The sequence below is a fragment of the Nycticebus coucang genome, chromosome 13 (genome assembly GCF_027406575.1).
Source record: "Nycticebus coucang isolate mNycCou1 chromosome 13, mNycCou1.pri, whole genome shotgun sequence".
In the NCBI taxonomy this organism is placed as follows: Eukaryota; Metazoa; Chordata; class Mammalia; order Primates; family Lorisidae; genus Nycticebus; species Nycticebus coucang.
This window is the reverse complement of record NC_069792.1, coordinates 46,362,897-46,434,985: the sequence shown is the minus strand read 5'-3', so window position 1 is coordinate 46,434,985 and position 72,089 is coordinate 46,362,897.

Below are 72,089 nucleotides of genomic sequence, written 5' to 3'. Positions count from 1 at the left end.
TGGATAAATCCCCAAACACGTTCCTTCATGATTCTTGATTGGCATATTGAGAAAATGACACTCGGGGGGTGGAGCATGATGGCAGACAGGACGGATGTGTAGCCCACCTCTCCCAAGCCATCAGGTGAGAGGAAAGGCGGTCTGGACCTTCCCTGTGTGTGGATTATTGGAGTGGACAGACAGCTGGAGACACCCAGCGAACTGGCGGATTGCTAGATATGAGGGGTAATTTAAAATCACAGACTCTGTTGTAGAGATTCTTCCCAGCTCAGCTGTGCCAGCCAGCAGGCCCCTCCCCTATGGAGGTCAGCAGCTTGTAAATGCTGACAAAACCCAATTGACAAATAATTATACCTGAACTGAGGGAGGCATCCGAAAGGAGAGCCACTCAAAACCACAGGGAGCTGGGCAAACTGTTGGACAATTGAAGGGAAGGGATCCTGCCCGGGAAATAGACATTTTGAACTACCCAAAAGGGCGGGCACCTTTCCCCCAGGCATTGGAGGGGGCTGGCGGTTTAGGCTGCACGGCGAACTGGTGGGCGCCAATGCAAAAGAAACTCTGAACCATAAAACCCAGAATAAGTCCCCCGAACGCTCCACCCCGGGACCAGGCTTGAAGCCACGGACCCGGCTTTGGCTGCTACAGCCAGGAAGCTACTGAAGCTGCGGACCCGGCTTTAGCTGCTGAGGCCACGAACTTGGCTTCAGCCCTGGGAGCCAGCTACAACAGATAAAACGGCAAGCCCACCAATGGACCTCGCGAACTCAGCACCACTCCCCCTACAGCCGATTGCAGTCGCCAGTTTGCAGGAGAACCTGGGAACAGAGTGGAAAGACTTGAGAAGCGTGGACACCTGCACTGAGTGGAAGGTCGGTGCAAGTGCTGTCTGGAAAAGAACAGCCGAGGTTACACAATTCTTAGGCGACAAACTTTTGCAGAAATTCCAAAATGGCGATCGGCCATGGAAGGTGGTTACCATGGTAACAGTATAAACTGTAAATCAGGTATAAGCCTCGGAACCACTCACAGCACCACCTGGTGTCCAGAAAGTATATTGCAGTATGAATATATTCCTACGAAAGTTGATCCCTACAGCAGACATATAGATAAATATAGGTATATTTCTAAACGCAAGAATATTTTTGTAGTTGGTGGATTTTTTTTTTTTTAGTTTTCATGTTTTTTTGTTTGTTTGTTTGTTCTGTTTTTGTCTGTTTTTTCCTCACCATTTTCTTAGAGGAGATTTCAATAATTTTTTATTATTACTTTTTATACAAATATATTTTTTATTTCTATGTCTTCTAATTTTAATTTCTTCTTTCTTCTCATTTAACATTCCTAATAACACCACTTTTTTCTATTTTTTTCCTTTCTTTCAATTATTTTACGATTATCGATATTTTTACTGCAGTTGTTCTTATATTGCTGTTGTCGTGGCTGTTACCTGTATGTCTATGTGTTTCCATCTGTCTCTGTATCTATGGGCCCGTGTGCCTGGTAACCTTTGTATCTGTTTACTTGTTCATTTGGTCTCAGTGAGCTTGGTGTTACAACCTGCAACTCTGAGCTCCTAACACTCCCCTCCACTCTCACTCTGTGATCTGGAGACCTGCCCCCCCCCCAGGAGTCCAGGTTCTTGGGTGAACTCTCAAGAGGTGCAGACAGGACCTGGACTGCAGCTGGCCAGTGCTGACTCTGTGGCAAAGGAGTGAGAAGACGTGAGTCGGCTAAGAGGGAATTACACTGGAGCAGTGGTGCCCCGAGGTGCAGAGCAACAGCCGTCTTCAGCAATAACAAGGCCCACCCCCAGATATCCCATAGCCTCTCCTCCTATCTTCCTGGGAAACCAGATGAGGCCAAGCATCTTCTCAGATGGCAACCACCATGGAACAGACCTGGGACTGAAACACAGGCCCTGTGAGTAAAGGGTTTGCCTGAGGTGGCACTGACCTGGGTGGAACACGGGGACTAGAAAACACACCTGCAGATCTGGGAAACTCCCAAGGTGGGGCTGATACAGAGGACCGCTTGACTGAGCCTAAGATGCACCTGGCCCTCAGGGGATCACCAGCCTATAGACAAAGGAGGCCAAGAGGCTGCAGCCAAAACTGATCGTGCTGCGAATACAAACCCACAGGACTAAAGACAGGGCCTGAGGCACAGGTTCTAGGAACTCAAATCAGCCTCTCCTCTGCAGAAGAATCTAGCAGGGTCAGAAACAAACTCCCACAGGGTTGTTCCGTTCACCCAGTAACACAAACTAAGGGTGAGGCTGGAACTGAGTGAACACCTCCAGCCTCCATCAAGTGCCCGAAGTTGACAGGCCACACCACCCCCTGCTGGATAAAGACAGAGAGTAGCAGCCTAGACGAACAGACACAGACTACCCTGTGACTTAGGCAGGTGCAAACCCCTAGAGTATCTGCTTACTGCAGACAACTCACTGGGTCACAGCCCTGTGGGGCTAGCAGCAACTGGGTGTGACAGAGATGCAAGGTGGGGAAGGAGGCATCAATCTTCCCAGACTGATCTATTTACTGGGTGGCTCTTCCTGACTCCATGCAGCACTGGAGCAAGCCATATTGCAGCAGTCACCAGACCCCTGTGATCCAGTTCCCAGGGACCTCTTGAACTCTCCCACCTGAGGCAGCTGCTGACTGAGACAATTGATTTAGACATTTTGAACTGAGCCACTCACCTGGAGACTATCCAGGTGGTGCCCTGGGTGTGTGGTTGTAGGAAGGTTTGATTTTCCTTTTCCATTTGTTGCCTGTGGTGGGTGGGGTGACTTAATTGCTGTTATTTCTCCACAGCTGAGACTTCAACCCTGAGTAACTGTTTCACTAGGGTCAAATAGAAACCAGCTGAAAACAAGGCAGAACCACTTATCCCCTCTACACCAAACAGGGCCCCAGTTTCTAAGGCCACAGCACTGTACGGGTCCTCGACAAAACACCAGGAGAGAAATCAAAGGGAGTAAAACAATCATGGGGTAGAATCAGCGGAAAAATTCTGGTAGCATGAATAACCAGAATAGATCAACTCCCCCAAGGAAAGATATGGAAGATGTAATTGAAGATCCCATTCACAAACACCTGGCCCAGATGTCAGAAATCGAATTCAGAATTTGGATGGCAAACAAGATGAACAAAATGGAACTAGGAATTCGTGGAGAAATTCAAAAGCTGTCTCAAGAATTTGATGAATTTAAAGACAAAACCACCAAAGACTTAGACACACTGAAGCAAGAATTTGCAGCCCTCAAAGATATGAAAACTACAGTAGAATCCCTTACCAACAGAATGGACCAAGCAGAAGAAAGGATCTCCGACATCGAAGATAAAGCCTTTGAATGCTCCCAAACTCTCAAAGAGGAAGAGAAATGGAGAGCAAAAATGGATCACACTCTCAGAGAGCTCTGGGATAACTTGAAGAAGGCAAATATCCAACTCATAGGAATTCCTGAAAGAGATGAAGTGGCCTCACTGGGCGCAGAGGCCCTTCTGCATAAAATTATGAAAGAGAATTTCCAGACATGCCTAGAGAACCTGAAATTCAGATAGCAGATAGCTTCAGAACCCCAGCACGACTCAACCCCAATAAGACATCCCCCAGGCATATCATAATTAATTTCACTAAACTTAAGATGAAGAAGAAAATTCTCAAAGCGGCCAGGCAAAAGAAAACTATTACCTTCAAAGGGAAGAACATTAGAATGACTGCAGATCTCTCTGCTGAAACTTTTCAAGCCAGAAGAGGGTGGTCATCAATGTTTAATCTCCTCAAGCAAAATAACTTTCAACTCTGGATCTTGTACCCAGCTAAACTGAGTTTCATTTATGATGGAGAAATTAAATAATTTAATGACATCCATATGCTAAAGAAATTTGCCATAAGCAAAGCAGCTCTTCAGGATATTCTCAGAACTATCCTCCAAAATAACCAACCCAATCCTCTACTACAAAAGTAAACTCAGTCAGAAACTTCTGATCAAACTCCAACTTCCACAATGGCAAAAGGATTAAAAATGCCCACTGGACTTTCGAAAAACTCAATAACCAAAATTTCACCAAACTTATCAATACTCTCCATTAATGTGAATGGCTTAAACTGCCCTCTAAAGAGACATAGGTTAGCTGACTGGATACAAAAACTCAGGCCAGACATTTGTTGCATACAAGAGTCACATCTTAACTTAAAAGGCAAATACAGACTCAGAGTGAAAGGATAGTTATCCATATTCCAGGCAAATGGTAACCAGAAAAAAGCAGGTGTAGCAATTTTATTTGCGGATACAATAGGCTTTAAACCAACAAAAGCAAGAAAGGACAAGAATGGTCACTTCATATTTGTTAAGGGTAAGACTCAATATGATGAGATTTAAATTATTAACATCTATGCACCCAACCAGAATGCACCTCAATTTATAAGAGAAACTCTAACACACATGAGCAACTTGATTTCCTCCAACTCTATAATAGTCAGAGATTTTAACACTCCTTTGGCAGTGATGGATCGATCCTCCAACAAAAAGCTGAGTAAAGAAATTTTAGATTTAAATCTAACCATCCAGCATTTAGATTTAGCAGACATCTATAGAACACTTCATCCACAAAACTGAATACACATACTTCTCATCAGCCCACAGAACTTACTCCAAAATCGATCACATCTGAGGTCACAAGTCTAACCTCAGTAAATTTAAAGGAAGAGAAATTATTCCATGCATCTTCTCGGACCATATCATGGAATAAAACTTGAGATGAGTAACAACAGGAATCTGCATACTCATACAAAGATATGGAAGTTAAATAACCTTATGCTGAATGATAGCTGGGTCAGAGATGAGATCAAGAAGGAAATTGCCAAATTTCTGGAACAAAACGACAATGAAGACACGAACTATCAGAACCTCTGGGACACTGCAAAGGCAGTTCTAAGAGGGAAATTTATAACACTGCAAGCCTTCCTCAAGAGAATGGAAAAAGAGGAAGTAAGCAACTTAATGGGACATCTTGAGAGACTGGAAATGGAAGAACACTCCAACCCAAAATCCAGTAGAAGAAAAGAAATAACAAAAATCAGAGCAGAACTAAATGAAATTGAAAACAAAAGAATAATACAACAGATCAATAAATCAAAAAGCTGGTTTTTTGAAAAGGTCAACAAAATAGATAAACCTTTGGCCAGCCTAATCAGGAAAAAAGAGTAAAATCTCTAATATCATCAATCAGAAACAACAAAGACGAAATAACAAGAGTCCTCAGAAATCAAAAAAGTCCTTAATGAATATTACAAGAAACTTTATTCTCAGAAATACGAAAATCTGAAGAAAATTGACCATTGCTTGGAAGCACGTCACCTTCCAAGACTTTACCAAAATCAAGTGGAAATGTTGAACAGGCGCATATCAAGTTCGGAAATAACATCAACCATACAAAATCTTCGCAAAAAGAAAAGCCCGGGACCAGATGGTTTCACGTCAGAATTCTACCAAACCTTTAAAGAGGAATTAGTACCTATATTACTCAACCTGTTCCAAAAGGTAGAAAAAGAAGGAAGACTACCCAACACGTTCTATGAAGCAAACATCACCCTGATCCCCAAACTAGGAAAAGACCCAACAAGAAAAGAAAATTATAGACCAATATCACTAATGAATCTAGATGCAAAAATATTCAACAAGATTCTAACAAACAGAATCCAGCAACATATCAAACAAATCATACATCATGACCAAGTCGGTTTTATCCGAGGGTCTCAAGGTTGGTTCAATATACGTAAATCTATAAATGTAATTCAGCACATAAACAAATTTAAAAACAAAGACCATATGATTCTCTCAATCGACGCAGAAAAAGCTTTTGATAACATCCAACATCCCTTCATGATCAGAACACTTAAGAAAATTGGTATAGAAGGGACATTTCTTAAACTGATAGAGGGCATCTACAGCAAACCCACAGCCAATATCATATTGAATGGAGTTAAATTGGAATCATTTCCACTCAGATCTGGAACCAGGCAAGGCTGCCCATTGTCTCCATTGCTCTTTAACATTGTAATGGAAGTTTTAGCCACCGCAATTAGGGAAGAAAAGGCGACCAAGGGTATCCACATAGGGTCAGAAGAGATCAAACTTTCGGTCTTCGCAGATGATATGATTGTATATCTGGAAAATATTAGGGACTCTACTACAAAACTCCTAGAAGTGATCAAGGAATACAGCAGCATCTCAGGTTACAAAATCAACATTCATAAATTGGTAGCCTTTATATATACCAACAATAGTCAAGTTGAAAAAACAGTTAAGGACTCTATCCCATTCACAGTAGTGCCGAAGAAGATGAAATACTTGGGAGTTTATCTAACAAAGGATGTGAAAGATCTATATAAAGAGAACTATGAAACTCTAAGAAAAGAGATAGCTGAGAATGTTAACAAATGGAAAAATATACCATGCTCATGGTTGGGAAGAATCAACATTGTTAAAATGTCCATACTACCCAAAGCAATATATAATTTCAATGCAATCCCCATTAAAGCTTCACTGTCATACTTTAAAGATCTTGAAAAAACAATACTTCGTTTTATATGGAATCAGAAAAAACCTCGAATAGCCAAGACATTACTCAAAAATAAAAACAAAGCAGGAGGAATCACGCTACCAGACCTCAGACTATACTACAAATCGATAGTGATCAAAACAGCATAGTACTGGCACAAAAACAGAGAAGTAGACCTCTGGAACAGAATAGAGAACCAAGAGATGAATCCAGCTACTTACCGTTATTTAATCTTTAACAAGCCAATTAAAAACATCCAGTGGGGAAAACATTCCCTATTTAACAAATGGTGCTGTGTGAACTGGCTGACAACCTGTAGAAGACTGAAACTGGACCCACACCTCTCACCATTAACCAAGATAGACTCTCACTGGATTAAAGATTTAAACCTAAGACATGAAACTGTAAAAATACTAGAAGAGAGTGCAGGGAAAACCCTTGAAGAAATTGGGTTAGGCGAGTTTTTCATGAGAAGGACCCCCCGGGCAAGTGAAGCTGCTTCAAAAATACACTATTGGGACTTGATCGAACTAAAAAGCTTCTGCACAGCCAAGAACACAGTAAGTAAAGCAAGCAAACAGCCCTCAGAATGGGAAAAGATATTTGCAGGTTATGTCTCCGACAAAGGTTTAATAACCAGAATCCACAGAGAACTCAAACGCATTAGCAAGAAAAGAACAAGGGATCCCATCGCAGGCTGGGCAAAGGACTTGAAGAGAAACTTCTCTGAAGAAGACAGGTGCACGGCCTTCAGACATATGAAAAAATGCTCATCATCTTTAATCATCAGAGAAATGCAAATCAAAACTACTTTGAGATATCATTTAATTCCAGTGAGACTAGCCTACATCACAAAATCCCAAGACCAGAGATGTTGGCGTAGATGTGGAGAAAAGGGAACACTTTTGCACTGCTGGTGGGAATGCGAATTAATACATTCCTTTTGGAAAGATATATGGAGAACACTTAGAGATCTAAAAATAGATCTGCCATTCAATCCTGTAATCCCTCTACTGGGCATATACCCAGAAGACCAAAAATCACATCATAACAAAGATATTTGTATTAGAATATTTATTGCAGCTCTTTTCGTAATTGCTAAGTCATGGAAAAAGCCCAAGTGCCCATCGATCCATGAATGGATTAATAAATTTTGGTATATGTACACCATGGAATATTATGCAGCCTTAAAGAAAGATGGAGACTTTACCTCTTTCATGTTTACATGGATGGAGCTGGAACATATTCTTCTTAGTAAAGTGTCTCAAGAATGGAAGAATAAGTACCCAATGTACTCACCCTTATTATGAACCTAATCTAGGACCTTCACATGAAACTATAACCCAGTTACAACCTAAGAATAGGGAGAAGGGGGAAAGGGAGGGGAGGGAGGGGGGAGGTAGGTGGAGGGAGGGGAATTAATGGGATTATACCTGCGGTGCATCTTACAAGGGAATATGTGAATCCTAGTAAAAGTAGAATGTAAAGGTCTTAGCAAAATAACTAAGAAAATGCCACGAAAGCTATATTAACTAGTGTGATGAAAATGTGTCAAACGGTCTATGAACCAAGTGTATGGTGCCCCATGATCATACTAATGTACACAGCCATGATTTAATATAAAAATAAATAAACAGAAAAAATTTAAAAAAAAAAAAGAAAATGACACTTGGGTGTCATTTCCCCATATTAGGTATCACTCAGCTAACCCTTGCTTCATGTGGAACTGCTCAGGAGAGCAATGTCCAGACCATCCAAGCTCTGTCCTCAGAATACAGGGTCCTCTGAGGGAGCAGATGTGACTTGGTTTCTGTGTCCTCCTTGAGCAGAGGACTTCTGAGAACACCGGGAGGAGATTCTACAACAAAATCCTCCCTTGATTTTCTCAAAGAAGGAAAATGGGAAATATTCTTTCACTTTTAAAAATGGATAAGAGGAGCACCTTTTTATTTGTCAAAATGGAGAGGAATGTTATTCTTGGATAACAAGTGTCTGAGCCTGTTAGGGAAGCGGTGTGAGAGAAGTGAGTCTCAGCTTCTCATTCCTTTCTTTTTGTTCTCAGCAGCATCAGGGCAGAGCCAAGAGGAAGGTGGAATATTGAAAGGTAAGGTTCTGTGTATTTGACCAAGCTTCCCTGTGGTGAACCTTCCTGTCACTTCCGTGAGGCGCTAGGTCAATGCTAGCAGGGGATGTCAGTTGCTAGATACGGTCTCTCTGTGAAAATAGAACCCTTCAAGGAAGGCTCCTAGGAAGATATTAAGCAACGAAACACTTCTCAGGGTCTCAGGGTCTCAGGGTCTCTGCTTTGCCCATCTGTGGGCAGGAACAAGTGACTGACCCAGGTACTGGGTAATCCCCCATAGGTGGCCAAGGGAGATGTCCAGGAAAGACTACAGGTTGGTTTGGAGTCAGCACTTCTGTCTCCTGACTGTATCAGCACTTTGACTTCCTGGGTGCTCATTTTCCTCTTTGAAGTAACCACTGATATCTGAGCTTTATGTGGTGGTTTTGAGCAGCATGTGGGGTAATGTACTTCAGAAATGAAACCACACAGACTTGAATCTGTTAATATTACTGCTGATCATTTCAACTTGTCAGCTAATATTGTGAAATCAGAGTTTAATAACCCAAGGTTCTCCCCTAAAGGGACTCCAGTATAATCCCTGTGCTCCTATCTTCCTTACATATCACTTACTCTCCAGGTTTGCCCATTTCAGAGAGTTACCTAAGGACAAGCAGAAGAGTGAGGGAAGCTGAATTCTACTCTGAAAAGGTGATGAGTCTTTCTGTGTGTTCCCTGGACCCTTTGGAAAGCATGCTGTATACATTTCATGGATTCAGTGCATCCTGCCATGGTCATGAGAGCTGATAGTCATGGGAAGGGGATGTGAGTGGGGGTAAGCGACAGAGGGTGGGGTGATGTGAGGGGGAACAGGCTTCAGGTGGCCCCTCCCTGCTAGACCAGAACACTCCCCTTTCCTTGCCCTGGTCCTGGTCACAGCTTTGTGCCCCCTGACTTCTGTAGCCCCCAGGTTAGCACCATGGTACCATCCACATTCGTCAGCTGTGTATCCAGACAATATTCCTTCACTCTGTCCTCTGTACTCCCAGGAAGCCCTCCAGGAGAACTAAAGCCTGCCTCTCTGTCTGAACCTTCTTCACCTCCACCCTCCATTTTCTCTCCTGACCTGAGGACCCCATTATGTGACTACACTTCACCCTCACCACTCAGTCACTCTCTGCTCGCAATGCCTGTTCCTCCCTTGGATTCCACATTCCCAGAAGACATTCTGTACCCCAGCCACTTGCCTTTCTTCCCCTCCCAACATGGGATACTAAGGGAGCAGATGTTGTTCTGTAATAAGAGGTGACTTTCTCTCTGAACCCCCTCAAGTTTTTTTGATCTCTGCTTTTTCCAGAAATGTCCATCTCTTACCAAGTTTATCCCAGAAAATGGTGCCACGGATTCCCACATTTATCATCAGGAACCAACAGGCTGTCTGCTCCATCACCAGCAGATGGCACTTTAACTGTGACTCAACCTGAGCCCTTCCATCTAAGGAAGCTTGTTCTAAATAAGTTCTGAGGTGCTAATGAGCTGTCCACTATGTCCCAGCAATCAGAGGCACTGACCCTCCAAGCAATGTCGTAATTCTCCTGCAGGAGCCTCCTTTTTCAGAGTTTCTTCCCCTTCGCCTTCTAAGGCTTCATTTGTGGGAGACCCTGCAGCCAACCTTGTAACGTCTGTTTATCTCTCCCTGCCCAAGTTGATGTTCTGGCCCTCTTGGAGAGACAAGTTTAAAACCAGGGCGATTTCATGATGTGGAAGGAAAAGGCAAAGAAAACAGGTTCTTTCCCAAAGCAACTTAGGCCAGACTCCCAAGTACCAAAATTTGCCGTGTATAATGTGCAACTTTTTGCCCCAATTTTTGAGGGTTAAACAAGAATGTACATCATATGTGGGTAATACAGCTTTGGAGTGGGGGTGTCCAATGGGCCTCCAGGAGCTGTTGTGCTTTTCTTCTTGGGTCTACTGAGTTTGTGGTGCTCCAGTGCAGGAGAATCCAAGATGTGGTGGGGGTGGGCCAGTGTGGCCTCCGCCTGGTGCCATAACCAAGGGAGGGGACTGTGGTGGGGCTGGTGAGGAAGGCCCTGTCCTTGTGGGATGGAATTTGTAGTCCAAGGTGTGGCTGTGATATGGGGTTGGGAGCCCTGCGCAGAGGGTTTGTGTGCCCTTTGCAGAGATGGTTTGGAGCCCTGCACAGAGGGTTTTGTGAACCCTGTGCTGGCCTCAGGGACCATCATGGCTGCCTTTGGATTGATCAGTTCAGAATCTCCTGCCCCAGTGGCCACGTGTGGGAAAGTTGTTTGTGGCCTCTGAAGTGGTGAGGAGCGAATGGCTCCCGGGATCAAGGGAAGGGGCAGCCTTGACAGAGTGGGTGGCTGTGGAAGAGTGGCACAATCTGCATGTTTACAGAGGAGTGTTAGCCCTCCCCACATGTGTCTCTTCTGGCCTAGAGCTGGGCTGTGTTTTACAGAATGTTCAGGCCAAAAACGTGGGTGCACAGTATACATGGCAAAACGTGGTTAATTTTTCATGGACAATGTTAGTATCATTTGCCAGCAAGTATGACTCAGCAGATTCCCTACCTTTGTGAACCAGCAGAGGCAAAGCAGAGACCCACACATGGACAGCAGCTTCTGTGTCCTAAGAACTTTGAGGATGACACAGAGCAAAATACATCTAGCTCTCCTGGCATCTCCTGTCCCTTCAGGGTGAGTCCTTGCCCTTTGTTGTGCTTGTCCCAGGTGGCTGTTCCTCAATATCTTTGTTCTTCAATCTCCAATACATTCACAGCTGAAGAATCCCCAGTAATTAACCATCTCCAACCTCTCTCCATGTGTTAAACCCTGCCCAGTCTCCAGTCCTTAACCCTCATTCAGGTCCAGTCTCAGGCCCAATTTCAATTCCTGCTCCCAGTCCTATCACCTGTTTCCCTATTCAAGATTAAGTTCCGGGAAGCATGTTTTCAAAAACCCCAGAATGAGGCACAGTATGTTATACCTTCTGACATTTCCCACCTGATCTGGAATGTGTCACAGAAAGAACAGCAATTATGTGGGGTTTATACTCTGTGATGAAGAAATCCCTGGAAGACTTTTGTCCTCCAGTTGGCAACATTCCCCAGCCGGTGCTCCAAGGTTGTATTCTAACCCCATCCTTCTGGAGATTTTTCTGTCAGCACTAAGCTTCTGAAGAAAACAGGGCAGCATCATCACAAGAGAATTTTGGATTCAGCCAAACTGGAAGCATCGAAGAGAGATGCTGAGAAATGCTTCACTTAATAAGGACACTGAGAAGGATCAGGAACTTAGCCTGAGGTATGGCCGAAAAGATCATCTGTTAAGTGATCTAGATAGGTCTTCAGGTAAGGGTCTGGGTGGGTCTAACTCTGTGAAAGGCCTAGGAAATCAGGGAATAATAATTCACGACCCTCAAGAGTGAGCTTACTTCTGAATCAACTGGAACACATGGGAACACCAAATTCTGAAGGTGGGATCTCCAAGCTCCCACCTAGAAGAAGCTTTAAAGCTAGTCATGTAGAACAGTTTGGGACAACAAATTCAGTTGCCAGTTTGGATTATTCCCTCCTGCCTCCTTACGTGTGGTCAAAGGAAGGACAGAGAGCCCTAAGACAATCTCCGTTTTATACCAAGCGTGAGACAACAGAGAACTTACAAGTAAGAATGGCAGGCAGACTCTTCTGTGCACCCCTCATGGAAACGTAGACAAGATGCATGAGGACATGCTTAGGAGCACATGTCTTCCCTATCCCTGTCACTGAAGGGATGGCCTCCTACTGAACATCACATTAGTTGTTGGCAGTGGATTTCTAAATGCAGAATAAAACTGAAGGGGCAAGAAGATTCTCTAGAAAGGGCAGCCCCCAATTGTGTCATGACCATGCCCCAACCATGGCCAACAGAGAGCCTGTGCCCCATCCATGAACCCATGTAGGTTTCAAGTTGGCCAGGCACCTTCCGGCCCCCCTACACTGCTGAGATTGCAGGGTCTCTCTGCTTCCCCGCATTTCCTGAGAGGAAAATTCACTCCCTTAAAATAAGAATCAAGAGATTGTTCCTAATAAATATTCTCCTAAGAGTCATGTGTTTTCTCTGTGCTGTCTTGGGGACAGAGGTTTTGGGGAACCTAGAGTGTGTGCTTAATCAGGAATGGTAGGAGTTAGTTCACTTCTTCCTAGTTGCTTTTGGCCTCCAAAAGGTGACCAGTGCCCTGCAGCTGTTGTCAAGGAATGGATATTATGTCCTGCCACACCCTCTTCCCTGCCTGAGGAAGTTTGAGAAGATGGGCTGCTACCCATCTCTTTGCCCTCATGAAATTATATTGTAGCTCACACCTTCTCTCATTGTGTCTTTTATATCCCTTAGAGCAGCAATTCTCAACCTCTGGGTCATGACCCACAGGGTCTGTATTAAAGGTTCACCGCATTAGGAAAGTTGAGAGGATTAAACAAGATTGATATTCCATATCTGTTAAAGCAGAACAAAGATAGGTATGTATTACCGAAAATACTGGTTTAATCATGTCTCAGAAAAAGTGTTCAGTGAACAGAGGATCACACAGGTGAGTGAGGGTGTGTGGGAGTGGTTGAGGGGTTATTGCTGTGGTGCACACCGGGCTGGTTGAAGGAGGATCTGAAGAAAAGTGTAGATGGTGCTAAGGAACCGGTTATGTGGGGCATGCTCATGTGCTGTGGAAGCACACAGGTACTTGGACTTGAATGGTGTGGTTTCCTGACTGGAAAGTGAGGAACATAAAGATATCACAGGCTTAATTGATAACTGGGTCCCAAATGTGTCCACTATTGGGGTGGGTAACATGGATGTTATCCTGGAGGTAGGAGGTGAGACAAAGAGAGCATTGCTTGTGAGGAGATTGCCAATAAGCAAAAGTTTATGTGGGTTGGGAAGAGGGAGTCAAGGGACATATATCATGCTGAAAGAAAAAGAGATTCAGGTTAGAGGAAGCCAAATAGATAAGTGGATGCAAGTCGGGACTGTCTTTAACACTATTGTGCTAATGTTGTTTAATTGCCAAATGCTGCTTGTTGCAGCTGATTCATTTTGTGTCTACCTGCTCTTTGATCTAACAAGAATTTGTAGCATCTAAACCTGTGTTGTGTGCCAGGTCACCAGCCCAGGTCTAGCACTTTCATCCCTTCGCAGTCTAAACTCCATGGCCAGTCACCCTTCCGGCAAAGTCTGGACCCTACGACAAGCTACCTATATTTTCACTCCCGGTTTCCTAATAGCCAAGGGATAGTGAAGAAATCACACAAGGCAGGAGCTGTAATTCATGATGCTGCATTTCATTTGGACTCCCAACAATTCTGAGTGGTCCTGTCTTTCCCGTTACTCATGCCAGTGTATCCAAATCTTTGCCACTCTTCACAAACTCACCACAAATCTCTACATTAAAACTCTCCTGGTAACCTGGGTATCACTTCCCCCTTCATGGAGAAATTTAAACCCATAGGGACTATTTCCTCAATATTTTCCCTTGGACATCATTTACAGTAACCGACCTCCTTTCTGTTCTGTTTCTCACAAGACTCAGAAGCAAAGTGCACCTGCACCAGATATACTCTCATCCTTAGGTTCTATGTCATCTTAGTTGTATTGATCATCGATTCATTCAGCTACAGAATTTTCTCTCCAATATCTGCCTCAACACCAGCTTTTTCCCATTAACTGACACACTATAGTCTCTTTAAACATTCAATAAATCCTTCTCCATCTTGTAACCACTTCTAGCTACGATTCAATTTTTATCTTCCTTTCTCAGCCAGACTTCTTTATACATATGTCTGGTTACTGGACCCAAAGTTACATTTATTATATGCAAATATGATTGTGTTAATCTCTTTATTTTATTTTTTATTTCAGAATAATATGTGGCTACAAATTTTTATATTACATTGTTCTCAGTTCCAAGGTAAAGTTCGAGTCATAAAAGAACCCCTCACCCAGGGGCCATGATATCCAACCACATATTGTGCCAATTAGGTGAGATGCCCACATACCCTCCCTCCTTCTGTCAATTATCCTCCCTTCTCCCCCCTCCTTCCCTGTCCCCTGTACTAGACTATATTTGTGTTTTATTGTTCATGTGAGCATGTAATGGTTTATGAATTGGTTCCAGTTAGTTTTGCATACATTGGACATTCATTTTTCCATTCTTGCAATACTTTACTAAGAAGAATGTATTTCAATTCCATTATAAGGAGAATTCTCAAAGATCTGAAAGTTGATCTTCCATATGATCTCTCCACTCCATTACTAGGTATCTACCTAGAAGAGCAAAAATCCTTTTACTACAAAGACATTTGCACCAGAATGTTTATTGCAGCTCTATTTATAATTGTCTATCTCTTGAAAATCACTCCCTCTCTGTCCATCATCTAACACATAATGTCCAAGCTCTTCATCGTGGAGAAAACCTCAAAGTCAGACTTCAGACAGTGGAGGGCAGCTTCAGGTTTCCATTTCCCTCCCCCATGCCTTTGTAAATAGTGCCTTTATTGAAGTTCACTTCTATTACCTTTTGATGGTTCTGTTTTCTGTGAGGATTCTTGTGATAAATGGTATCTGGAGTGGATGCAGAATTAAACCCACAAAAATGGAATTATGGAATTGGGTTATTTAAAATTTAATATAGCAGGAATCCTCTCCTTCCTGGGATAATGGCTCAACAGTGATACATGAAATGCAGTGATATTCAGAAGATCATCACTGGTGGTTGAGGATAAAGTGAGGGTCATGGCACAGGGATGGGAGATCCAGGGTCTGTGGCAATTAGGATTTGTCAAGACAATAGCGGTATAAAGATTGTAGTACAAACTGGTTTCTTCTAGATGACCTGAAAATCAGCATAGGGTGCCGCACCCACGGCACCATAGCCGTAGTGAGGCGGCGCTGTCCGCGTTCTAGACGACGGGAAGGTGGATTGTGCTCCACGGAGCTTAGCCCCCAGCGCCCCCAGTATGCACAGCATCAGAAATGTTGCCTAGCATGCTCAGTTACCCGCTTAAGTTTAAAGATTGTGGCATCTATTCATGTGTTTGTCATTCTGTACCAGAAGTCTGTTTGTTCTGATAAACTATCAATATGTACTTTCTTAAGAATGAACACAATACACTGTTGATCCAAATATAACACCACCTCATGAGCTTGTTAGACTCAGTGGCACTACTAATGAACACACAAAGAGGTTTTTCCCACCACAAATATCAGTGGGGACAGAAAAAACAGAATGAATGCATAAGCAGAACTTTTACAAGACATGACCTCCCACAATAAGGATTTGTTCAAACATCTTGCTTCACTAATTTTCATATGTAATACAAATCAATAGAGTAGTTTAATGTTTAACAAACAATCAATTATGAATCAAAGTATAGTTACTAATAAGAGTAAAAATATATAGAAAATATATATAAAAGTAGTCAAACATTATACATAAAAGAATATGTCCAGCTGTTTTAAAAATAAGATCATAAGAAACTGAAAAGAGTTACAAGACTGAGAAAAGTTGTAAGCCTTGACATTCCTAAAGAGGGAGTAAACAGGTGTTACTGATAAACCACCTCCCTCCGGAGAGCAAAACCTTAAAAACATGTAATGCATGATAAACCGCATATGCAGACACAAAGATAATTTACAAACATAAGCAGAATGAAGATTGCATTGTTTGAACCTTGGAAAGAAAATGTATAAATACCAACATATACTCTCAGTAAAATTTGCAGCTGCATACTTTAACCCGTAGTGTGCCAGACTGTCATTCCTGCGCCGACCTCTCAACTTTCCTCGTTCCTTCTCCCTGCTTTCCCTCGAACTGGAGCCCACCGACAGGGTGGTCCGTGGCAGGTGGCGCCTCGAACAGGGACCTGAAGGACAGGTAATCTTCTCTCCTTTTCTTTCTTTTTCAAGGTTGAGGGCGGCTCTTACCAGGGAGCTGCAGTCCCGCCGGTAAAGGCTGACCGGTTAAGTGTAAGCAATCACAGGATTCATGGGGCACGCATTAACTAAGGAAGAAAAAATCTTGAGTACTATGTTGCAGCGTTTGTTGGCAAAGAACGGGTTCAATGTGTCCCTCAAACGGTTGGAGGAGCTTATGCATTTTCTTAGACATGTTAGCCCTTGGTTCGTGGAGGAGGGATCGCTCTCCCTAGCGGATTGGAAAAGAGTTGGGAGGGAGATGCGCCGTTATGTGCAGGCACATGGGGAGCATACACTCCCCGCTCAAGCCTTCCCCCTGTGGCTACAGATTAGGGAATTGCTAACTGATACTACGTCTCTTGAGGCGTTTGTACGAGAAACTGCTTCAGAGACTAAAAGTCCAGAGGCTAAAAGTCCACCTATACATGATGAAGTACCAAGAGAGACTCGTGAAGAGGCAGAGCCAGGGCTTCTGCGTGCTGTGGGGATGCTCCCCCCACCGCCGGAGCCTGAGGACTCTTTTCCTCCGCCTCCAAAGGTTGGGGATTCTTCCGATGATGATTGGGATTTAGCAGATGAAATGGCCAAACAAGATGAGGAAGGGGATTTCTTTGATCATGATAATGAGCCCCCCATGGCATTTGTAAGCATGACAAAGGCACGTCCTGCTAAAAGGGTCTCTCGTGCCCCTTGGCCACCTTTGCCTCCCATGGGTTTTCAGAACGCAAGGCAGGAAGCCAGAGGTTTTCAGGGCGCAGTGCAGGAAGCACGGAAACAAGGGGATTTTACTTTCGCTTTTCCAGTGAAAGTGTCAGCTAATGATGGTGGGGACCCCGTATGGGAACCCCTGCCTCTTAAAACATTGAAAGAATTGCAGCAGGCTGTCCGTACTTCGGGCGCTTCTGCTCCATATACTTTACAGATTGTAGACTTAGTTGGAAGCCTCTGGCTTACTCCCTATGATTGGCATCAAACAGCTAAAGCCACTTTATCACCTGGTGATTATGTCTTATGGAGAACTGAATATGAAGATAGGTCAAAAGATACTATTACTCAATTTTCTGGTAGAAGGGGACCTAAGCCCACTATGGCTATGCTATTAGGAACTGATGATTTTGCATCTCCTCAGGCACAGACGGCCATCCCCCGCCAATTTCTGGAAGCCATAACAAAAAATGCCATCAGTGCTTGGCGCAAACTCCCTCCTCCCGGGGCCAAAGGCGGCACATTAGCCAATATTAGGCAAGGTACGGAGGAGCCGTACCAAGACTTTATTTCAAGGCTGGAAGAAGCCATTAATAGAATGCTCCCCCCGTCTGAGGGCACATCACTGTTGCTCAAACAGTTAGCATGGGAAAATGCCAACACGCTGTGTCAGGACCTTATACGTCCTCTAAGAAAAACAGGTACTTTACCAGATTATATTAAAGCATGCATGGATGCCTCACCAGCGATAGTCCAGGGTATGGCCTATGCTGCAGCAATGCAAGGACAGAAATTCAGCGCCTATGTTAAAAATACCTTCAATAAAGGAGGTAAGGGGCCAAGAGCTCCTGCTAACACTTGCTACAATTGTGGCAAGCCAGGACACATGCAGAAGGACTGTAAACAGTCCCATGCCAATAAGCCGAGGGGGTACCCACCCGGCTTATGCCCTCGTTGTAAGAAGGGGCGACATTGGAGAAATGAATGCAAATCAAAATTTCATAAGGATGGAACCCCCTTGAATGACAAGGGAGACACTGATTCTGAGGATCAGGAAGTACAAAAGTCAAAAAACTAGGTGAGGGGCATTCTCCCAGCCCGGACCCCAAGGGAGATCATGCTGCGGTGCAGGATGTGCAGCACTCATCTACTTTAAATCCTCAAGCCCCTGAATTTACTATTCATGACCTTTCACGGGGCACTCCTGGGAGTGCAGGTTTAGATCTTGCAAGTAAAAAAGATGTATTATTATCCAAATGGGACGGTGTTACTTTAATCCCCACTGCAGTAAAAGGGCAACTTTTGCCGGGGACAGTTGGAATTATAATTGGGAGAAGTTCAAATTATACTAAACATTTTGAAGTTATTCCAGGAGTAATTGATTCAGATACTCAAAATACAATTAAAATAATGGTTAGAGCTTTAGTGGAAACAACTCAAATTCATAAAGGACAGAGAATTGCGCAATTGCTGTTATTACCATATGTCCCTTTACCTGCACCACATTTAAAGACGGCCAGGGGACAAGGTCAGTTTGGCTCCACTGATTATGTGGCTTTGGTGCATGATTTGAATGACAGGCCATTCCAAGAAATAAAATTAAATGGCAAAGCATTTAAAGGGTTAATGGATACAGGAGCTGACAAAACCTGTATTGCAGCTTCTGAATGGCCTCAGTCCTGGCCGGTTCAACGAACCGCTTCTTCTTTGATTGGGCTTGGTTCAGCCACAGGAGTTATGCAAAGTACAGCTTATCTCTCTTGGGAGTTTGAAGGAAAAACAGGTTTTGTTCAACCATATGTATTGCCCTCTTTACCATTCACTCTATGGGGCAGGGACCTCCTACACGTTATGGATTTAAAATTAGTCACTGCTGATCAGTTAAATAACCAGCATTTTACATAGGGGCCACTGCAGAAAATCATGCAATCAAAATAAAATGGTTAACAGATACGCCTGTATGGGTTAGTCAGTGGCCCCTAACAACAGAAAAGTTACAGGCATTACAAATTTTAGTTCAGGAACAAGTAGACAAAGGGCACCTGGAAGAATCCACTAGCCCTTGGAATACTCCTATATTTGTGATAAAGAAAAAATCTGGAAAATGGAGACTTTTACAGGACTTAAGAGCAGTCAATACAGTGATGGAGGATATGGGAGCCTTGCAACCTGGGCTCCCTTCCCCTGTAGCCATACCTGAGAGATGGTCAATTATAATTATTGATTTACAGGATTGTTTTTTCACCATTAATCTACATCCTGATGACTGCCCTCGGTTTGCTTTTAGTATTCCTTCACTAAATTTACGAGAACCTTTTAAAAGGTATCAATGGAAAACTTTACCTCAAGGTATGAAAAATAGTCCTACATTGTGTCAAAAATTTGTGGCTGCTGCTTTAGCAGCACTGCGAGTACAATTTCCAGATGCTTACATTATTCATTATATGGATGATATTTTATTGGCTCATCAACATCAGGCACAAGTACAACTTATGCTGGAAAAGGCCATAGAGCAATTAACTAAGTTTGGTCTAATTATTGCCCCAGAAAAAATTCAAAGAGATAAGCCGCTTAGCTATTTAGGTCAGTGGATTCATTCAGATTATATCACTCCACAGAAAGTACAGATAAGAAGAGATAAATTACAAACACTTAATGATTATCAAAAACTCTTAGGAGACATAAATTGGATTCGGCCTTATTTGAAAATTACTACGGGGACTCTCAGTCCTTTGTTTGCTATTTTACAAGGAGACTCAGATCCACAGTCTCCAAGAATAATGACTAAAGAAGCTTTACAGACACTGGGGGTTGTGGAACAGGCACTCAGCCAAGCTAGAGTTAAGCAGGTTAATTATCAGAAACCATGGTCTTTATTAATTTTCTCTACTGAATATACACCCACTGCCTGCTTGTGGCAGGCAGGCATTTTAGAATGGATCCATCTACCACATGTACAAGCAAAAGTTGTTGCTGATTATCCTTATTTAATCTCCTTACTCATAGACAAAGGCAGGAAACGATCTAGAGAGTTATTTGGTAAAGAACCTCATGCTATTATAACTGCTTATAATAAAACTCAAATAGAACAATTACTTCAAAATAATGAAGATTGGATATTGGCCTTGCAAGGTTACACAGGACAAATTTTATATCATTATCCAAAACATCCTTTAATTGAATTTGCAAAAACAGTTTCACTTATATTTCCTCTTTTGTGTGCCAGACAGCCACTACCTCAGACTGTCACATTATTTACTGATGGCTCTTTGACAGGAAAAGCTGTGGTTTTTAGTCCAGGCATGTCGCCTCTCATAAAAGAAGTGGCACAAACTTCAGCTCAACAAGCAGAACTATGGACATTAATCACTGCTTTTGAACATTTTAAACAAAAGTTTAATTTGTATACAGATTCTAAATATGTTGCTTCCTTATTTCCAGCCCTTGAAACTGCTCTTTTAACAGGAACTTCGACTATACTGCCTTTGTTAAAAAGGCTACAAACTTTGATTCAACAAAGACACAATCAATTTTATATTGGTCATATAAGAGGGCACTCACAACTACCAGGACCATTGGCACAAGGTAATGCTACTGCAGATTTACTTACAAGAACTGTAGTAGCCACAGTCACTCAGGCTGAGGACAGCCATGCTTTGCATCATCAAAATGCTAATGCATTAAGAAAAATGTTTCACATTACCAGAGAACAGGCAAGACAGATAGTCTTGCGGTGTAAGGCATGCCCTCTCACTCATCATCCATTAAAATTTGGAGTTAATCCTAGGGGCCTCCGCCCCAATATTTTATGGCAGATGGATGTTACCCATGTGCCAAGCTTTGGAAAATTAGCATATGTACATGTAACTGTGAATACTTTTTCACATTATATTTGTGCCTCTGCAAGAACTGGCGAGGCTTACAAGGATGTTATTCAACACTTGTTTAACTGTTTTCAACAGCTAGGTGTCCCTCTTCAATTAAAAACAAATAATGCTCCAGCCTATACTTCTCGAACATTTGTTAACTTTTGGGCTCAATGGAAAATAGCTCATTCTACAGGGATCCCTTACAATCCACAAGGGCAGGCCATTGTAGAGCGATCCAATCAAATATTAAAACTACAAATTGAACGCCTACAAAAGGCCCATACATATTTCTCTCCTCATCACATTTTGTCACATACTTTATTTGTATTAAATCATCTAAATATTAATACAGAAAATCATACACCAGCATTAGTACACTGGCAACCAGAAACAAAAACTGCTTTACCAAAAGTTCTTTGGAAAAATTTATTAACTGGATTATGGAAAGGGCCAGATGTCCTCATAACCTCGGGACGAGGGTATGCTTGTGTTTTTCCACAGGATGCCGAATCCCCCATCTGGATTCCAGACCGACTGGTCAAGCCAGCTCCTCCGGAAAAGACAACGCAGGAGGAGGCGCCAGCGGCTTCTGCGAAACCTCACACATCGGCTGGAGAAAGTGAAAGTGCATCCGCCGACAACAAACAAGATCACGTGGACGCAAATTAGAACTCTCACTCAAGAGGCAAAACGTTTACTGTTGTCTCAAGGCAAAGCTTTAACTCCTGTAATGTATTTTGCAGCATTTTTAACTCTCTTATCCAGCCCTAAAGTGGAAAGTGCAGCCTATTGAGCATACATTCCTAATCCACCTTTGTTACACCCTGTAGGGTGGCTAGATCATGAGCCTATAAAAATTTTAACTAATGATACCCTCCGTTTGAGAGGATTGCAAGATTCAGAGTCACGGGATCATGCCTCTTCCTCTGTTAACTTTACAGGCAGGGTAGACTCACTCCCTATTTGTCTCACCTTAAGAGGGAGAGCCCCACCATTTTGTGTGCAAACTAGCTCTAGAATGTTCTTAACTGACGCTCCAGATCCCGCAGATGCAACTAAACGTTATGTTTGGGAATATGAACTTCAAACCTTAGGACATATGACATTTAATGAAACTTTTGAAGAGGTAACTACATTACCTATCCCCAACTGTAAAGAAAAGTATAGAGATATAAATCAATTCTGGGATTCATCTTTAACTAAAACTCCCGTCTGGCTGTCATGTGGCTTTGCAGAAGCAGCCAGTCGACATGTCCCAGTTAACTCCAAATTAGTTATTTGAGATTATTCTGCCACCTCTGGAACAATTAATTATGAAAAATACTTTGCTGATAATAGTGTAAAATATCATAAATATAGATGGTCATCTTTTCCTCCTCAAAAAATAAGGCGATAGTATTCAGCTGGTTTAGTTGAACCTATATGGATTGCACAAGAACAGAATAAAATTCAAATTCATTATAATTTATTTCGATTAGTGGCTACAACAAATATGATTTTAAAAAGAAAACCAGGCATGACAAGCCCTGCAGCCATACCAGTAAGAGTGTGTGTAGGATATACCTATGCACTATTATTAGCACCCACTGCCTTTTTTAGCATAATTGAACATAATAATTCTTATAAAGTCACATGTACTGCATGCAAAATAACCAATTGTATTGCTTCTTCTGATATATTTCATGTAAATAATAAATTGCTGAATATTATGTTAATTGTAAAAAGACCTTCATATGTAATGTTACCTGTAAATCTACAAGACGATCCATGGTATGATAATGCAGCATTACAAGTGTTAGAAACACTTAATGAATTAATTAGGCCTAAAAGATTTGTGGCAGCTTTAATTTTAGGCATTGCAACTTTAATTTCTATAATCACTACTTTTGCTGTAGCTACTACAGCTTTAGTGCAGCAAATGCATACAGCACACTATGTCAATACTCTTAGCAGTAATGTAACTTTAGCGTTAATGACACAAGCTAGTATTGATAATAAGCTTGAAGCCAAATTAAATGTGTTAGAAGAAGTAGTCTTAACTTTAGGTCAAGACATTAAGTACATACAACAGAAGCTACAAACAAAGTGTCATTCTGCCTTTCAGGCTATTTGCATTACACCTTTACCATATAACATGTCTGAATCATGGAGTAAAGTGCAAGCACATTTACAAGGTGTTTGGAGAGACAATGATATAACACATAATTTACACGGCTTACAACAAGATATTACAGCCATGAGTCAAGCTCATTTACCAATAACTTCTCTTAACACATTGGCTCAATCTTTAACTAGTGGATTTAAAACACTCAATCCTCTTGACTAGATCCAGTATATTGTATTCATAACCATAATTAGCTGTCTATTATTTTGTGTTGTGTTACTGTTACCATGTCTCATACGATGTCTGTTTTCTTCTATCAACTCTATACGCCAAGAAGTCTCTGAACTGCGGCTTAAAAACAAAAAAGGGGGAAATGCCGCACCCACGGCACCATAGCCGTAGTGAGGCGGCGCTGTCCGCGTTCTAGAATGACGGGAAGGTGGATTGTGCTCCACGGAGCTTAGCCCCCAGCGCCCCCAGTATGCACAGCATCAGAAATGTTGCCTAGCATGCTCAGTTACCCGCTTAAGTTTAAAGATTGTGGCATCTATTCATGTGTTTGTCATTCTGTACCAGAAGTCTGTTTGTTCTGATAAACTATCAATATGTACTTTCTTAAGAATGAACACAATACACTGTTGATCCAAATATAACACCACCTCATGAGCTTGTTAGACTCAGTGGCACTACTAATGAACACACAAAGAGGTTTTTCCCACCATAAATATCAGTGGGGACAGAAAAAACAGAATGAATGCATAAGCAGAACTTTTACAAGACATGACCTCCCACAATAAGGATTTGTTCAAACATCTTGCTTCACTAATTTTCATATGTAATACAAATCAATAGAGTAGTTTAATGTTTAACAAACAATCAATTATGAATCAAAGTATAGTTACTAATAAGAGTAAAAATATATAGAAAATATATATAAAAGTAGTCAAACATTATACATAAAAGAATATGTCCAGCTGTTTTAAAAATAAGATCATAAGAAACTGAAAAGAGTTACAAGACTGAGAAAAGTTGTAAGCCTTGACATTCCTAAAGAGGGAGTAAACAGGTGTTACTGATAAACCACCTCCCTCTGGAGAGCAAAACCTTAAAAACATGTAATGCATGATAAACCGCATATGCAGACACAAAGATAATTTACAAACATAAGCAGAATGAAGATTGCATTGTTTGAACCTTGGAAAGAAAATGTATAAATACCAACATATACTCTCAGTAAAATTTGCAGCTGCATACTTTAACCCGTAGTGTGCCAGACTGTCATTCCTGCACCGACCTCTCAACTTTCCTCGTTCCTTCTCCCTGCTTTCCCTCGAACTGGAGCCCACCGACAGGGTGGTCCGTGGCAATAGGGAAAGGAGATATTAAAGCCAATGAAAGATACACACAAGGAAACTAAGGAAACCTCCAGGGCAATTTGAAAGGGTCAATCTTTTCTTTGTGGAGGAGATCAGGATGAAAACCAAGTCCTGGGATTGATGGTGAGGATGTAGAATTGTGGCCCCAGTTTGGTGCTGAATCCTACCAGGGCTCATCCCCACATCAGGCTGAGATGGGGAAGATGTAGGCCGCTAGAAGGAGGAGTGAGACATTTGGGCACTCACGTTTAATACTGAGAACTTTGTAACCCCTGTCTCCCTGGCCCCCATCCTTCCGGAAGTTCCTTTGCCGTGTTAGGGAATCTCACTTTCACTGTTAGAAGAAAAGTCTTTCAGTGACAGCACCTGTCTCCAGTGCTCACAGGCTGAGGTGATTCTCCTCACATCGCACCCTACCTCCCCTCATTGCCTGTCTAGGCTCTTGAGTTAGTTCTCAGCATAGCAAAGATGGGGTGGTACCTCTTTCTGGGGGAAGATAGCCTATATACGGATGGAACTACAGTATGTTTTCAATTTACATCAGCAGGAGTAGAAGCCCGTGTGTAGCAGTGAATTCTGACGATGTGTAGGGGATTTCTGTGTTGTATGTTCCTCAGCATCCATTGTGAATATAGGTCTAACCTTCTCATACTGGAAGCAGGACACAGTTACCCTTGACATAGTTTCTGTTCTCCACCTCCTCCCGGTTCATCAGTATGGTCAGTCCAGATATCTTTTATACAATCCTCTCTTGGCGAACACCTCCCTCTGGGACATGTCAATTCCATTGAACTGACTCACTCCAGTGACCCCCACATCCCACATGGCCTGTGCAGATGTGCACAGTGACCATCTCTTGGTCATGGTGTGAACCTTTGGGATGGGCACCTGCTTGCTGTAAGCCCATCTGTTAGAGATTCCCAGGGGAAACCTGCTTGAGTAATGCCCTGGACCCCAGTAAATGCCTGAGGCCAAAGGCTCCTCTCACTCTTGCTCACCACCTGCTGGCTCTGCATACTGTCGCTGTGACCTTCCTATTGTCCCTAACTGGTTCCCCTCTTTCTTCATGAGCCTGTAAGTAATAAATGTCTGTCATTTCATGTTTTCCATATTGTTTGTGTTGCCCCTTCTGTGTCTCACTTGGCTGATATCCCTGCCTTGATTTTTATCGTGGACAAGCCTCCCCTAGAGAGTGGTTATCTTTTTATTTATGTATTTATTTTTATTTTCAAACTTTATTTCTGCAAAGTCAGTCAACAAGCATTGTAAGGAAAAAGTGTAAAAGTTATTCTTGCATATTTGGGGAGAGTGCCTTTCATGACAGGAATAAATTTAACACAAGGCAGAGGCACAAAGGCCTCTTCCAATATAAATAATTCCAATATAAATAAGTTTCCTGGTAGAGGCATACCTGGTTACAGGTCAGATAAGTAGGCATTGGTCTTTTCACCCAGATAAAGATGTTCCCCATGAAAGTCACATTGTAAATGTCCGTGACCTAATCCCCTATAGCCAGAGCAAGGCAGGACTAGAGCTTGTAGCCACTCTCCTGAGAGTCACAAGACCAAAGTAGAGAAGATTATAAAAGTTTGTAACATGAAGTGGGATAAAACATAAGGCCATCAGTACAAATTTATTTACATGGGTGTACTCGCCCAGAATCTTGGATTTATTATTCAAGCTCAAGTGCTCAGGAGAAGCAACAAAAGTCTGTTGGACCTGCTGATTGAGACCTGGATTCAGTGGTGGCCCCTGCAAATGAGTCCAAAGTATTATAAGTCCTCTTGCATTCTGTGACCAAAGGAGACCAAAGAGAAATGGAAGTATTAAAAGAACTTATGTCCATATTCTCCACTCCCCTTTAACCACAGCCTCCAGCCTCAGAGAGCCTGAGCAAAGCACCCTGGAGTCAACGCATCAAGAAAGACTTGAAGACTTACATCATGTCCATTCTCTGTAGGCCAGGGACAGTGGGTGGTTGTAACAATAATAACTAACAGAACCTGAATTTGGTGACAAATGTGTTTTTTTTCTAGTAATGAGTGTGTTTTAGAAAATCAATCAATTCAACATATTACTGTTCAACACATTACCAAAATAAAGGAGAAAATCTAATTATCTCAATGGAGGTAGAAAAGACACTTGATAAAATTAAGTAATCATTCATGACAGAAATGTTCAGCAACTAGAAAAGAAAAGGGAACTTTCTTAATCTGATAAAGAGTATCTACAAAAATCCTTCAGCCAAATCATACTTAATGGTACAACGTTTAACACTTTCTTCCTGGCATCAAAAAAAGAAACACCACTTCAATTTGACCTTTTCCTGCACATTACCAGAAGGCACGAATAATAAGTTAGAGGTATTAATACTGAAAAATGAAAGAATAATTGAAAGTGTTATTAATCACAAGGGACATAATTGTGTGCCCTAAGGAATCTTCAAGCAAAGTACTAGAATTAATGCATGAATCTGAAAAAGTTGTCTTTAAGTAAAATAGTTAAACATTGTATTTCTATATATATCAATTATAAACACTTTAGAAATGAAATAAAAATAGCATAAAGCACCAAACATTCATTTAAGCTCTAACAACAGATATAAAGATTTTGAATACTGAAGGCCGAAGCAGAGAGAAATTTAAGACTTCAAAGAATGAAGAGATATAGGGTATTTATTAATCGTGTATATGTAATGAAAATTGTTACAATGTCACTTATTACTCGAGTGAACTATGGAGTCAATGCAACCCAAGCAAAAGCTCAATCTTTGAGGAGAAAAGCAGAGTTGGTAAACTCATAATACCAGATTTGAAGAATTAAAGTTAAGATTTTTTATTTAAATTAGTGTGGTATTAATTGAAACAGTGTAGTATTAAAGTGGTGTGAACTAATAGAATTCAGTCCAGAATTCAGTTCTATCTCCACTCAAAGTGTTGATTTAATGATAAAACTTTCATGACAATTCAGTGGAGGAAATAAAAGTAAAAAAATTAAACATCTGTAGAGAAAAAAAAATCTCTTTCTAACATTGTACTGAACACACACACAAAAATCTAAGATGGATCACAGAGCGAAATGTAAAAGGTAAAATAATACTTCCTGAAGAAATCATAAGATAATATCTTCATGACCTTGGGGTATACCCAAATATTCCTCTCCATCACTTTGGGATTGGTAACTGGTGTCTTATTTAGTTCATTTGGTGAGGTCATGTTTTCCTGGATGTTCTTGATACTTGTGGATGTCTGTTGGTGTCTAGGCTTTGAAGAGTTAGGTATTGCAGTCTGGGCATTTGTACCCATTCTTTGGTACCCATGATTTTTGGTATTCAGAGGGATTTGAGTGTTGTGGTGTAAGTCTTTGGTCACTTCAGAGACGACAGCACTAGGAGGTGCAACAAGACCAGTACCACCATGACTCCTGCCGCCTACTGGTAGTACCACCTTGGTGGGCCTAGGTAGGTCTGGAGAGAATTCCCTGGATCACCATCTCACTCTCTTCCTTCACTTTCCCCCAAATGGAAGGAGTCTCATTCTCCATGCTGGGATGCCTAGAGTTGGGGGAGTGATGATGCAATCGCTTCCCACAGCCACCACTGCTCTGGTCACAAAAGACTATATAGCCTGGAGACTGCTGGTGTTTATTCAAGGCCCAGTGCTCTTTAGTCAACAGGTAGTGAATACTGCCAGGAGTGGTTCTTTCCCTTCAGGGAAGCACATTTCCTTCTGGTGCAGGGTTAAGTGTAGTAATGTCATCTAGGAGCTAAGGACTGCAATCATGGACTTTAGGCATCTGTGTGGTACTTTATTTTATGGTGTGACGAAGTTTCCTGTGCTCTTGCCTTTCCTTATCCCAAGCTTCTCCCTGAGCTGCACTTCCTGGAGTTGAGGTAGGGGCTATGCGAGCACTCCCTTGGCCACCACAGCTGGTATTCCAGCTATGCGCACCCCAAGTTCATTGTATCTAAGTGGCCTTACTTGTGGCCTGACTATCTTTCACATTTATTCCTGGCCGCAGACCACTTTCATGAGCTAGTGTAGCTGGAGATAGCTACAACTCAGGTTCTCACTGCAAGGGTAAAAGATTCCTTTCTGGGGCTGGTCTGTATGCTCCCTTCATGGGTGCCAGCAGAATTCTGCCCTGTGTTATTTCCTTGTAATAGGATGGCCCTGAGTTCCAATGTGAAGTCCTACAGTCCTGTGCTCACCTTTTTCCAGGCATACAGATTCTCTCCCCATGCAGTGCTGGCCTGACACCTCTTGAGGTAGAGGATGTGTTTTGAGGTTTTCTGGTCTGAGCAAACCTTATTTCTTACCTTCTTCAGTGACTCTTTACATGTTATGATGATAAAAGTAGGTACTGTGATTGCTTGTCTGTTGTTTGCATCTTAAAAAGGAGTTTTTCTGTGTGCATAGTTGTTCAATTTGATGTGCCTGCAAGGGGAAAATCCCTGGAGGGTTCTATTTGGCCATTTGCTCCACCTCTTGACTATGCAAAGATTTTTACACAGACACGCACACACAAACTTTTTTGTAACTTATCAAAATTGAGAACTATATTCAACAAAATTCATTATAAGGAGAGTTAAAGGACAAGCCACAAGATGAGAGGTGATCATCAGGATACATCAAAAAAATAAGGACCTCATCTCCTATTATACCTGTATACTCAGATAAATATGTATAAAACTATACCTATGATGATTTTTTGTTTTGTTTTGTTTATTATGTATCAAGCTGCTATGAACATTTTTTACTTGTCTATTGGTAGTCACTGCACCCAGTTCTCTTGGGTATACCCCAGGGCTAGATTCCCCAACAATTTTCCAAAGTGGTTGTATTAACATAAATTCCCACCAGCAATGTATGAGATTCCCAGTTGCTCTGCATTCTTGGCAACACTTAGTATTGTCAGTGTTTTAATTTTCTGTTTTTTGATACATAATGAGGTTGAGCATCTTATCTTTGCATAATCTTGTTGAATATTTGGATCTAAACCTTTATGATGCACTTATTTAACTCTTTTGCCCATTTTAAATTCAGTTATTTATTTTGGAAAATGTCTCTCAGTTTGAATTTTCTCTAGCTTTATTGATGTACAGTTGATAATTAAAAATTGTATGTATTTAGGGTATAAAACTTGATATTTTGACATATGCCCTCATTGTGAAATAATCACAACGATCAAGTTAATTAGCATGTCCATTCATGTGGTTAGCATTTTCATTTCTACCTTTGTGTGTGTGAGTATGTGTTTGTCATATATAAAACAATATTGTGTTTCTCATATACTTTTGTATTTTTTGCTTTTGTTAATACACATAACAATTTAAATATTCTCATCATCTCAATGAATATAATATTCCAGGCCAGGAACACCTGGTTCATGCCTGTAATCCCCTGGGAGGCTGAGACAGGATGATTGCTTGAGACCAGGAGTTTGAAACAAGACAGAGCTAAATAGCAAGACCCCGTATCTACAAAAATTAGAGGTGATGCATGCTTGTAGTCCCAGATCATTTGTAGGCCAAGGCAGGAGCATCTTTTGAACCCAGGATTCTGAGGTTATAGTGAGCTATGCTTGTACCACTTAACTGCAACCTAGGTGAGTGACTCTAGCTATAAAAAACAAATAAACAAAATGTAAAATATTCCTTGATATAGGTATAGTAAACTGTAAAATAATTTCACATTTTTGAAATTTCAGTTTTTACATCCACTTTTTGGTTTTATGAATAGCGAACTGATGCACGTTCCTGAGGCAGTATAATGCAAACAATTGTGCCCTACAGTATCTGATTTGTTCCAGAGATCTCTTTTGCAATTACAGATGCTGGGGTAGTAAAACTTCTTCTCTGCATTTGCTTATTTCCTGGACAATTGGGACTTACTGGTTAACCTGAATTATGAGGTCAGGGGCAGAGCCCCCAGTGTTTCTCCTAGTTTCAAGAAGGAAATATTTCTTAAGTGAAAACTTGATTGAGGATGCACATTAAAGAGAAGAGAGAATTGAAGCTGTTGGCAAGTGAAATGCTGCAGAGTTTAAGAGAGACATGAGAAGGTGGGAGACAGTTCAGAGGACAGCTATCATGTGATAAAGAGTTTACAAACAAGGAATAGGAAAAGGTGGAGGTATATTGGTTTTATATACACCTGACATGAAGAGCCTGAATAAAGTCTGGCATAATAGTAGAAATTTGGGCATTTGCGGGGGTGATTATACAGAACACATCTTCTCAAGCTTTGTGTGTGTGCCAAGGTATTTAGGAAAGGTCACGTTCACATTGCCCATAGAAGACTCAGGTAAGGCTGCTCAAGACCAGAATTTTCTCAAAGGCTTTGACACTTCTACGTCCTACCTTGCCAACCTAGGCTGAAGGAGTCAACAGTTTATCACACTGTGACCTGGCTTCGGGGATTCTCAGACCTGTTATGAAATTTACATAGAGGGGTGGAACTATCTGTTCTTTAGATAGGATAAGAAAAATATATATTATCAATAAAATGACTGAAGATTGAAGTAAAAGAGGAAATTTTTTTTTTTTTTTTTGTGGGTGGGACCAAGTGCCTCCATAGAGTGCCATGTCATCACAGCTCACAGCAAACTCAAACTCTTGGGCTTAAGTGAATCTCATGTCCTAGCCTCCCAGGAAGCTAGGACTACAGGTGCCCGCCACAGTGCCCAGCTATTTCTTGGTTGTAGTTGTCATTGTTGTTTAGCAGGCCTGGAGTAGGCTCAAGCTCATCACCTATGGTGTATGTGGCTGGTGCTGTTTCAGACTTCCAGGGTCCAACTCAAAGGTTCCACAAAGCACAGGGGTACTCAGGTAATAGCTGGGTTACAGATAAAACAAATGGAACATTTCACTGAGGCAAACGTATGGTATGAAGAAAGGGTGAAGTTGTAAGATGGGATGGAGGTGAGGGCAGAGGGACACAGAGGTCCGAGTAGGGCCTGAGAGGGTCTGCTGGGGTGGCTGCAAGGGGGCTGAGGCTGCCTTCCGCCCGTTGTCCCTAGTTCCCTCTCAGAACCTCTTTGTGACTTTCCTGTGCTGTGTGATGCAGCCCTGGGGCTACAGCCAAACACAGGAACACTCAGGACTCGGTTGCTTCAGGCATCCCTACTGTACAGACATTCCAGAAGAGTCTCTGTTTTCTGAACGACCATACTGAGCCCTGGCTGAGCTCTGCCTCAGCTTTCAGGAATATCAACCCGTACCTCTCCTTTCTGAGTGGTTTGGGTTGTTCCTTTTTTACCTCTGCTACCTCGTGTTGAAAGCATTTTCACCAACCTTCTGGAAAAACTAAAACATCCAAAAGGTAAGGAACATCCAAGAGAGATTCCCTGTTGCTGATTCCCATTCCTATTCGCACATTTCTAAATGAGTCTGATGGGCTTGGAGAGTGATAGAGCATCACTCCTCCAGGGAGAGATATGGGGAAGGGCTAGGGGTTCAGGAGGATGAAGGCTTCCATGGTAGGCTCACATCAGAGTGTCAGGAAAGGTGGGTGGGGGCTTCTAGGATAAATCCCCAAACACGTGACTTCATGATTCTGGATTGGCATATTGAGAAAGTGACACTTGATTGTTGCTATCCCATGTTAGGTATCACCCAACCAACCCTTCAACCAACCCTTCATGTTGAGCTTCTGAGGAGAGCAATGTCCACACCATGCAAGCTTTGTCCTCAGGATAAAGGGTCCTCTGAGGGAGTAGATGTGACTGTTGCTTTATGATTCTGTGTCGATCTTGAGCACAGGACTTCTGAGAACACTAAGTCGAGATTCCAAAACAAAATCCTACCTTGAGTTTTTCTAAAAAGGAAAATGGGAAATAGTCTATGACCTTTAAAAATGGATAAGAAGAACACCTTTCTATTTGTTAAAATGGGGAGGCAGTGATTCTTGGATAACGAATGTCTGAGCATCTCAGCAAAGAGGTGTGAGAGAAGCAGGTCTCAGCCTCTCATTCTTTTCCTTTTGTTCTCAGCAGCATCAGGGCAGAGCCAAGAAGGGAAAGGAAGGTGGAACATTGAAAGGTAAGGTTCTTTAATGGTGAGTCTTCCTGTTAATTTTGTGAGGCCCCAGGTCCATGCTCTCAGAGGAAAAGAGAGCCCTCTGAGGAAGGGTAACAGGAAGATATTAAGCAATAAGACCCTTCTCAGGGTCTCGGTTCTGCCCATGTCTGGGCAGGAAGCAGTGACTGACCTGGGCACTGCGTATTCCCCAGTAGGTGGCCATGTTAGATGTCCACCAGAGACTCAGGTTGGTTTGGAGTCAGCACTTCTACATCCTGACTGTATCAGTACTTTGACTTTCTGGGTGCTCAGCTTCCTCTTTGAAGTAACCACTGATGTCTGAGCATCACGTGGTGGTTTTGAGCAGCAGGTGAGGTAATGTACTGGATAAATGAAATCATATAGATCGAACCTTGTTAATAATACTCATGACCATTTGACCTTGTCAGCTGATTATGGGCCATCAGAGGTCTCCCCTAAAGGGACTCCAGTATGATCCCTGTGCTCCTATCTTCTTTACATATCATCTGCTCTCCATGTTTTCCTTGTTTGGAGAATTATCTAAAGCGAAGCAGAAGAGTGAAGGAAGCTGAATTCTACTCTGAAAAGGTGATTAATCATTCTGTGTGTTTCCTGGACCCTTTGGAAAGCATGGTCTATACATTTCAGGAATTCAGTGTGTCCTGCCAAGGTCATGGGAGAGGGTAGGCATGGGATTGGGGATGGAAGGAGGCCACGAAGGATAGTGTGAAGTCATGGGTGGGTCCAGGTGTGGGGACCAGGCTTCGGTGACCCCAACCTGCTAGGTGAATAGGGCCTTGTTTCCTTTTCCTGGTCCTGGCCACAGCTTTGTGCCTCCTGTCTTCTGAAGCCCCCAGGCCAGCATCCTGATATTGTCCACATTCATTAGCTTCGTGTCCAGACCCCCTGTGAGACATGCCATGTAACAACTGCTGAGGTCAATCTACTGGTGCCCTGGTAGTCCCTGAACATCCTCTTCCTTTTGCAGGCCTCTTCACTCCCATGTTTTCCACGAGAAAACACAGAAAGAGGGGAATATCTTCACCCACCTTGTCCTCTGCACTCTCAGTCATCCCTCAAGAATTAATACCAGCTCCTCTGCCCAAACCTTCTTCACCTCTGCCCTCCTATTTCTCTCCTCGTCTGAGGACCCCCTTATGTGACTTAACTTCACCCTCACCACTTAGTCACTCTCTGCTCCCAGAGCCTCTTCCTCTCTTGGATCCCACATTCCCAGTGGACATTCTGTACCTCAGCCACTTCCTTTCCTCTTCTCCCACAATGCCACACTCAGGGAGCACATGTTGTTCTCCGATCAGAGGAGAACATTCTGTATGGACACTGCAAATTTATTTGATCCCTGCCTTTCCTGAGATGTCAACATCTTATCAAGTTTATCCCAGGCAGTGATCCCACTGATTCCCATGTTCATCATCAGGCACCACCAGCCGGCCACCAGATGGCACTTCACTGTGACTCAACTAAATCTGTTTCCATCCACTGAAGCTTGTTCTGGAGATCTTCTCTCCAGATGGTGAGCAATCCCTGCAAGCCTATCAGTCTCAGAATTCTCCAGTTTCTTCTCCTTCACCTTCTGAGACTTCATTTGTGGGAGACCCTGCAGCCAGTATTTTAACATCTGGTTAACTCTCCCTGCGCAACTCTGATTTTATGGCACTCTTGGAGATACAAGTTAAAAACTGGAGTGATTTTATGATGTGATGTGGAAGGGAAATGAAAAGAAAACAGGACCTGTCCCAAGGCAACTTAGGCCAGACTCCCAACTACCAAATTTGCCGTGTTTAATGTGCACCTTTTTGCCCAAATTTTTGAGGGATAAAGAAGAATACACATCATATGTGGGTAGTATGGCATGGGAGTGTGGGGCCCAATGGACCTTCTGGAGCTGTTGTTTTTTCCCTCTTTGGCGTTCTGGGTGTGTGGAGCTCAGGTCCAGGAGAATCCCAGATTTGGTGGGGGTGAGCCAGCGTGGCCTCCGCCTAGTGGTGGGAGTGAGCCAGCGTGGCCTCCGCCTAGTGCCATGACCAAGGGAGGTGGTTGTGGTGATGCTGACGAGGCAGGCTCTGGCCTGTGGGGTGGCAGCCTCAGATGGGTTCCCGAGCCATGGGCAGATCTCTGGGACCATCATAGCTGCCCTTGTGTTGAGAATCTGAGGAGCTCCTGCTCCGGTGGCTACATGTGTGTTAATCTTGAGTGTGGCCTCTGATGTGATGAGGACCCCCTTACTCTGTCTCTTATCTTTCTTTACCATCGCTCCTACCTCTATAATTCTCCAGTGGATCACTGCTGCTTTCCACACATGGGCACATGTTTTAAACCATCATTTTCTGAAATATATGCCTATCTTTGGCCTGCTCCACAGATAAAGAAGACCTATGCTGTTTACTGCTCTAAAGGATATAAAACAGACAAGAGAGAGGAGGTGTGGGCTACAATAGAATTTCATGAAGGCAATCTTTTCAAACTTTCTAAGGCATTGAAGTGGATTTGGCATTCCTTGACAAGAGCTCCAGAGCACTGGTCAACTTTTTAAGGCCAAATAAGCAATGTGAAGAAATGAATTAACCCCCACATTTCTTCACTAAGAACACACTCTAGGTTCCCCAAAACCTCTGCCAGAGCACTGGTCAACTTTTGAAGTCCAAAAAAGCAATGTGAAGAAATGAACTAACCCCTACTTTTCTTCACTAAGAACACACTCTAGGTTCCCCAAAACCTCTGACCCCAGACAACACAGAGAAAAGACATGGGGCTCAAGAGACCATTTATTGGAAATAATCTGTTGGTTTTTCTTTTAGGGAAATAACTAGCCAACTTGAAACTTGCAGGGATTCGTGGATTGAGCAATGGGGCACAGGCTCTCTGTGGAGCATGAGGGTGGGGGAGGATGCTTCTAACACAGTTGGGGCTGCCCTTTTCAAGAGTATCTTCTTCCCCCTTCTGTTTTATTCTGCATTTAGAAATCCACTGCCAACCAGAAATCCTTTCCTTTCTAATGTGATGTTCAGGAGGAGGCCCTACCTTCAGAGATGGGGATGGGAATAATGGTCTCCTAAGCATATCCTCACATATCCTGTATATGCTTACATGGGGGTCTACCTGCCATTCTTAATTGTCTGTATATTCTCTGTTGGCTCATGCTTAATTGTCTGTATATTTTCTGTTGGCTCATGCTTAATTGTCTGTATATTCTCTATTGGCTCATGCTTGGTATAAATGAGAGATTGTAGTAGAGCTTCCTATCCTCCCTTTGCCTTAATGTGAGGAGGCACAAGGGGATGATTAAAGCTAGAAACTTAATTTGCTGTTCCAAACTTTTCTTCATGACAAGATTTAGAGCTTTTCTGGGGTTTTGGAGATCCTACCCTCAGAATTTGTTGTTCCCACATGTTCCAATTGTTTTCAGATGTAGGCTCACTCTTGAGGGCTTTGGATTGTTCCTTGCTTTTCTAGCTCTTTCAGAGAGTTAGACTCAGATGCTTATCTGAAGACCTATCTGGATCATTGAACAGATGAACTTCTGGGCCATTCCTCAGGCTATGTTCCTCATACTCTCGAAGAATTTTGTTAAGTAGCATTTCAGAGCAGGTTTGGCTGAATCCATAATTTTCTTGCTTGAAGATGAAGCCCTATTATTTTCAGAAGCACTTTACTGCTGAGAAAAAAATCTCCAGAAGGATGGAAGTTGGAATATAGACCTTGGAGGATTTGCTTAGCAATGTGAGTTTGGGAACTGGAGGACAAAAGATTCCTGGTATTTCTTGATCACAGAGTGTAAACACCAGATAATTTCCTGTTCTTTCTGTAACACATTCCAGACCAGGTGGGAAATGTCAGATGACATAACACACTTTGCCTCATTCTGGAGTTTATGAAAACACACTCCCCAGACCCTAATCTGGGATAGGGAACCAGGTGATAGATTTGGAGTGGGGATTGAAATTGGACCTGAGACTGGTCCTGAGTGAGGGTTAAGCACTGAAATTGGGCAGGGTATGACACATGGAGAGAGGTCAGAGATGGTTAATTACTGGGAATTCCTCAGCTGTGAAAGTATTTGAGATTGAAGAACACAGATGGTGAGGAACAGGCACTTGGGACAAGAACCACAAAGGGCAGGGACTCACCCTGCAGAGACAGGAGATGTCAGGAGAGCTGAATGTATTTCGTCTTTGTCATCCTCAAAGGTCTTTGGACACAGGAGCTGCTGTCCACATGCAGGTGCTCTGTTTTGCCTTTCCTGGTTCACAAAGGAAAGGAATCATGAGCCATGCTTGCTGGGAATTAATACTAACATTCTCCGACAAGAATTTACCATATTTTTCCATGTACACTGTGCACCCATGTTATTGAGCAAAATATACTGTGCACCCATGTTATTGACCCCAAATTTCTGGAAAACGTACCTCAGTTCTTGGCCAGAAGAGACACATGTGGGGAGGACTAACATTCCTCTGTAAACATGCGTATTGTGCCACCATCGCATAGCCACCCACTCTGTGAAGGCTGCCCTTCACTCACTCCCGGGAGCCAAACCCTCCTCATCACAACAGAGGCTACACTCAAGATTACCACGTATGTGGCCACAGAGGCAGGAGCTTCTTATATGCTCAACCCAAGGGCAACCATAATGGTCCCGGAGATCTGCTCAAGGCTCCTGAACCATTCTTCACACAGCTGCAGCTTGCTCTGCACAGGCCTTCCGCCAACCTCTACGCAGCAACAACTTAGGCCACAGACTCCACCAAACAAGGCCAGGGCCTGCCTTGCCAGCGCCACCACAGCCCCCTCCCTTGGTCCTGGCACTAGGCGGAGGCCACGCTGGCTCACTCCCACCAAATCTGGGACTCTCCTGGACCAGAACCACATACACCCACCACACCCAAGAGGGACAGCACAAAAGTTCCAGGAGGTACATTGGGCTCCACACTCCCTACATATGATGCGCATCCTTGTTGATCCCTCAAAATTTGGGCAAAAAGGTGCACATTATACATGGCAAATATAGTAGCTGGAAGTCTGGCCTAATTTTGGGGGGGAAAGATCCTGTTTTCCTTTCCTTTTCCTTCCTCATCATGAAATCACTCCAGGTTTTAACTTTTTTCTCCAACAGTTCCCTAAAATGAGAGTTGGGCATGGAGAGGTAACCAGATGTTGAAATGTTGGCTATAGGGTCTCCCACAAGTATTGTCTCAGAAGGTGAAGGGGAAGAAACTCAGAAGATGTAGGCTGCCACAGGAGAATTCTGACACTGCTAGGCTTGGACGATCGGTGACTGTGTTGGCTGGGAAATAGTGGACACATCATCATCCTGCTTCATTGGATGGAAACAGGTTTAGTTGAGTCACAACTAAAGTATCATCTGGTGGTGGGCAGGTGGTGCCTGATGATGAACATATTAATCACTGGGACTACTGCCTAGGATAAACTTGGTAAGAGGTTGACATGTCAGGAAAGGTGGAGATCAAATAATTTCGCCGTGTCCATAGAGAAAGTCACATCTGATCGGAGAACAACATTTGCTCCCTGAGTGTCACATGGTGGGAGAAGAGGAAAGACAAGCAGCTGAGGTGCAGAATGTCCGCTGACAATGTGAGATCCAAGGGAGGATTATGCTCTGGGAACATAGTGTATAACTGAATGGTGAGGGTGAAGTTAAGTCACAGAAGGGGGTCCTCAGACCAGGAGAGAGAATGGCGGGTATACGTGAAGAAGGCTCGGGCAGAAGGGCTGTGAAGATTATCTCACGGAAAACATGGGAGTGAACAGGCCTGCAGAAAGAGAAGGATCTTCAGGGTCTAACAGGGCACCAGTAGCTTGACTTCAGCATTTGTTCCATGGCACATCCCACAAGGGGTCTGTACACACGGCTAATGAATGCAAACAGTATCATGATGCTGGCCTGGGGACTGCAGAAGATAGGAGGCACAAAGGTGCAACCAGGACCAGGAGAAGGAAAGAAGGGCCTGCTGACCTAGCAGGGTGGGGGCATCAAAAACCTGCTCCCCCTTGACCGCACCTCACCCACCCATGACTTGACAATACTGTCTGTGGCCTCCTCCCAAGACCGTAAATCACATCCCCATCCCATGGTTACCACGTCGCATGATGATGAGTCCCTGAAATGTATAGAACATGCTTTCCAAAGGGTCCAGGAAACACGGTAAGATTCATCACATTTCAGAGCAGAAAGCAGCTTCCTTCATTCTTCTGCTTCTCTTTAGGTAACTCTCCAAACCTGGGAAACCTGGAAAGTAGGTGATATGTAAAGAAGATAGGAGAATAGGGATCATACTGGAGTCCCTTTAGGGGAGACACCTTGGTTATTAAACTCTAATGTCCCCCAAAAGCCAACAAAGTCAAATGGTCAACAGTAATATTAACAGATTCAAGTCCTGGTTTCATTTATCCAGTACATTAACCCACCTGCTGCTCAAAACCACCACGTGAAGCTCAGACATCAGTGGTTACTTCAAAGAGGAGGCTGAGCAACCAGAAAGTCAAAGTGCTGATTCAGTCAGGGGACAGAAGTGCTGACTCCAAACCAACCTGTAGTTTTTCCTGGACATCTCCCTTGGCCACCTTTTGGGGAATACCTGTGCCCATTCAATCATTGCTTCCTGCCCACAAATGGAAAGAGCGGAGATGCTAAGAAGTGTCTCATTGCTTCATATCTTCCTAGGAGCCTGCCCCAGAAGGCTCTGTTTTCCCAGAGACACTATATCTGACAACTGACATGCTCCGAGAGGATGGATCTGGGACCTCATGGAAGTAAAGGAAAGGAAAGCTCACAATTGGAGAGCTCGGTCAAATCACGCAACCTTACCTCCCATGTACCACCTTCGTTTCCCCTATTGGCTCTGCCCTGATGCTGCTGAGAACAAAAGGAAAAGAATGGGAGGCTGAGACTCACTTCTCTCACATCTCTTTGCTAAGAGGCTCAGACATTCATCATCCAAGAATAATGTGCTCTCCATTTTAATAAATAGAAAGCTATTCCTCTTATCCATTTTTAAAAGTGATAGAGTATTTCCCATTTTCCTTCTTTGAAAAACTCAAGGGAGGATTTTGTTGTATAATCTCCACTTAGTGTTCTCTGAAGTCCTCTGCTCAAGGAGGACACAGAATCAGAAACCAACAGTCACATCTACTCCCTCAGAGGACCCGGTATTTTGAGGACAGAGCTTGGATGGTCTGGACATTGCTCTCCTGTGGAGCTCAACATGAAGGAAGTGTTGGCTGAGTGATACCTAATATGGGAAAGCAACAATCAAGTGTCACTTTCTCAATATGCCAGTGCAGAATCACGAAGTCACACGTTTGGGTATTTATCCTACAAGACTCCACCACACTCAGATAGGCAGCCTGTGAGCCTAACGTGGAAGCCTTCGTCCTCCTGGACCCCCAGCCCTGTCCACACTTTCCCCTGGAGGAGTGATGCTCTATCATTCTCCAAGCCAATTGGACTCATTTAGAATTGTGGAAATTGAAATGGGAAACAGCAACAGCAACAGCTCTCTTGGGAGCTCCTTACCTTTCAGTTGTCTTAGATTTCCCAGAAGGCTGGTGAAAATGCTTTCAACACGAGGTAACAGAGGTACAAAAGGAACAACCTGAAAGTACCAAGAAAGTTGAGGAGGGAGTTAGTATTCAAGAAAGCGGAAGCAGAGCTTAGCCAGAGCTCAGTATGGTTGTTCAGAAAACAGAGACTCTTCTGCACTGTCTGGAGAGTGGGGCTGCCTGAAGCAACTGAGTGCTGAGGGTGTCCAGGCTTGACTGTAGCCCCAGGCCTGCATCACACAGCACAGAAGAGTCACAAAGGAGTTTTGAGGGTGGGGAGGGGATAACAGGAGGCCGATCCTCCACCCCTGTTGGGACTTCTGGGTCCCTCTACACTCTACTTCCATCCCGTTTTACAACTTCACCCTTGTGAAGTTGAAATGTTCTGTTTGTTTTATCTGTAACCCAGCTATTACCTGAGTCTCCCTTTGCTTTGTGCAGCCTTTGACTTGGACCTTGGAAGTCTGACACAGCTGTAACTTCTGCTTGTATGCAGGCATTTATACTCTCAGGATTATACAGATCCTCAAATCTGTCTTATCTACAGAACATTTTTGTCTTAACCTAACCTAGATATAAAACCTAAAGTTCTATTACATTTATTTTAGTCTCATGGATGTTAAATAGAAAATGTTTTCAGGCATTCAGCCTTTCATGTTTTTGTAGTTGACTCAAATAAAACTAATAATATATTATTCAACATTCGAAAACTAAAATAAATATGAAATAAATGTGTACAATTAAAACTTCAAGTGATATTGGTGGTAAATTTAGAGCACTTATATTTCTCAATTTAGTGAAGGTTAAACTCTACAAGGACTTCAATCATACTCCATACAAACCCACATGCACATGCTTTGATAAATGAGTCCCATATTTTCCAATTGAGGAATAAATTCCCGCCTATTACTTCAATCTTCCATTCATTATATTGACCACACTTTGTTTTCTAACCGTACATAAAAAAAACAGATAGTCCCAGGCCTCTACATTAATTTTGTTATAGGTCTTTGGCTCCCCTAAGCCAGATCAGTCACATAGCTGTTGACTCCCACAGCCTGTGGTGACAAAGTCGGACCTAGGAGTGTGAAAGGCTTCAGGCAGAATCTGTTCTTGAGCAGCTTTGCCTGAGTCTTCCATGGGCCATGTGAACGTGACCTTTCCTATTCCGTGAACGGAACCTACTTCATGAGGTTCTTCATGTCAGGTGTATATTCCAATATACCAATATCCCAATATTCCTCCATCTTTTCCCCATACTGTCATTGTAAACTTTTTATCAGATGATAGCTGTCCTTTGAACTGTCTCACAACTTACCATGTCTCTCTGAAACAATGCAGCCCTTCACTTACTCTCCTCTCTTTGATATGCATCCTCAATCAAGTTTTTGTTTAAGAAATATTTCCTTCTGGAAAGTAGGAGACACAGACATCTGTAGATCTGGGGCTCTGCCTTTGACCTCATTATGCAGTTTTAGCAGTAAGTCCCACATAGTTAAATAGCTATTCAAATGTGTAGAAGCAGTTTTCCTACCCCAAACATTTGTATCTCCCAGGTGGTCTCTGTAATAAATCAGATACTATGGGGAATAACTGCTCGCACACATCATGTCCCTTCTTAACAATGGCATTATACTGTCTCACGGATGTGCATTAATTGGCTATTCATAAAACCAAAAAGTGGACATAAAAACTAAAATTTCAACAATTGTGCAACTATTTTACAGTTTTTTATACTCATATTATGGAACATTATACATTTTGTTTATTTGTTTTTCTAGATGGGACACTAACCCAGGATTGAGTGAAGTGGTACAACCGTAGGTCACTATAGCATCAGACTCCTAGGTTCAAGATATCCTCCTGGCTCAGCCTCTGAACTATCTAGGACTACAGTCATGCATCACCTCTAATTTTTGTAGGGACAGGGTCTTGCAATGTTGATCTGGTTGGTTTTGAATGCATATCCTCAATCTTTCTGCCTCAGCCTCCCAAGAGATTATTGGCATGAGCCAGGTGCACCTGCCTGGAATATTATATTCAATGAGATGATAAAAATATTCACATTTTTTCAGTGTATTAAATAAACACAAAATACAAAAATATATGAAAAGCCCAATATTGTTGTATATATTACACATACACACAAAGGTAGAAATAAAAATGCTAACCACATGAATGGGCATGTTAATTGACTTGATTGTGGTGATTATTTCACAATGAGGGCATATGTCAAAATATCAAGTTATACCCTAAATGCATACAATTTTTAAGTATCAACTGTACATCAATAAAGATAGAGAAAACTAAAACTCAGAGACATTTCCAAAATAAACAACTGATTTTAAAATGGGAAAAAAATGTAAATAAATGCATCATAAAAGATGAGATCCAAATAATCAACAAGATTGCGCAAAGATAAGATGCTCATCCCCATTACTCATCAGGAAACAGCAAATTGAAACTACAACGAGTACCACTGTATACTACTCATATAGCTAAAATGAAAACACAGACAATAATAAGTGTTGACAAGAATGCAGACTAACCAGAAATCTCGTACATTGTTGATGGGAATTTATGTTGGTACAACTGTTTTGGAAAATCGTTGGGCAGTCTCCATGCACCATTTAACAAAGCTTTTGTAGTCCTAGCTATGTACCAAGAGAATTGTGTGCAGCGAATACCAAAAGACATGTAAAAAATGTTCATAGCAACTAGACTTATAACACCCTAAACCAAAAAAAAATCCTAATAATGAAGAATGAGAACAGAATTTGCAGTTTATTTGCATCATAGATATGAATAGATATGGATAGATACACTTTTATATAAATTCATCTCAGTATGCAAGTATAATAGGAGATGATGTTCTTGTTTTTTGGATATAACCTTATGATCACCTCTCATTATGTGCCTCATACTTTAACACTCTTTATCATGAATTCTGTTGAATAAAGTTCTCAATTTTGATAAGTTACAATCTATCATTTTTTATTGTGTGTGTGTGTCCAGGTATGTTCTGTATAAAAATCTTTGCATAGTCGAGAAGTCGAACAAGATGGCAAGATACAACCCTCCAGGGATTGTCCCCCTGCAGGAACACCAAATTGAACAAGTATACACACAGAAAAACACCTTGGTAAGTACCAAACATCAGACAAGCAATCACAGTACCTATTTTTATCACCATAACATACAAAGAGTCACTGAAGAAGGTAGGAAAGGTGGTCCTGTCTGCCCTGGTCACACAGCATCACAACCCTCCACTATCCCCCGACAAGTGTCAGGCCAGTCCTGAGTAGAAAGAGAATCTATGTGCTTGAGGAAACGAGGGCACAGGACTGTGGGACTTCACATTGGATCTCAGGGCCACCCTATCACAGGGGAAAACAACTCAGGGCAGAATTCTGCTGGTATCCAGGAAGGGAGCATTCACACCAGCCCTAGAAGGGAATCTTTCACCCCAGCATTTGGAACCTGAGTTCCAGCTAGCTCTAACATCAGCTCATTAAAGGGGCCTGAGGCCAGGAATAAATGTGAAAGGTAGTCAGGCCAGAAGGACTATGGTCTTTGGACAAGTCTTGGTGCTTCTCTAGAGTTAGATACAATGGACTTGGGGAGCTCATAGCTGGAACCCCAGCTTTGGTGGCCAAGTGAGTGCTCACATCATCCCTCTCCCAATTCCAAGGTAGTGCAGCTCAGGGAGAAGCTCCTTCCACTTGGGAAAAGGAAAGGGAAGAGTACAGGGAACTTTGTCACACAACTTGGATACCAGCTCAGCCACCATATAATAAAATACCACACAGACACCTCTAACCCCTGATGGGAGACAATATCTCCTATATGACATTACTAGACTTAACCCTGGACCACAAGAAAACATGCTGCCCTGAAGGGAGGGATCCACCCCTGGCAGGATTCACCACCTGCTGACTAAAGAGCACTTGGGCCACCAGTAAACACCAACAGTGGCCAGGGTACATAGTCTGGTGTGACCAGAACAATCCCAGCAGAGGTGGCTGTGGGAAGGGCTTGCACCATCACTCCCCCAACTCCAGGTAGCCCAGGATGGAGAATGAGAGTCCTTCCATTTGGGGGAAAGTGAAGGAAGAGTGTGGGATGGTAATCTAGGGAATTCTCGCTAACCTTACCCAGGCCCACCAAGGCTGTACTACCAGGAGGCTGCAAGACTTTGGTGTTTCCGTGCTTGAGCGCCCCCTAGTTTTGGCATGGCTGCACTGACCAAAGACAGATCACAACACTCAATTCCCTCTGAATACCAAACACGATGTGTACTAATATGCCCGGACTGCAAACATTGGAATAAGAACCAAACTCTTGAATGCCCAGACAACAATAAGCATCCACAAGCATCAAGAACATCCAGGAAAACATGATGACCTCATCATCATCAAATGAACTAAATAAGGCACCACTGACCAATCCCAGAGTGATGTAGATGAATATCTTGGTATACCTCAAGGCCATGAAGATATTCTCTTGTGATTTTGTTTAGAAGTATTGTATTTTACCTTTTATATTTAGTCCTATGATCCATCTTAGATATTCTGTGTGTTCGCTGCAGTGTTCGGACAAGATGTTGTTTTTCTCCCTACAGATGTTCAGTTATTTGACTTATTTTCCTCCACTAAATTGTAATGAAAGTTTTATTGTTAAATACTGAGTAGAGAGGGGGCTGACATCTTGACCCTTGTTCTATTTGTCCACACTGCTTTAATTAATACTACACTGTCTAAATTAATACCACACCACTTTAATTTAAAAAATATTACTTTAATTCTTAAAATCTGATATTCTCACTTTACCATCTGTGTTCTTCCCTTCAAAGATTCAGCTTTTGACTCCATAGTTCAATTTAGTAATAAAAGACATTGAAAAATCTTTCAGTATATTTACTCAATTTATAAATACCTGTATTTTCCATTCATTTAGTCTTACATTTCTCTCTGCATTTTTTTTTGTTTTCAGTATGAAAAATTTCTGTATCTTTTGTTAGATCTTACCTAAATGTTTGATGTTTTATGCTATTTTTGTTTCTTTACACTCATTTTTCTTTCTTTTGTAGAGACAGAGTCTCACTGTACTGCCCTCGGGTAGAGTGCCGTGTGGTCACACGGCTCACAGCAACCTCTAACTCTTGGGCTTACTCGATTCTCTTGCCTCAGACTCCTGAGTAGCTGGGACTACAGGCACCCACCACAATCTTTACATTCATTTTTAAAGTTTTTATATTTCATATATAAAAATACAATTTTGAGGAGGTAGAGCAAGATGGCGGTGGAATAACAGGATCCTTGCATCTGGGCACCGTGAGTCTGGGGACATAGGACTCCAGGCACCTCTGGCTGGTGGGATCTGCCTATCATCACCCATGTGAGGATACAGGGAGTCAGCAAGAGACTTCTGGACCCCAAGAGGAGGACTAAAACAGTGGAAAAATGGCAAGTGGTCTCATGTGTTCAATCCGTCTAAACCCGCCCGCAACTGTAAGTCCAGTAGCAGCGAGACTGCAAACCAGAAAGGCCTTACCTGTGAACAGTTTTGGTGTCTTTGGACTTGGCACTCAGCTGAACTGCCTTGGGGAGAGCCTGAGCGGGAGTGCGGAGAACTTTGGCCTTTGTCTAGGGCCCCAGTCTGAGCCGCTGAGCCAGATGGAGCTAATAGTGTTTGACTGTGGGACACAGGAAGTCATTGTGAGCGATCTGCCCTGGCAAGCTCCGCCCTCAGGGTCGCAGAGCTAGAATTGGGTGGGAGCTGGTAACCCAGTGACCAAGTAGCCTAAGGGTGGGGTCTGGGCCGCCTTCCAGCCCTAAATGTCAGGGGCAGAGTGAGACCAGTTTTGGCACACTGGGTAAGTGGATAGCCACTTCAGCAGTGATTCCAGCGACAAGCACTTTCCTGGGAAAGCTTCTGCTCAGCAAGTTTACAAGTTCAAAGTGCCTTTTAAGTGGGCTGAAGAGAGATTTAGGGTGTCTACCTGCTGGGGTTTGAGAGATCAGCAGCCTCTAGTTGTATCAGAACTGTGATTAACATCTCATACCCCAGAAGACCACATGTTGCCCAGACAATATTCAATAACATATACATACTGCTTTGTTTTTGGTTGTGTTTTTTTTTTTTTGTTTGTTTGTTTGGTTGTTTTCTTTGTTTATTCTGATGTTGTTGATGTTGTTTTGTTTTTTAATTCCAACCTTTTCCATACAAATTCTTTTTCTTTCTCAGTTTTTCTAGTTCAATTATATTTCCCACTGCTGCTTTTTCAATAACTAGAACTTCATTTTTGCCAGTGTTTCTACCACTATTATTTGGTTTTTCACCCAATTTTATCCCATAAAGTTTTCTGTTTGCTTGTTTTGGTTTGATTTATAGCATTTTTATCTTTACTCTCTCCTTGGTGGAGGTGGGGTACTGTGTCTGATTGGGTTAGCAAAGAGCTGCTGACCTCAAGGGAACCACCCAACTGGGCACCCCCAGAAGGTGGGGGTTTTTTTAAGTTTGTGTTAAAGTACCCGACTGTACACCTATATTGCTCTGTCTCTCTCTTTCTGTGCCTCTCTTCTTTTTGTCAATATTCCTTTTACCCACCCCCTCCACTTTCTCCATTTTTCATTTTTTTTCTTATCACTGGGTCCTCCTTTCTATCATCCCTTTTTTGCTATTCATCCTTCTCACCCTTCTGGTCCTGTAAACCTTAGTCCACAGGCACGAGAACTTAAAGAGCAAGAGGAAGTGAAACGAAAATTAGGGCAAGGAAACAGATAAAAGAAATCACTCATGAGGAAGAATCAGCAGAAAACTCCAGGCAACATGAAGAACCACTACAGAACAATCCCGCCAACGGACCATGAGGTAGCTACTATGGATGATTCCACCTATAAAGAAATGTTAGGAATGACAGAAAGGGAATTTAGAATATACATGATGAAAACAATGAAAGAAATCATGGCAACAATGAAGGAAACTGCTAATAAAGTGGAAAATAACCAAAAGGAAATCCAAAAACAGAATCAAATAAGAGATGAATGATATGAAGAATATAAAAAGGATATAGCAGAGCTGAAGGAACTGAAACAGTCAATTAGGGAACTTAAAGATGCAATGGAAACTATCAGCAACAGGTTAGACCATGAAGAAGAAAGTATTTCAGAGGTAGAAGACAAAGTTCTTGAGATAAATCAGATAGGAAAAGAGGCAGAAAAGAAGAGAGAGAAAGCAGAACGTTCACTGTCAGAATTATGGGATTTTATGAAGCGTTCCAACATACGAGTTATAGGAATTCCAGAAGGGGAAGAGGAATGCCCCAGAGGAATGGAAGCAATACTAGAGAATATTATAAAAGAATATTTCCCAAATATCACCAAAGATTCTGACGCACTGCTTTCAGAGGGATATCGGACCCCAGGTCACCTGAACTCTAACCGAGCTACGCCAGGACACATGGTGATGAACCTGTCCAAAGTCAAGACAAAAGAAAAGATTCTGCAAGCTGCCCAGAGTAAACGCCAGTTGACCTACAGAGGCAAATCCATCAGAGTGACCGCAGACTTCTCTAATGCAACTATCCAAGCAAGAAGACAATGGTCATCTACCTTTAATCTACTTAAACAGAACAATTTCCAGCCCAGAATTCTGTACCATGCTAAGCTAAGCTTCAAAATTGACGGAGAAATCAAATCATTTACGGATATACAAACATTGAGGAAATTTGCCACAACAAGACCAGCTCTACAGGAAATACTTCAACCTGTTCTGCACACTGACCATCACAATGGATCAACAGCAAAGTAAAAACTCAGAAATTAAAGGACAGAACCTAACCTCCACACTGATGCAAAAGATAAAACTAAGCAATGGTTCTCACCAAATAAGAGGAATAGAATACTACCACACTTATCAATTATCTCAATAAATGTTAATGGCTTGAATTCCCCACTGAAGAGACATAGATTGGTTGACTCGATTAAAAAACACAAGCCATCCATTTGCTGTCTGCAAGAAACACACCTGGCTTCAAAAGACAAATTAAAGCTCTGAGTCAAGGGTTAGAAGACAATTTTTCAGGCAAATGGAATTCAGAAGAAAAGAGGAGTTGCAATCTTATTTTCAGATACATGAGTATTTAAAGCAACTAAAGTCAAAAAAGACAAAGATGTTCACTTTATATTTGTCAAGGGAAAAATACAACAAGAAGACATTTCAATTCTAAATATCTATGCACCCAATTTAAATGCTCCCAGATTCTTGAAACAGACCTTACTTAGTCTGAGCAATATGATATCTGATAATACCATAATAACAGGAGACTTTAACACTCCTCCTTCAGAGCTGGACAGATCCTCTAAACAGAAATTAAACAAAGATATAAGAGATTTAAATGAAACCCTAGAAAACTGTGCTTGATAGATGCATATAGAACACTCCACCCCAAAGATAAAGAATATATATTCTTCTCATCACCCCATGGAACATTCTCCAAAATTGATCATATCCTGGGACACAAAACAAATATCAACAGAATCAAAAGAATTGAAATTTTACCTTGTATCTTCTCAGACCATAAGGCACTAAAGGTGGAACTCAACTCTAACAAAAATGCTCGACCCAACCCAAAAGCATGGAAATTAAACAATCTTCTGTTGAATAACAGATAGGTGCAGGAAGAAATAAAACAGGAAATCATTAACTTCCTTGAGCATAACAACAATGAAGACACAAGCTACTAAAATCTGTGGGATACTGCAAAAGCAGTGTTGAGAGGAAATTCATCGCTTTAGATGTCTACATTCGAAAAACAGAAAGAGAGCACATCAACAATCTCACAAGAGATCTTATGGAATTGGAAAAAGAAGAACAATTTAAGCCTAAACTCAGTAGAAGAAAAGAAATATCCAAAATCAAATCAGAGATCAATGAAAATGAAAACAAAAGAATCATTCAGAAAATTAATGAAACAAGGTGTTGGTCTTTTGAAAAAATAAAATAGATAAACCATTGGCCAGACTAACGAGGAATAGAAAAGTAAAATCTCTAGTAACCTCAATCAGAAATGATAAAGGGGAAATAACATGTGATCACACAGAGATACAAGAGATCATCTCTGAATACTACCAGAAACTCTATGCCCAGCAATTTGACAATGTGAAGGAATGGATCAATATTTGGAATCACACCCTCTCCCTAGACTCAGCCAGGAAGAAATAGAGCTCCTGAACAGACCAATTTATAGCACTGAGATCAAAGAAACAATAAAAAATCTTCCAACCAAAAAAATGCCCTGGTCCAGATGGCTTCACACCAGAATTCTATCAAACCTTCAAGGAACAGCTTATTCGTGTACTGCAGAAATTATTCCAAAAAATTGAGGAAGAAGGAATCTTCCCAAACACATTCTATGAAGCAAACATCACCCTGATACCAAAACCAGGAAAAGAGCCAAACAAAAAGGAGAATTTCAGACCAATCTCACTCAAGAATATAGATGCAAAAATTCTCAACAAAATCCTAGCCAATAGATTACACCTTATCATCAAAAAAGTCATTCATCATGATCAAGTAGGCTTCATCCCAGGGATGCAAGGCTGGTTTAACATATGCAAGTCCATAAACTTCATCCACCATATTAACAGAAGCAAAAATAAAGATCACATGATCCTCTCAATAGATGCAGAAAAAGCATTTGATAAAATCCAGCATCCTTTTCTAATTAGAACACTGAAGAGTATAGGCATAGGTGGCACATTTCTAACACTGATTGAAGCTATCTATGACAAACCCACAGCCATTATTTTACTGAATGGAGTAAAACTGAAAGCTTTTCCTCTTAGAACTGGAACCAGACAAGGTTGTCCTCTGTCACCTTTACTATTCAACATAGTGCTGGAAGTTCTAGCCAATACAATTAGGCAAGACAAGGAAATAAAGGGAATCCAAATGGGAGCAGAGGAGGTCAAACTCTCCCTCTTTGCTGACGACATGATCTTATACTTAGAGAACCCCAAAGACTCAACCACAAGACTCCTAGAAGTCATCAAAAAATACAGTAATGTTTCAGGATATAAAGTCAATGTTCACAAGTCAGTAGCGTTTGTATACACCAGTAACAGTCAAGATGAAAAGCTAATTAAGGACACAACTCCCTTCACCATAGTTTCAAAGAAAATGAAATACCTAGGAATATACCTAATGAAGGAGGTGATGGACCTCTATAAAGAAAACTATGAAATCCTCAAAGGGAAATAGCAGAGGATATTAGCAAATGGAAGAACATACCATGCTCATGGACGGGAAAAATCAACACTGTTAAAATGTCTATACTTCCCAAAGCAATTTACCTATTCAATGCCATTCCTATCAAAATACGAAAATCGCACTTTCAAGATTTGGAAAAAATGATTCTGCGTTTTGTATGGAACCGGAAAAAACCCCGTATAGCTAAGGAAGTTCTCAGTAATAAAAACAAAGCTGGGGGCATCAGCATACCAGATTTTAGTCTGTACTACAAAGCCATAGTGGACAAGACAGCATGGTCCTGGCACAAAAGCAGAGACATAGACACTTCGAATCGAATTGAAAACCGAGAAATGAAACTAACATCTTACAACCACCTAATCTTCGATAAACCAAACAAGAACATACCTTGGGGGAAAGACTCCCTATTCAATAAATGGTGTTGGGAGAACTGGATGTCCACATGTAAAAGACTGAAACTGGACCCACACCTTTCCCCACTCACAAAAACTGATTCAAGATGGATAAAGAACTTAAATTTAAGGCATGAAACAATTAAAATCCTCAAAGAAAGCAAAGGAAAAACACTGGAAGATATTGGCCTGGGGAAAGACTTCATGAAGAAGACTGCCATGGCAATTGCAACAACAACAAAAATAAACAAATGGGACTTCATTAAACTGAAAAGCTTCTGTACAGCTAAGGAGACAATAACCAAAGCAAAGAGACAACCTACACAATGGGAAAGGATATTTGCATATTTTCAATCAGACAAAAGCTTGATGACTAGGATGTATAGAGAACTCAAATTAATCCACGTGAAAAAAGCCAACAATCCATATATCAATGGGCAAGAGACACGAATAGAACCTTCTCTAAAGATGACAGATGAATGGCTAACAAACACATGAAGAAATGTTCATCATCTTTATATATTAGAGAAATGCAAATCAAAACAACCCTGAGATACCATCTAACCCCAGTGAGAATGGCCCACATGACAAAATCTCAAAACTGCAGATGCTGGTGTGGATGTGGAGAGAAGGGAACACTTTTACACTGCTGGTGGGACTGCAAACTAGTACAACCTTTCTGGAAGGAAGTATGGAGAAACCTCAAAGCACTCAAGCTAGACCTCCCATTTGATCCTGCAATCCCATTACTGGGCATGTACCCAGAAGGGAAAAAATCCTTTTATCATAAGGACACTTGTACTAGACTGTTTATTGCAGCTCAATTTACAATCGCCAAAATGTGGAAACAGTGTAAATGCCCACCAACCCAGGAATGGATTAACAAGCTGTGGTATATGTATACCATGGAATACTATTCAGCCATTAAAAAAAAATGGAGACTTTACATCCTTCGTATTAACCTGGATGGAAGTGGAAGACATTATTCTTAGTAAAGCATCACAAGAATGGAGAAGCATGAATCCTATGTACTCAATTTTGATATGAGGACAATTAATGACAATTAAGGTTATGAGGGGGGAAAGGAGAAAGAGGGACGGGGGAGGGGTGTGGGGCCTTGGTGTGTGTCACATTTTATGGGGGCAAGACATGATTGCAAGAGGGACTTTACCTAACAATTGCAATCAGTGTAACCTGGCTTATTGTACCCTCAATGTATCCCCAACTATAAAATAAATAAATAAATAAATAAATAAATAAAAATACAATTTTGTATTTTTTACTTATATACGATTTTTTCAGATTCACTTATTAATTCTAGTAGATTGCTTGCAGATTCCTTAGGGTACACAATTATTTCATTTGTGATTAATAACACTTTCAATCCTTCATTTCATTTCTAATATTAATAACTTTAACTTATTTTTCTTGTCTTCTGAAAGTGTGCAGGAAAAATTCAAATAGAAGTGGTGTTTCTTAATCTGACCCCAGGAAGAAAGTGTTCAGTGTTTTACCATTAAGTATGATTTGGCTGAAGGATTTTTATAGATAGTCTTTATCAGATTAAGACAACTGCTTTTCTTTTCTAGTTTAATGAGCATTTTTGTCATGAATGATTACTTAATTTTATCAAGTGTCTTTTCTACCACCTTAATTCTTTTTCTCCTTTATAATGTGGTGACTTGATTGATTTTCAAACATGAAACTCATTCCTAGAAAAAACCCACATTGGTCACCAAATTCTGTTTCTGTTAGTTCTTACTGTGTTACAACCACCCCACATTCTCTGGACTACAGAGGATGTAAGTTTTCCTCTTACACAACGTAAGTTTTCAAGGATAATCGTAAAGTCTTTATTTTATTTATTTATTTATTTATTTTTATTAAATCATAGCTGTGTACATTAGTATGATCATGAGGCAGCATACACTTGGTTCATAGATCGTTTGACACATTTTCATCACTCTAGTTAACATAGTTTTTGTAGCATTTTCTTAGTTATTTTGCTAAGACCTTTACATTCCACTTTTTTGATGCTTTGACTGCAGGATGCTTTGCTCAGGCTCTCCTAGGCCGAGGGTTATATTTAAGGGAATTGGACAAAATGCACCTACGTTACATATAATATTTCCATTTCTTGTTGGTCTCCTTTGGTCACAGAATACAAGAGAAATTCTAATACTTCAAACTCAATTAAAGGGGGCCACCACTGAGTCTGGGTCTCAATCAGCAGTTCTAACTCACTGTTGGTGTTTCTCCCCAGCACTTGAGCTTACATAATGAATCCCAGATTCTGGGTGAGTACACCCATGTAAATAAATTTGCACTCATGGCTTATATTTTATCCCACTTAGCCTTACAACCTTTTGGTTCCTTCTATAATTTGGTCTTGTGTCTCTCAGGAGAATGGCTACAAGCTCTAGCTCTGCCTTGCCCTGGCTGCAGGGGTTTAGTACATGGACATTGACAATGTGACTTTCATGGGAACTTGTTTATCTTGGTGAAAGGACCAATGCCTACTTATCTGACCTGTAACCAGGTATGTCTCTCACAGGAAACTTATTTATGCTGGCAGACGCTCTTGTGGCTCTTGTCTAGCTAGTATTAAGTTTATTCCTGTTAAGATAACCACTCTCTAGGAGAGCCCTGTCCAGGATAAAATTTCAGGCAAATATATCAGCCAAGTGAGACACAATATGAAAAATTGTGTCTGTGTTTGTGGGCAACAAACACAATATGAAAAATATGAAATGACCAAAGTTGATTACTTATAGACTCAGGAAGGAAGAGGGGAACCAATTAGGGCCAACGGGAAGGTCACATGGACAGTGTGCAGAACCAGCAGGTGGTAAGCAGGAGAGAGATGGGCCTTTGGGCTCAGGCCTTTATTGGTGTTCATGGCATTACCCCAGCAGGTTTCAAATGGGGAACTCTAACAGATGGGCTTACAGCAAGAAGGTGCACATCTTATGGGGTTCACACCATGACTAAGAGATGGTCACTGTGCACATCTGCACAGGCCATAGGGAATTGGGTGGTCACTGGAGTGAGTCAGGTCGATGAAGTCGACATGTCCCAGAGGGAGGTGATCAGCAGAAAAGGATTGTATAAAACAGATATCTGGACCTACCACAGTGAATAACTGGGAAGAGGTGGAGAACAGAAACAGTGTCAAGAGTAACTGCGTGCTTCTTCAGGTATGAGAAGGTACAAGCTATATTCACAATGGATGCTGAGGAACATTAAATATAAAAATTGACTACACATCCTCAGAATTCACTACTAAACACGCTCTTCTACTCCTGCTGATGTAAACTGAAAACACCCTGTAGTTCCTTCTGTATATAGGCTGTCTTCCCCGGAAGCAGGTACCACCCTTCTGCGTGAGGCTGAGAACTAACTCAAGGGCCTACACAGGCAATGAGGAGAGGTAGGGGTTGGATGTGAGAATCACCTCAGCTTGTGAGCACTTGAGATAGGTGCTGTCACTGGAAGACTTTTCTTCTAACACTGAGGGTGAGACTTCCTATCACAACAAAGGAACTTCCGGGAAGAAGGGGGCCAGGGAGATAGGGTTTCCAAAGTTCTCAGCATTGAGTCTGAGTGCCCAATTTGCCATTTCTCCTCTCAGCGGCCCACATCTTCCCCTTCAAGCCTGATCTAGGCATGAGCCCTGGCAGGATCCAGCTCCAAACTGGGAGCTGGATCTAAATTCTCATGATCATCCCCAGGACTTGGTTTTCATCCTGATCTGCTCTATTTGACACTTTAAAATTGCCCTGGAGGATTTTTTATTTTCCATGTGTGTGCTTCACTGGTTTCAATATCTCCTTCACTGGTTTCAATATCTCCTTTCAATATCTCTCCTTCACTGGTTTCAAAATTAGATGCTAATTTTCAGGGCATCTAGAAGAAACCTGATAATACTACAACATTTATACCACTTGTGCTTTGACAAATACTAATTGCCACAGCCCCAGGATCTCCCATCACTGTGCCATGACCCTCACTTTATCCTCAACCAGCACTGATGATCTTTAGAATATCAGTGCATTTCAGGTGTCACTCCTGAGCCATTCTCCCAGGAAAGAGAGGATTCCAGGTATATTAAATTTTGAAATAACCCAATTCCATCATTCCATTTTTGTGGGTGTAATTCCTGTATCCACTCTAGACACCATTTATCACAAGAATCCTCACAGGAATCAGAACCATCAAAAGGATAATAGAAGTGAATTTTAACAAAGTCACTATTTACAAAGGCATGGGGAGGGGGATGAAAACCACCAAGGATAGTGCAAAACCCTGAGGCTAGTTAACAGGCAGGCCTTTGCACCCCAGGCCTGACAGAACAAGAAGAGGGGGTAGATATCAAAGCAGAGAGCTAGACAGAGAAGGACACAGAGAGAGAGAGAAAGAGAGAGAGAGAGAGAGATGTGTGCAAGACCTGCTGTCTGGTACAATGGTAACTCCTAGTTAAAGGTGCAGCAGCCACAAGTTAGTAGTTCCTAAATAAACTTTTCGACCTCCCTCTCTTTCCTTCCTCCGATATCTGCTATAACTCTCTGTTGACTAAACAGTCTACAAGGCACAAAACAAGGCAGCCTTTTGTTGAGCCCACAGTGCTCAACTTCCCATAGTACCGGACACAGTGGAAAGCAACGAAGAACTGATCTGGGAATGCAAAAGGTAGCTGTCCAGCTCTCCGCCAGTCAGTGCTGTCTAGTGTGATCTGTTGTTTAACTTTTTTTCTTTCAGTTTCAAGTTAAGGTGAGGGTAGAAACAATATTTGTATTACAATATTTGCATTTCTCAGGGAGTCCCCTCTTATAGTTTTGTCCTACACTAAGAATGTGTGCCACAATAGGGGGAAGTGGGAAAGGAGGGGAGGGAGGGGGATTGTGGGTAAAGGGAGGGGGATTGCTGGGATTATACCTGTGGTGCATCTTACAGGGGTATTTTCCAAACTTGGTAAATGTAGAATGTAAATGTCTTGACACAGTAACTGAGATAATGCCAGGAAGGCTATGTTAACCACTGTGATGAAAATGTGTCAAATTGTCTATGAATCGAGTGTATGATGCCCCATGATCATATCAATGTACACAGCTATGATTTAATAAAAAATAAAAAATAAAGAACAATTATAAAAAAAAAGAATGTGTGCCATATACCCTTACATAGTGTCCATTAAGTGGGAGCACACCAATCCCCACCCCTCCTGCCCTCTCCCTTGTTTCTCCTCCCCACAACCAGAGCTGAATTGAATTCTTCTCTTACTTTGGCTTGTATATGATCTGCCGTTCAGCTTTAAAGACTGTGCCCTCTCCATCAAAAGCTATATTGGAAATAGAAACAAGGATAGCTGCTCTTTGTAGCTGCAGAGGGCAGACAGAATCATAAACTGCAAATCAGTTTTGAGGTCTGGTTCATTTGATTTGCTGTAATAAAGTGTTAAGATGAGAAAATGCACAAAAATTCTCTTATCCTGTTCTGTTTGTCAGTCAAATGTAAAATTGTCCTTGAAAACAAGTTTTTTCAAGAAACTTACATTTCAACAATTGTTTTCATGTTTTATAGAATGTATTCGTTAAGAGCCTTTGGGCATGTTAAACTGCTGGCCTTGCTTATTAAACCATGAATTACCTGAACAATGGTTTCAAATTCCCACCTTCTTTAATAGTCTGAAGACCCTTCAAATTCAATTCATTTCCCCTTTGTACTTTAAGGTATATATCCAACTTCAATAGACTTCTTCTTTTTTTTTATTAAGTCATATACACATAGATCATGAATACATTTATGAATTTGTGGGATTCAATGTGTTGATTATTCGTGCAAATTGGAGTGCTTACCTCCTACTAATTAACATAGCTTTCACCTCATTTACTTAATCACATTGTTAAGACATTTGTGTTCAATACTTGACATATTTGACTTTCTATGTTAACTAAAATGATAAGGTTCTGTGTCTCTTTTTATAGCATCATATAGATCACAAACGTATGATTTGATGCAGTGACTTCTACTTTCTATAAGTTCTACCAGCAGATATTGAGTTCATAGTATAATTAACCTACTCAAACTATTATTTCTATATTTATAAAGTAGAAAACAAAGCTATAACTCAAGTTCCCTTTACGGAACATAAGAATTAGAATGTGTTCTTCCTTGGTTTCTTTTTCAGGCTTCCAATTCATTGTCTGTGTTGAATTATTAAAAAATGTAGGGTATAGATTATTCACAATATGCAAATTGTTGCCAACAAAATTGAATTTTAAAACACATTTTCAGTTTTTTTTTTTACTTAATTTTGTAAACACATGTACAGAAGGGTTAATGTAGCTGGGTATAGAATAGTGAGTTGTTTGAGTTTTCACTTAAAACTCTGATAATTCTTCAATATATTATGGCATTGGTATTTTGTCAGAAGAAATCTCAAGCCTGTTTGGTTCTCTATTTCTTTCTCAGTAATCTATTATTCTCTGGCATTAACATTTTTATTCTGAAAATATATTATTCCCAGCCCTAAAATACAAAATTATCAAAAGGATACATGGAGGGGTTTTTCATTAATCTTCTCTAGAGCAGTTGTCCTCAAACTTTTTAACAGGGGGCCAATTCACTGTCCCTCAGACTGTCGGAGGGCCGAACTATAATTAAAAAAAAAAACTATGAACAAATTCCTATACACACTGTACATATCTTATTTTGAAGTAAAAAACAAAACGGGAACAAATACAATTCACACCACTTCATGTGGCCCGCGGACCGCAGTTTGATGAAGTCTGCTCTAGAGTGTGGTGAGGCTTTCCATCTGTGATGAGATTTTTGGATTCACTGTAATATTTGATTCACTTTACTATAACATTCATGTTTTCTTTTTTCCTTGTTCTGTACTTTTGTGCAAATACTATTTTTCTTAAGTTAGAGTTCCACGTACTCTCCATACTCAATTTTCTGTCTTGTTTTACACTCGTTGTCATTTTAATCTTCCTTTAAGAAAGACTATCAAGGGCAGTGCCTGTGGCTCAAGGAGTAGGGTTCTGGCCCCATATACCAGTGGTGGTGGGTTCAAACCCAGCTCTGGCCAAAAAAAGACTATTGGTGGCACCTGTGGCTAAAAAGAGTGAGGAGCTGGCCCCATATGCCAGAGGTGGGCAGGTTCAAACCCAGCATCAGCCAAAAAATTGCAAAAAAAAAGACTCAATTTTGTCCTGTATCTTACTAACATATTTGTCTGAATTGCCAATGTTCTATAGACTGCTCATTTAAATCACTTTTTCTGCCTCTTACTTTCTGTTTGCTGTTTCCACATCAATTTCATTTTCATCTAAATTTCTTTACTGTCTCCTGCTTTTAATGTCTTAAGAACATGAAAAGGACACAGGAGGAAGAGTATGTGGGCACCTCACCTAATGGGCACAATGTGTGGTTCGATACCATACCCCCTGGCGAGGGGTTCTTTTACAACTGGAGCTTTACCTTGGAAGTGAAAGCAATGTAATCTAAAAATTTGTAGCCTCATATTAATTTGAAATAAAAAAACAAAATGAAGACATCTACATAATCATATTTGCATATAATAAGTGTAACTTTGGGTCTAGTAACCAGACATCTCTATAAAGAAAATTGACTGAGAAAGGAAGCTAGAAATGGAATCATAGTTAGAAGTGGTTACAAGCTGGAGAAAGATTCATTGAATGACTAAAGAGGCTACAATGTGTTTGTCAGTTAATGGGAAAGAGCTGGTGTTGAGGCAGCTATTGTGGAGAAAAAATGCTGTAGCTGAAGGAATTGATGATCAATATAGCTGAGAAGACAGAAGAAAATAAGGATGAGAGCATCACAGGTGCAGGTGCACTTTGCTTCTGAGTCCTGCGAGAAAAACAACAGAAAGGAGGTGGGTAACTGAAAATGATGTCCAAGGGAAAGTATTGAGGAAATAATCCCTATTGGTTTAAATTTCTCCGTGAAAGGGGAAGTGAAACCCAGGTCTCCAGTAGAGTTTTAATGTAGAATTGAGAAGAGTGGCAAAGGTTTTGATGGACTTCCATGGGTAATGGGAAAGACAGGACCACTAAAGATAGTTGCAAGTTCAAATGAAATCTAGCATCATGAATTATAGCTCCTGCCTTGTGTGATTTCTCCACTATCCCTTGGCTGTTCAGAAACAGTGAGTGGAAATATGAGGAGTTTGTCATAGGCTCGAGGTTTTTCCGGAAGTGTGCTTGGCCATGGAGTTTAGACTGAGGAGGGATGAGAGTGCTAGAACTGGGCTGGCTACCTGGCAAACAACACAGGTTTAGAGACGTCAAATTACTGTCAGGTCACAGAGCAGGTAGACACAAAATGAATAAGCTGCAACAGGAAGCATTTGGCAATTAAACAACAATAGCACAATAGTGTTAAAGAGAATCCCTACCTGCATCCACTTAACTCTTTGTCTTCCTCTAACCTGAATCTCTTTTTCTCTTAGCATGATATATGTCCCCTGGCTCCCTCTTCCCAGCCCACATAAACTTCTGCTTATTGGCAATCTCCTCAAAAGCACTGCTCTCTTTATCTCACCTCCTACCTCCAGGATAGCATGCACCTTACCCTCACAAATACTGGCTCCATACATTACCCAGCTATCAATTAAGCCTGTGATATTTTTCTGTTCCTCACTTTCCAGTCAGGAAACCACACCATTAAGTTCCAAGTACCTGTGTGCTTCCACAGCACATGAGCATGCCCCACATAGCAGGTTCTTTAGCACCATCTATGCTGTTCTTCAGATGCTCCTTCAACCAGCCCAGTATCCACAGCAATAACCCCTCAACCACTCCCACGCACCCTCCACCACCTGTGTGATCCTCTGCTCACTGACAACTTTTTCTGAGACATGATTAAACCACCATTTTCTGTAACACATACCCATCTTTGTCCTCCTCTACAGAGATGCAAGTCCTATCTTGTTTAATCCTCCAAGGCAGGGGCAGTCAATCTTCCTACTGCTGTGAACCTTTAATACAGACCCAGTGGGTCACAATCCACTGGTTTAGAACCACTACTCTAAGAGGTATAATACAGATGAGAGAGGTGTGAGCTGCAATATAATTCCAAGAAGACCAACAGATGGGAAACAGTCCATCGTCTAGAACTTCCTCAGGCAGGGATGAGGGTGTGGTGGGAATTAATATCCATTCCTTGACAAGAGCTCCAGGGCACTGGTCAACTTTTGGAGGCTAATTTAAGCAACTAGGAAGAAGCGAACTAACTCCTACCATTTCAACTAAGCACACACTCTCGGTTCCCCAAACCCTATGTCCCCAAGACAGCACAGAGAAAAGACATGACTCTTAGGATAACATTTATTGGAAGAATCTCTTGATTCTTATTTTAAGGGAGAGATTTTTTTCTGTCAGGAAATGCAGGGAAGCAGAGAGAAACTGTAACCTCAGAAGTACAGGGGGGCCTGAAGGCACCAGGCCAACTTGCAGCCTGCATGGGGTCATGTATAGGGCACAGCCTCTCTGTTGGGCATGGGTGGGGAATGGTCGTGACACAATTGGGGGCTGCCCTTTTCCAGAGGATCTTGTTGCCCTTTCTGTTTTATTCCGCATTTAGAAATCCACTGCCAACAAGGAAGCGTTTACTTTCTAATGTGATGTTCAGTAGGAGGCCATCCCTTCAGTGACAGGGATGAGGAAGACATGTGCTCCTAAGCATGTCCTCATATGTCTTGTCTACACTTCCATGAGGCGTGCACAGAAGAGTCTGCCTGCCATTCTTAACTGTAAGTTCTCTGTTGGCTCATGCTTGGCATAAAACGTAGATTTTCTTAGGGCTCCCTCTCCTTCCTTTACCCACAGGTCAGGAGGGAAGAGGGGATAATCTCAGCTGGCAACTGAATTTGTTGTCACAAACTGTTCTACGTGACTAGCTTTAGAGCTTTTTTGGGGTGGGGGCTTGGACATCCCACCTTCAGAATTTGTTGTTCCCACATGTTCCAGTTGTTTCTGACATAGGCTCACTCTTGAGGGCCTTGAATTATTCCCTGAAATTCTACACATTTCAGAGAGTTAGGCCCACACCCTTATCTGAAGAGGTCTCTGGATCATTCAACAGATGATCTTTTGGGCCATTCCTCAGGCTAAGTTCCTGATCCTTCCGACTATCTCTGTTAAGTGAAGCATTCATCAGCATCTCTCTTGGAAGCTTCCAGTTTGGCTGAATCCAAAATTCTCTTGTGATGATGCTGCCCTGTTTTCTTCAGAAGCTCAGTGCTGAGAGAAAAATCTCCAGGAAGAATAGGGGTTGGAATACAGACTTCAGAGGACTGACTGGGCAATGTGAGTTTGGGAACTGGAGGACATAAACTCTGCATAATTTGCTTCTCTTTCTGTGACACATTATAGACCAGATGGGAAATGTCAGATGGCATAACACACTGTGCCTCATTCTGGGGTTTATGAAAACACACTCCCCAGAACCTAATCTGTGATCAGAAACAAGGTGATAGGACTGGGGGCGGGAATTGAAATTGGGCCTGAGACTGATCCTGAGTGAGGGTTAAGGACTGAGATTGGGCACGGTTTAACACATGGAGAAAGGTTGGAGATGGTTAACTATTGGGGATTCTTCAGCTGTGAAGGTATTTGAGATATAAGAACACAGATGTTGAGGAACAGCCACCTGGGACAAGCAACACAAAGGGCAGGGACTCACCCTGCAGAGACAGGAGAGGTCAGGAGAGTTAGGAGAGCTGGATGTATTTTGCTCTATGACATCTTCAAGGTTCTTAGGACACAGGAGCTTCTGTCCACGTGCAGGTCTCTGGTTTCCATTTGCTGGTTCACAAAGGAAGGGAATCTGCTGAGCCATGCTTGTTGGCTATTGATACTAACATTGTCCATGAAAAATTGACCATATTTTGCCATGCATACTGTGCACCCACGTTTTGGGGCCAAACATTCCGGAAAACACAACTCAACTCTTGGCCAAAAGACAAATGAGGGGAGGGCTAGCATTCCCCTGTAAACATGCAGATTGTGCCACCCTTCTGCAGCCACACTCTCTGTGAAGGCTGCCCCTTTCCCATGCTCACGGGAGCCATTCCCTCCTCACCACTTCAGGGCTCGCACACAAGTTTGCCACACATGTGGCCACCGGGGCAGGACCTTCAGAAATGCTCAGCCCAAGGGCAGCCATGATTGTCCCTGAGACCTGCGCAGGTCTCCCAAACCCACCTGTGCAGGGCTTCAAAACCTCTGTGTAGCGGTCACTTAATCCTCTCTGTGCAGAGCTCCCAACCCACTCTGTGTAGGAACACCATGGGCCACAGATTCCATCCCCAAAGCCAGGGCCTGCCACGACAGCCCCACCACAGCCCCCTCCCTTGGTCATGCCACTAGGCGGAGGCCACGCTGGCTCACTCCCATGCAAATATGGGATTCTCCTGGACTGGAGCCCCTAAAACTCAGTAGGCCCAAGAGGGAAAGCACAACAGCTGCTGGAGGACCATTGCACACCCCCACTCTCAAGCTCTACTACCCACATATGATGTGCATTCGTGTTTATCCCTCAAAAATTAGGGCAAAAATTTGCACATTATACATAGCAGAGTTTGGTAGTGGAGAGTCTGGCCTAATTTGCTTTGGGAACCTGATTTCTTTTCTTTTTCCTTCCACACTATGAAATCACCACAGTTTTAAACTTGTCTCTTCTGGAGGCCAGAACATCAGACTTGGGCAAGGAGAGAGAAACAGATGTTACAAGGTTGCCTACAGGGTCTCCGACAAATGAAGCCTTAGAATACGAAGGGGAAGAAACGCCAGAGATGGAGGCTCCTGCAGGAGCATTCTGACACTGCTTGGAGGGTCAGTGCCTCTGATTGCTGGGACATAGTGGAGAGCTGATCAGCACCATCTGGGGAGAATGTCTCCAGAACAAGCTTCCTTAGAGGGAAACATGTTCATGTTGAGTCGCACCTAAAGTTCCATCTGGTGGTGGTGAAGAAGACAGGCTGTTGGATCCTGATGATCAACATTTGAATCCAGCTTGGCGCCTGTGGCTCAAGCAGCTAAGGCGCCAGCCACATACACCTGAGCTAGCGGGTTTGAATCCAGCCTGTGCCTGCCAAACAACAATGAGGGCTGCAACCAAAAAATAGCTGGGTATTGTGCTGGGCATCTGTGGTCCCAGCTACTTGGAAAGCGGAGGCAGGAGAAAGGCATGACCCCAGGAATTGGGAGGTTGCTGTGAGCTGTGATGCCACAGTACTCCACCCAGGGTGACGGCTTGAGGCTCTGTATCAAAAATAAATAAATAAATAAACATTTGAATTCGTGGGACCATTTTCTGGGATAAACTTGGTAAGAGATTGACATCTCTGGAAAGGCAGAGATCAAAATCCTTTGACAATGTTCAGAGAAAAATCCCCTCTGATTAGAGCACACCATCTTCTCCCTGAGTGTCACATGGTGGGAGAGGAAGAAAGGCAAGTGCAGAATGTCCCCTGGGAATGTGGAATCCAAGGGAGGAACAGGCACTGGGAGCAAAGAGTGACTGCATGGTGAGGGTGAAGTTAAGTCACATAGGGGGTCCTCAGGTCAGAAGAGAAAATGGAGGGTGGAGGCGAAGAAGGCTCAGACAAGAGACTGGTGTTAATTCTCCTGGAGTGCTTCCTGGGAGTGCAGAGGACAGAGTGGGTGAAGATTGTCTCACGAAAACCACTGGAGTGAACATGCCTGTGGAGGGAGCAGCATCTTCAGGGACTCCCAGGACAACAGTGGCTTGACTTCAGCAGTTGTTCCATCGCACATCTCACAGGAGACGTCAGGATACACAGCTGATGAATGTGGATGGTCCCACAGTGCTACCCTGGGGCCTGCAAGAGACAGGAGGTCAAAAGCTGCGTTCACAACCAGGTCAAGCCAAGGGCAGCATAACCGTCTAGCAGGGTGGGGCCGCCTAAAGCCTGTTCCCCCTCACCTCACCCCACGCGGGACTTCACAATATTCTCTGTGGCCTCCTCCCAAGGCCATCACTCACTTCCCTTTATCATGGCTATGACCCCACATGACCATGGCAGGACACACTGAATCCCTGAAATGTATAGACCACGCTTCCCAAAGGGGCAGGAAACACACGGAAAGATTCATCACCTTTCCAGAGTAGAATTCAGCTTCCTTCACTCTTCTGTTTCTCTTTAGGTAACTCTCCAAACCTAGGAAACCAGGAGATTGGGTGATACGTAAGGAAGATAGGAGCAAAGGGATTATACTGGAGTCTCTATAGGGGAGACACCTGGGTTATTAAACTCTGGTGGCCCATACCAGCTGACGAGGTCAAATGGTCATCAGTAATATTAACAAGGTTCACATATATATGGTTTCATTTATGAGGTACATTACCCCAATTGCTGGTCCAAACCACCACCCAGTGAAGCTCAGACATGAGTGGTTATTTCAAAGATGAAGCTGATCACCCAGGAAGTCAAAGTGCTGATACAGTCAGGAGACAGAAAGAAGTATTGACTCTAAACCAACCTGTAGTCTCTCCTGGACATCTACATGGACACCTTCTGAACAATACGCAGTGCCCAGGTCAGTTACTGCTGCCTGCCCAGACATGGGCAAATCCTGAGAAGGGTCTCATTGCTTAATATCTTCCCAGTACCCTTCCTCAGAGGGCTCTCTTTTCCCAGAGAGACTGTATCTAACAACTGACATCCTCTGAGAGCATGGACCTGGGGCCTAGCAGAAGTAACAGGAAGGCTCACCATTGAAGACTCGGTCAAATACACACAACCTTACCTTTCAATGTACCACCTTCATTTCCCTGGTTGACACTGTCCTGATGCTGCTGAGAAAAAAAGGAAAAGAATGGAAGGGTTAGACTCGCTTCTCTCACACCTCCTTCCTAAGAGGCTCAGACATACATTATCCAAGAATAATGTGCCTCACCATTTTCACAAATAGAAAGGTGTTCCTCTTATTCATTTTAAAAGTGATAGAATATTCTAAATTTTCCTTCTCTGACAAACTCAAGGGAGGATTTTGTTGTGGAATCTCCACATGGCCTTCTCAGAAGTCCTGTACTCAAGGAGGACACAGAATCAGAAACCAACGGTCATATCTGCTCCCTCAGGGGACCCTGTATTCTGAGGACAGACTTTGGATGGGCTGGACATTGCTCTACTGAGCAGCTCAACATGAAGGAAGGGTTGGCTGAGTGAAACATAATATGGGAAAGAAACATTCAAGTGTCCCTTTCTCAATATGCCAATCCAGAAACACGAAGTCACATGTTTGGGGATTTATCCTAGAAGCCTCCACCACACCCAGATAGGCAGCCTGTGAGCCTAAAGTGGAAGCCTTCTTCCTCCTGAACCCCTAGCTTTGCCCAACCTCTCTCCCTGGAGGAGTGATGCTCAGCCACTCTCCAAGCCACTCAGACTCATTTAGAAATGTGGGAATAGGGATGGGAAACAGCAGCAGGGAATCTTTCCTGAGTGCTCCTTACCTTTTGGATGTCTGAGTTTTTCCAGAAGGTTGGTGAAAATGCTTTCAACACTAGGTAGGAGAGGCACAAAAAGAACGACCCAAACCACTCAGAAAGGAGAGATAAGGGTTGATATTGCAGAAATCCCGGGCAGAGCTCAGCCAGGGCTCAGTATGATCGTTCAGAATCCAGAGACTTCTGCACTGTCTGTACAGTGGGGCTGCCTGAAGCAAGTGAGTGCTCAGTGTGCCTGTGCTTGACTGTAGCCCCAGGCCCGCATCACACAGCACAGGAGAGTCACAAAGGGGTTCTGAGGCTGAGGAGGGGACAACAGGAAGAGGGCAGCCACAGATAGACCCCGCCCCAGCCATCCCAGCAGACCTCTGTGCCCCTACTCAGACCTCTGGGTCCTCCTGCCCTGCCCACCATCCCATCTTACAACCTCACTCTTTTTTCATACCATGTGTTTGCCTCAGTGAAAAGTTCCATTTGTGTTATCTGTAACCCAGATATGACCTGAGTCCCCCTTTGCTTTGTGGAACCTTTGACTTTAGCCTTAAAAGTCTGAAACAACGCTATCTACTTACACTAGAGCTGGCGGGTTTGAGCCTCCCCCAGGCAAGGCAAACAACAATGACAACTGCAGCCAAGAAATAGCTGGGCATTGTGGCGGGCGCCTGTAGTCCCAGATACTTGGGAGGCTGAGGCAAGACAATTGCTTATGCCCAAAATTTTGAGGTTGCTGTGAGCTGTGACGACATAGCACTCTATGGAGGGTGACATAGTGAGACTCTGTCCTCCTCTCCCTCAAAAACTTCCCTCTTTTGCTTCAATCTTTCCCATCATTGTGTTTAACATACTGTTTTTCTAATCCTATCTAAAGAACAGATACTCCCATCCCTCTATATTAATTTCATAACAGATCTGTTACACCCCCAAGCCAGGTAACTGTATGATGAACTGTTGACGCCATCAGGCCATGTTGGCATGGTAAGACCCAGAAGTGTCAAAGCCTTCAGGCAAAATCTGGTATCGAGCTGCCTTACCTGAGTGTTCCATGGGCCATGTGAACATGACCTTTCCTAAATGCCTTGGCACACACACAAAGCTTGAGAAGACGTGTTGTATATAATCACCCCCACAAGTGCCCAAATTTCAACTAGTATGCCAGACTTTATTCAGGCACTTCATGTCAGGTTATATAATTAATCACAATATTCCTCTACCTTTTTCCTATACCTTCTTTGTAAACTCTTTATCATATGATAGCTGTCCTCTGAACTGTCTCCCAACTTCTCAAGTCTCTCTTAAACTCTGCAGGCCTTCACTTGCCAACAGCTTCAGCTCTCTCCTCTCTTTGATGTGCATCCTCAATCAAGTTTTCATTTAAGAAATACTTCCTTCTGCAAACTAGGAGAAACAGACATCTGTACATTGGGGACTCTGCCTTTGACCTCATGATGCAGGTTAAACAGTAAGACCTACATTGTTCAAAGCTATGCAAATGCACAGAAGCGGTTTTACTACCACCGTATCTATAATTGCAAAAGTAATCCCTGAAACAAATCAGATATCGTGGGGCATAAATGCTCTCATGCATCAAATTTCTTCTTCAAAATGGCATTATACTGCCTCAGGATGTGCATCAGTTGGCTATTCATAAAACCAAAAAGTGTACATAAAAACTAAAATTTTAACAATTGTGCAATTATTTTACAGATTACTATATCATATCAAGGAATATTATACATTTTGTTTATTTTGTTATATATACATAGAGTCAATCACCCAGGTTGGAATGAAGTGGTACAAACATAGCTCGCTTAACCTCAGAATCCTGGGTGCAAGACATCCTCCTGTCTTGGCCTCCAAACTATCTGGGACTACAAGCATACATCACCTCTGAATTTTATAGATATGGAATCTTGCTATGTAGCTCTGGCTTGTTTTAAATTCCTGAACTCAAGCAATCCTGCCTCAGCCTCCCAAGGGATTACAGGCATGAACCAGGTGTTCCTGGCCTGGAATATTATATTCAATGAGATGATGAGAATATTTAAATTTTTAAATGTACTAACTAAAACACAAAATACAAAATTATATGAAAAACGCAATATTGTTGTATATATTACGAACAAATACGTACACACACAAAGATAGAAATGAAAATGCTAACCACATGGATGGCCATCTTAATTAACTTGATTGTGGTGATTATTTCAGAATGACAACATATATCAAAATATCAAGTTATATACCCTAAATACATACAATTTTTATTTGTCAAGTATACATCAATAAAGCTGGAGAAAATTCAAACTGGGAGACATTTTACAAAATAAAAAACTGATTTTAATATGGGCAAAAGATTTAAATAAATGCATCATAAAAGTTGAGATCCAAATAATCAACAAGATTATGCAAAGATAAGATGCTTAACCTCATTAGTCATCACGAAACAGCAAATTAAAACTACAGTGAGTACTACTACATACTGCTCAGATAGCTAAAATGAAAACACTGACAATACTATGTGCTGATAAGAATGCAGAGTAACTGGGAAACTCAGACATTACTGGAGGGAATTTATGTTAGTACAAACATTTTGGGAAATTGTGAGGCAGTATCCCTGTACCCTTTAACAGAGCATTTCCAGTCCTTGCTGTGGACCCAAGAGAATTGAGTGCAGTGACTAACAAAAGATTTGTAAAAAACATTCCTACCAACTTGACTCTTAATACTCCTAACCAAAAAAATCCTAACAATGAAGAATAAAAGAAATTGCAGTTTATTTACATCGCAGATATGAATAGATATAGTTTTATACATGTTTATCTGAGTATACAGGTATAATAGATGAGGTCCTTGTTTTTTGGAGGTATCCTGATGATCACCTCTCATTTTGTGGTGTTTTTAAACTCTCTTTATACTAAATTTTGTGGAATAAAGTTTTGAATTGTGATAAGTTAAATCTGTGATTTGTTACTGTAAGTGTGTGTTTGTGTAGGTATGCTTGCAGGGACACCAAATTGAACAAATCCGCACACAGAAAAACACCTTCATAAGAACCAAACATCAGACAAGCAATCACAGTACCCACTTTTATCATCATAACATGTAAAGAGTCACTGAAGAAGGTAAAAAAGATGGTTTTCTCAGGCCACAAAACCTCACAACAACTCCCCTACCTCCAGAGGTGTCAGGCCAGTACTGTGTGGCGAGAGATCTATGCGCTTGGAGAAAGAAGTGCAAAGGACGGTAGGACTTCGACTTGGAACTCAGGGCCACCCTATCACAGGGAAACAGCATAGGGTAGAATTCTGCTGTCACCTATAAAGGGAGCAAGCAGACCACTCCCAGAAAGGAATCTTTCACACCTGCAGTGGGAACCTGAGCTCCAGCTAGCTCCATCACCAGCTCATGAAAGTGGTCTGAGGCCAGGAATAAATGTGAAAGACAGGCCACAATGACTGTGGTCCTTGGGCAAGTCTTAGTGCTTATAGCTTAGATCCAGTGGACTTGGGGTGTGCATAGCTTGTACACCAGCTGCAGTGGCCAAGAAAGTGCTCACATCACCCCTATCTCAACTCCAGGAAGTGCAGCTCAGGAAGAAGCTCTTTCCACTTGTAAAAGGAAAGGGAAAAGAACCAGGATCTTTGTCACATATCTTGGGTACCAGCTCAGCCACCAGAAAATAAAGTACCACACAGATGGCTCAAGCCCCTGGTTGCAGGCCTTAGCTCTTAGATGGCATTACTGCACTTAACCCTGGACCAGAAGGGAACATGCTTCCCTCAAGGGAAGGTCTCAGCCCTGGCAGGATTCACTACCTGCTGACAAAAGAGCACTTACGCCTTGAACAAACACCAGCAGTCTCCAGGCTACATAGTCTTTTGTGAACAGAGCAGTGGTAGCTATGGGAAAGGCTTGCATCATCGCTCCCCCAACTCCAGGCAGCCCAGCATGAATGAGACTCCTTCCATTTGGGGGAAAGTGAAGGAAGAGAGTGAGGAGGTTATCCAGAGAATTCTCACCTGCCTTACCCAGGCCCACCAAGGCAATACCACCAATAGGCGTCAGGAGTCGTGGTGTTACTGATCTTAGTGCGCCCCCTTGTGCTGACATGGCTGCACTGACCAAAGACTTAGTTTGCAACACTCAAATCCCTCTGATTACCTACCAAAAAGAATGGGTAGCAAAGAATGGGTACAAATGCCTAGACTGCAAAGATTAGAATAAATACCTAACTCTTCAAAGCCCAGACACCAACGGACATCCACAAGCATATAGAACATTCAAGAGAACATGATCTCACCACATGAACGAAATGAGACACCAGTGACCAATCCCACTGTGATGGAGATAAATATCTTGGTAAACCTCAAGGTCATAAAAATATTATTATGGTTTCTTTGGGAAGTATTATATTTTACCTTTTATATTTAGCTCTGTGATCCATCTTACATTTGTGTGTGTGTGTGTTCAGTACAGTGTTATAAAAAAAAATCTTGTTTTTTTCCATACAGATGTTCAATTATTTGACTCTTTTTCCCTGCACTGAATTGTCATGAAAGTTTTATCATTAAATCAACAAATTGAGTGGAGAGGAGACTGACTTCTGGACTCTTGTTCTATTAGTCTACACGGCTTTAATACTACACTGTTTGAATTAATACCACACTACTTTAAATGAAATATCTTAACTTTAATTCTTCAAATCTGGTTTTATGAGTTTACCAACTCTGCTTTTCTCCTCAAAGATTGAGCTTTTGATTGGGTTGCATTGACTCCATAGTTCAATCGAGTAATAAGTGACATTGTAACAATTTTCAATATATTTACTCAATTTATAAATACCCTATATCTCTCCATTCTTAGAGTCTTAAATTTCTCTCTGAGTTTGTTTATTTTTGGTTTTCAATATGAAAATTATATCTTTTGTTAGATCTTACCTAAATATTTTAAAATTATGCTATTTTTATTTATTTTATTTGATTTTTAAAGATTTTATTATTGATACATTGAAATACAATTTCTAGCTATTTTTCATATACACAATTTTTTCAGATTCACTTATTAATTCTAGTACTTTGCTTGCAAATTCCTTGGTGTACACAATTATGTCATTTGTGATTAATAACACTTTCAATAATTCTTTCCTTTTCTAATATTGATACCTCTAACTTCTTTTTCTCTCTCTCTTTTTTTTTATCATTGGGGATTCATTGAGGGTGTAAGAAACAAGGTTACACTGATTGCATTTGTTAGGTAAAGTCCCTCTTACAATCCCGTCTTGCCCCACAAAGGTGTGGCACACACCAAGACCCAACCCACCTCCCTTCTTCCCTATCTCTGCTTTTTTTTTTCTCCCACCTCTAACTATTTTTTGTGCCTTCTGGAAGTGTGCAGAAAAAGGTCAAATTGAAGTGGTGTTTCTTTTTGTGACCCCAGGAAGAAAGTGTTCAATGTTTTAGCGTTAAGAATGAATTAGGATCCTTGGTGAAGGATTTTTGGAGATACTCTTTATCAGATTAAGAAAGTTTCCTTTTGTTTTCTAGTTTCATGAACATTTTTGTCATCAGTAATCACTTCATTGTATTAAGTGTCTTTTCTACCTCCATTGAGACAATTAGATTTTCTCCTTTATTTAGGTAATGTGGTGAATTGATTGATTTTCTAAAACACACTAATTCCTAGAAAACAAACCCACATTGGTTACAAAATTCTGTTTCTGTTAGTTATTATTGTGTCACAACCATCCCAACAGTCTCTGGCCTACAAAGGATAGACACGATGTAAGTTTTCAAGAATAAACATAAAGTCTTTCTTGATGTGTTGACTGCAGGTTGCTTTGCTCAGGCTCTCCTAGGCTGCGGGTTATAGTTAAAAGGCAGTGAAGAATATGCACGCAAGTTCTTATAATATTTCTTTTTCTCATTGGTCTCCTTTGGTTACGGAATAGAAAAGGAGTTCTAATAGTTTGAACTCATTTAGAGGGGCCACCATTGGGTCCGGGTCTCAGTCAGCAGGTCTAACCGACTATTGTTGCTTCTCCCAAGCACTTGAGCTTACATAATAAATCCCAGATTCTGGGCGAGTACACCCATGTAAATAAATTTGTACTGAGGGCCTTACATTTAATCCCACTTCATCTTACACCCTTTTATAACCTTCTCTACTTTAGTCTTGTGACACTCAGGAGAATGGCTACAAGCTCTAGCCCCGCCTTGTTTTGGCTGCCAGGATTTAGGTCAAGGACATGTATAATGTGCCTTTCATGGGGAACTTCTTCATCTTGGTGAAAGGACAAATGCCGACTTATCTGACCTGTAACCTGGTATGTCTCTCATAGGAAACTTATTTATATTGGCAGAAACCCTCGTGCCTCTGCCTTGTGTTAAATTTATTCCTGTCAAGAAAACCACTCTCCCCAAATATGCAAGAATAATTTTACACATTTTCCTTCCAACACTTGTTGATTGACTGCAGAAATAATGTTTGAAAATAAAAATATATAAAAAAAAAAAAAAACACTGTCTAGGAGAGCCTTATCCAGGATGAAAGTTAGGGCAGGAAAGTTAGGGAAGCCAAGTGAGACACAGAGGGGGCAACACAAACAATATGGAAAACATGAAATGACAGACATTTTTACTTATGGGCCCATGAT